At 40.7% G+C, this 70907-nt stretch overlaps 6 protein-coding genes across 6 annotated transcripts in view; 3 read left to right on the top strand and 3 right to left on the bottom strand.

Moving 5' to 3' along the window:
• The window catches only part of ptprma (protein tyrosine phosphatase receptor type Ma), a 164199-nt gene extending 141596 nt beyond the window's left edge, over nucleotides 1-22603 (bottom strand). The window contains exon 1 of the mRNA XM_030751347.1: nucleotides 22265-22603. Coding sequence (XP_030607207.1) covers nucleotides 22265-22337 — 73 coding nt within the window. The 5' untranslated portion in view covers nucleotides 22338-22603. The remainder of the gene's footprint in view (nucleotides 1-22264) is intronic.
• Nucleotides 22604-27682: 5079 nt separating this feature from the next.
• On the bottom strand, nucleotides 27683-28765 carry LOC115796424 (leucine-rich repeat-containing protein 30). Its single transcript, XM_030752830.1, has one exon. The coding sequence runs from the start codon at nucleotides 28684-28686 to the stop codon at nucleotides 27787-27789; it is 900 nt and encodes a 299-aa protein (XP_030608690.1). The 5' UTR covers nucleotides 28687-28765; the 3' UTR covers nucleotides 27683-27786.
• Nucleotides 28766-39824: 11059 nt separating this feature from the next.
• Nucleotides 39825-50142, top strand: LOC115795896 (GTP-binding protein Rheb). The gene is made up of 8 exons (XM_030752026.1): nucleotides 39825-40120; nucleotides 40947-41018; nucleotides 46388-46455; nucleotides 46545-46627; nucleotides 46732-46788; nucleotides 46896-46943; nucleotides 47374-47455; nucleotides 49349-50142. The coding sequence occupies exons 1-8, from the start codon at nucleotides 40069-40071 to the stop codon at nucleotides 49439-49441; spliced, it is 555 nt and encodes a 184-aa protein (XP_030607886.1). The 5' UTR covers nucleotides 39825-40068; the 3' UTR covers nucleotides 49442-50142.
• A 718-nt stretch (nucleotides 50143-50860) lies between these two features.
• Nucleotides 50861-52360, bottom strand: ly97.3 (lymphocyte antigen 97, tandem duplicate 3). The gene is made up of 4 exons (XM_030752027.1): nucleotides 52270-52360; nucleotides 51858-51927; nucleotides 51400-51522; nucleotides 50861-51172 (listed from the first exon to the last, which is right to left on the bottom strand). The coding sequence occupies exons 2-4, from the start codon at nucleotides 51904-51906 to the stop codon at nucleotides 51066-51068; spliced, it is 279 nt and encodes a 92-aa protein (XP_030607887.1). The 5' UTR covers nucleotides 51907-51927; nucleotides 52270-52360; the 3' UTR covers nucleotides 50861-51065.
• A 1145-nt stretch (nucleotides 52361-53505) lies between these two features.
• Nucleotides 53506-55933, top strand: LOC115796306 (gamma-crystallin N-A-like). The gene is made up of 4 exons (XM_030752639.1): nucleotides 53506-53568; nucleotides 53791-54039; nucleotides 54449-54594; nucleotides 55686-55933. The coding sequence occupies exons 1-4, from the start codon at nucleotides 53548-53550 to the stop codon at nucleotides 55819-55821; spliced, it is 552 nt and encodes a 183-aa protein (XP_030608499.1). The 5' UTR covers nucleotides 53506-53547; the 3' UTR covers nucleotides 55822-55933.
• Nucleotides 55934-58438: 2505 nt separating this feature from the next.
• On the top strand, nucleotides 58439-68150 carry LOC115795938 (activin receptor type-2B-like). The gene is made up of 11 exons (XM_030752090.1): nucleotides 58439-58864; nucleotides 62320-62527; nucleotides 64331-64446; nucleotides 64827-64978; nucleotides 65164-65307; nucleotides 65492-65635; nucleotides 66371-66519; nucleotides 66747-66861; nucleotides 67064-67202; nucleotides 67454-67584; nucleotides 67865-68150. Exons 1-11 carry the CDS (start codon nucleotides 58813-58815, stop codon nucleotides 68057-68059), a joined length of 1545 nt encoding a protein of 514 aa, XP_030607950.1. The 5' UTR covers nucleotides 58439-58812; the 3' UTR covers nucleotides 68060-68150.
• The last annotated feature ends 2757 nt before the right edge of the window (nucleotides 68151-70907 follow it).

Here is a 70907-nt window from a genome sequence, read left to right as displayed (position 1 = left end):
TTCCCCCAAACATGGATCCTGCAAGGAATGAACATTGGAATCTTCTAGCTCACATTCACTTGGGATAAACCATATGCAAAAAAAAACAAAACAAAAAAAACAATGCACAAAGCACTAACTTATCCAACAGATTGAGAGTTGGCAAACTTCCTAAACTTCGAAATGACAAATCTGAATATTATAACTGGCGCCTGAGAAACATTTGCTCCTTGAAAGGAATAGATGAGCATTCAGCTACATTTCCGAAAAGATGTGTGCATAAATGTATTATCCCATCCTGTGCATAAAATTTACAAGCTGTGCCTCGTTTTGACATTCACAAGCTTAATTTTCTAATGATTAAGGTGAGAAGTTGCAAAGTAAGCGGTAAATTTAGTACTGGAGCAATTTTTCGGATTGTGCCTTGGGCTTCAGCTCTTAATGAATTAGATGTGTGAAACTTTTCAAGCGGCATCTCCCATTTCACACACACTTTTCATTAACCTGTAGTTCATTCATTATTGCAGTGGGTGTGGAGCAAAGTAGCAGCCACAGATATAATTGTGTTATCGAGGTTGTAGGGCTGTGGCTAATTACTGACTGAGAACACAACACAGGCGCTTCAGACATCAGTCTGATGGAACAGACCACAATGGCTTGTGACAAGAGCTGTCTTCCCTGAAATTTCAGGAGAAGACATGATAACACAGTAATTCATGACTCATAAGTGAATCACATCATCTCCATAGCATGGAAGATGACAGAAGGACACTGAAATAAGTCAACAAGTTTTCCATTGCTCAACTGAGAGACCAGATCTGACAGCAAACAACTAAAAACAGGAAGAATGTTTTACAAGAAGTCAAAATTAAGCAGTATTCTAATTCCTGTGTTCTATAAATAAAAGTAGTTTGTCGCAGCAATGCCGGTGCCACAACACAGCAGTTAACACTTGCATGCAAGAAGTGACCTGGCTGTGGGCCATAGAGCTGTTATGGTCTTATTCGAGTTAAGCTGTTTACTCGAGCCTTTGGTACTCTCCAACTGGGTCTTGTCATCACCACAATGTTTCCATAAACCTGCAGTTCCTGTCCACAAACAGAAGCATTTATAGCAAGATGTATATAGACAATAAGACAGCATGCAACACTTAACATCCACACACAAAATTCAGTTAAGACACCCCACACACACACAAATAAGGCAGAAGTAGCCTAGAATATTATGGGTTATTATGGGTTAAAGCATAAAATGGTGATTATAAATAATGTATAAAACTAGATCCAGGTGTACCTCTCAAATTTATATAACCCACTCAGACTCAAAATTTAAAACCACAACATCTGAAGGGAGTAACATTGTTTCTTTACAATATAATTTTCTGCCTGGAAGTCTTGGGTCCTGGCAATCATATGGATCCGTCACACCACCAACCTAAATATTGTGTAGACCAAGCACATCCCTTTATTCCATAGGCACGTCAGTATGCCCCACTACAACACAACATCAACTCCATGTAGTCCCAATCCCAAAATTCACAGGACCCAAATGATGAGCTGCCAAAGTTCCCCAGAGGTACGGTATCCACACCCCCCCCAAGGCTCAGAGTTTTGGTGCCACAACAGGGATCAACACAATATTACGTAGGTGGTTTTAATGTTGTGGTTACTGTAATATACTGTAACAAGTATATAAATCTAAGCTATCAACTTTTGGAGGCTGCAACAGCTCTTTGATTATGTGTCCCAATCCATGCACATATTATTCACAAATTTCAAGAGTTACTCCATGTACAATTTTTACTGTATTTTGTTTTCCCTTTCATGCCAAAGCCAGAACAAGTGGGAAAAAAAGATATATGTTCAATTATGTTCAACCTGCTAGATATCTGTGTAGCTTGGGGATGCCTAAAATATCAAAATATCTCAACAAAATCTGAAGAAAAAAAAAAGTATGTCTGCCTGTATCGTTTTATTGGTGTTGGCTTTCCAAAAGAGACCGTTTCCTTCATATCCTGCATTACCCAGATATACACGACCACATTTCTGCTAGACCAAGTGAAATCTTCGCATCCAAAGAGTGATCTTAAAAAGAGCATTATATAGCTTACACCTGTTTTACCTGAAAAGAAAAAAAAAAATAAAAACAGCACAAACAAATAATGTAATGGATTCAATAGTCAATAGTGTTCAGCAGAGTACAGAGCAAAAGAGCAAAGTGTCAGTGTGATACAGTGAAACAATCATTTCTTCCAGCTTCATTCTGTCCAGTGTGTGCTAAAGAAGTCTGTAAATTGTATTCTTGTCTTCTTAGCCTGCTATTTTAGGAAAATAAATTCAAAAAACATGAACAGAGCTTATCCCACAACTCAGAGGAAGCCGACTGTTACCTGGCCTCCCTTATCTTCTGGCCAACACAATGTCTGACTCATTTCAGTTCTGCAACTCCACATTTGGAGCTCGTGAAAAGCACTTTAGACGAGACGTCCACAGCAGCATATTTCCTCCCAATCAAAGCTTTACAAAAGAAAGAAAAGAAAAGCGCAGACACTGTAGAGTTATCCTCATGAATCTCTGGCAAGGTTTTTTTTTTTCTTCTTCCCTTTATCCTCCTGTTGACAGCTTGTCTGATTCCTATAAAACCCATCCTACACTCATGTCTGTCTTTCACGGAATTGGCTGGAGATATCTTCTCTCCTGGCTGACCTTGAGAAACAGTTTTGTGCAAATTTCACAAATTTCAACAGTGAAGCACTCGACTTTAGGCAAATATTTTTAAACATGAGAGATAAGTAGAAAAGCAGTAATAAGAATAGAAGATGCAAAAACTCTCCATCTGTCTTTCTTTTGAAAACCCCTCTGAAAACCTCACCAGCCCCAAAGAAGCCAAGCTAAACTCAGAGGATGACTAGTTTATTTTCTCTCTGCAATTTTTATCTCTCTGTTCACATGCTGTTCAGTGTCCATTTATCCATGGTGAGGGCTTCTCCTTGGCAGGAACGATCACTTTCAACAACAGTCCCTGCAAATCAGAGCGACGTGTCACATCGTTCCAGTGACAGCTAACGACTACCAATGTATCTGGGCAGGCTGCCAGTGCGCTGGGCTTGGAACAGCCAGGGGGGTGGGGGGGGGGGGGGGGGGGGGGGGGGGGGGGGGGGGGTTGGGGTTGGAGAAGATGGCGGAAGTGGGGGCTGCACGCTCCAAGGAGACAGAGGTCTAGCTCACTGGTGGCAGCATCAAAACCCTCACATCACATCCCTTCCGTCAACAAAGTCCCTTACACATCATGTGTCGAGAGATTAAATCAATCTGCTTTGAGAGGCTGACTCTGATACTGTATGTCTGGAGGCTGACTGAGACAGGAGTCAGAGAGTCCAATAACCTAACAGAGGGAGAGGTAGCAGAGACATGGGGGTCATCTGATTCATCAAACTTTCAAACCCGTTTTTCTTCTTCCCCTCCTGCCTCATTTGTGTTTATCAAGGTCAAAGCGGTCACCAAAACTTTACCTATATTATATATATATATATATATATATATATATATATTGGAATTAGGATTGAGAGCAAAATATACTATCCCCATAAATAAACACTAATTGGTAGCTATTTTTCTTAGTTCTTGCCTGGCTGATTTATTGCCTCTGGGCTAGTATGAATTATTCATCCAAATGGCAAAACAGCTTTATGTAGAAACCTACAAGGCACTGCATTCATTATGCTATCATGCAGAGCAATTCCAGGCACTGACGGCTAGTATTAGAATAATATGCATATTGGATATTCTTTTTTTTTCCAGGGGCATTGGCAGGCAGTAATAGTGCTTCCGTTGGCAGGGACGGAGAGGAATGCAACACCCCTCATGGCTGACAAAACCCCCTTGTTTTGACAGAATTGAGCGAGGAGGGGATGAGTGTTTCAGCTCTGCCCTCGTGGAGAGAGGATTAAGCTGTGTGGTCGTGCTGTCTGGTGGCGCAGCGAGCTGGTACGGTATGTTATCATGTCAATCCTTCCTCCCATGACACCACAGATCTGCACTGCCCCCACGACTCCAAAAGCAGCACCTGGCCTGGCCTGGCCGCCGGGAACTCATCAGGCTCACTGTTCTCTCTCGGGAGCAAGGCTGCATCACATTTTCTGCAGAATCCAAAGTCTGGCCTACTGCACAAGAAGGACAATTCAAAGACCAATATACTGTGAGGCTAGAGGCGTGGAATAGGACTTTCCTTCCTCCTGCTATCATGCCTATACTCTGCATGTTTTCCCCCTTACACAAAGTTTACAATGACAGCAGCAGAGCCGGGGTGATGACTTGGACGAGAGATGGCAAAACGCAAATGTCAGTTGAAAGCAAAGTGAGACTGTTAAATGGCAGCAGGTGACTGGCTGGGGTATCCGTCTTCCCAAGTGTTCCCTGTCTCCGCAGATTTGTCTCTGTACCGGAGATACCTTGCCTCCAGAGGCATGCGTAATGTCCTCAGGCAACAGAAACACACAAGTGTGAGGAAACCATGCAAAGAACATAGGTAGCTTCTTCTGCTATGTTATCACAAGGGTGGTCTATAAGTTTGACCCCCAAGTATTTTTTTCTTTTTTTTTGCACCTTAAAAATTATACTAAAATCTGGCTGAAAATTTCAATTTCGAGACTTGTGTAGTTACTATATAATACCCATTACACAATATTTTTTAAGTGCTTCTGAAACTTTTTTCAACTGAAAATTTTTGAAACTTATGTTACCAAACCCAGGTTTAACAACAGGCTGTCGTATATTGCAAACAAACTTGTGATTCTGGGGCACACATTTATTTAACATCAAATTACCAAGTGTACTGTTACTGAGCTACATCCAACATAGAGTTCTTTCCAGCGGACAAACCTCTCTGCTTAGTGGCCATAGTAAGAGCTGCATCCTTAAATTCACAAATCAATATCATTTGATTCATTCAAATTACTTTGAGAAGCTAAAAAGAAGCCTCACTGGCTGCATTTAAAAAAAACAAAAAAAAAACAAAAAAAACATGCAGAATACTTGATTACTATACAATTCCACCCTTCAATATTATGCAAGAATTACAAAATGTAGGATGATTATTATTATTGTCCCTGGTAAATTTGTCATTGTTTTGTTGGCACCAAAAATCACTTCAGTTCAAGCTGCACACCAAGCAAGAACAAAATGACTTGTCTAATAGAGTGTGCATGTTTGGAGGAATCTGCTGTATTTCAAGTGTTCTCCTCATTACTACTGATGGTGAGTGTGAGACTGCGTGCTGCCAAACATTAGGAAGTATTAAAATCATTCCTGCCCACTGGGCTGGAATTCAGCCCGTTGCTGTACCCAAACTAGGAGAAATTTGTTTTTCTCCAAGACATTCATTTAAAAGACCTACACAATCCAAGGATAGTTCAGGTGATTTTCTCCACCTTGTAACAAACATGCTGTCAAACTATAAATCTAAAGCAGTCCTCAGTATATTCTGTGCTTGAGAAACTGCTTATATCCAAGGATAGTGCCCTTGTTTGTATGCTGCCGGAAGACGAATAAAAACGGATATTACAGCTAAGAAAAAAAAAAAAATTCCTGGTAAAAATGAAGCCTGCAAGACAGCTGCCTCTGCTGCTGCCTACTTTCTCCTGTGAGATTAATAGTGTAGATATATTAAAGATGTTAAGCAAATCACTACATATTCCCAAGTAAATTGAAAAGATGTTTAAAAACTTATTAACTGGCAAAGGATAATATCCCTCCTGGAATTAGGGACTGACAGAATTGGAGCAACTCGGGTGAAACATTAATTAAGCGAAAGGGTTTTAATGTTTCACCACTGCAGCCAACGGATTGCCTGGCATCCAGTCAAACACAGGCCTAATGCAAACAGAAGGTATACATACCGCATACTTTTTTTAAAGAGACCAAACTATTCTGACAACTCACTCTTTACTCCGAGGGCAAATCTCTTAGAGCTGTGACAGAAAGCCACACATTGGTACAGTACAACAGTAATGAAAAACTGATGGAATCTAGATAAGAGTGATATCATAAATCCAGAGGCAGAAACCAAAAGGTGAATTTTGCAGAGTAAATGTCAACTCCTCCCACAAGAGGATAAGCCTCTGTGCCTCACCACTGTAAGGGCTCCATAGTGTGTGTGTTAGTATTGGTATGAGATAAGGTGCACACATCTGAGAGCGTCCTATTTAATTTCTGAATATAGTACCTCTTTACAAGTGTGTAAGATGAACTTCCACCTCACTGAGCTACTTATAACGATTAAAAAGAAATTTCAAAAATTGTCTTCTTCCTCAATTCTAGATAATGGTCCAATGAGCACACAAAACAATGTGACCCCCTCTGCTGACCCTCTTTGTGGCAGGGAAATTGCCTCTAATGACATGCTGTAGCAGAGACACATTAAAAAGATTTTTCTTACAGCGTTGCCAATTGACACATCTTCAGAAAAATTTTCCACATGCAATAAATATGGCAACCCACTGTACTGGAGTGTAGAATGAAAAAAAGAAAAATTCAATTTTGGCCTAAAGGAATAATCTTGCATCACTCAGTCTGAAGCACAATATAGTACCTTGATGTGATATGACAACTATACATGATTTTGAATTGAATCTGGAGGAAATAACCTAATTTTATAGGATGGAGTTGTGGGAAGTGCTCTTAAAAGATTTCCATTGCAGGGGTTGCAGCAGTACACTTGGGCATATGAAATTAGGGGGGACAGCTATCAAAGTAAAACACATTAATTATCTTGGAGAAAATGAAATGCGCATGAATGCATTGGAGAAAAATTAATAAGACAACTCCTAATCTATCTTTTCTGAGTCAGGTGCTTCTGGAAAAGCTGGACAATCTTTGGGGATTTCTTCAATTAAAAATGTGACACTAAAGCTCAGACCTGGTTATTATAAGCCTCACCCCACCTTCGTTTCATCTTCCAGCCAAAAGCACATTTTTTTGTTGTCACCACAGAGGCAGTCACTAATTACAACTCATACATAATCTTTTATGCAAATGTTTTTTGCCTTCTTTGATCTCCCCCTGTGGTTGAGGACAGCCAGATCATAGACTTGGGCTAAGTCTGTCATTTGAGTCAGAAGAAGAGAAGTGAAGTGGAAGGAAACCTGATTTGTTGTGATGCTTGTCAGCCCATGAGTTCAGGTGATGTTTGATCAGTTCATTACATGTAGAGTCGAAAAAAAACAAAACAACACAGTCAACCCATCCAGAGCTTTAATCACTTTCTTTTAGGAAAAAATAAGCCTAGCCTCAGATGTGGACCAGTGAAGATAAAGGATAGACTGGATTTTAAACACCTATTAGTTTTAGGATTAATCTTTCGTAAGCTGCAATGAAATTGCTTCTGCACCTAGTTCTTTAACTTAATGGACTGCTGGTGATATGTTAAAGCAAGCCATTCTTCTTAATGAACTTTTAGATGGCTTATATAATTCTGAGTTTCAATGACAGATAATGATTTGTGCTAGAAATAAATGAAGCAAGTACCAACCACCAGTATCGGTATGAGACCAACTGAGTAATACAATGCATACTGTACCTCATTTCCTTTTACACCAACATAACATTAGAGCAGGCCCCTGTGGTCTTTTCTGAGATATAAACACAGCCGGAGGCATGGTAGATAGAAGCTGGCTGTACAATACTCCTCCTACCAACAGAGAAAGGTCAGCTCTGACACTCTGGTAGAAGCCCTCAAGCTCTTGTGGACATTGGGGAGCCAAACTGGCTTTCCGTGAGGAAGAAGGGTCAGACAGCCAGCCCAGAGCAAGGCAGGAAGAACTACAGAAAACCTCTGGCACCATTTTCCAGTCCATGGTTAAAGGGTGGCTTAACCCAAATTTTAAAAATAAAAAAACACCATACACATGAATTTACTTGCCACTACTGTCCACTGGCGCAGATGTTATCTGCATTTTATTTTAAGACGTATGCAAAAAAGTAGTTCATTTACAAGCAGTCTGTAAAATAATCACAGCACTGCTTCTGCAGAGACATGTTACTGTTTTTTTTTTCCAGCACTGTGAGCACGGTAAATTAGGTTTCATTTAATCTCTAAACAGATCTATAATTATGCAGAATCTTTAGGGAAGAAAGAATTTTGTGAGCTCTGGAAGCTTTCTGGTTTCTGTCTGTAGTTCCTCTTGTAGTCCAAGTACTAATAATCAATCAGATCAGACTTCGGTTGCACGCAGGTACTGTAAATGCAGATGCCAAAATGCAATCTTGAAAGGAATGGAAAGGATTCAAAATGTTTTTTTTGTTTTTTTTTAATGGACTGGCAACCTGTCCAGGGTGCACTGTGCCGCTTGGCCTATGTCAACTGGGATAGACTCCAGTACTATTTCTTTGTTTGTTTATTTTGTGGTGGCAGAATTTTCAAGAGCTCTACATAGAAAAAAAAAATCCTGCAAATAAAACAGTTTTTGCATGGTTGCATGATGGACTTAAAATGTCATTCTGGTGAGAAGCAAGCCATGCAACTTTGCCTACGTAGTCAGTGTGCTAACAAGCAGTAGCTAAATGGACTGATACTTACACTACAAGTCTCATTCAGCCAATCACATACACACATTCATACAGCACTTTTACCTATGCCTAAGTGCTTTGTTTAACTTTCACATGCACACACTCATTGGACGGATGTATCGGGGGCAACTCCGGGTTCAGCATCTTAGCCAAAGTTACTTCGACATGCGGAGCTGATGAGCTGTGGAATCGATCCACAGCCCACTCTACCACCTAAGCCACAGCCTCCCCACAGTTAATGTATATCACTAAAGTTAATGCTACTGGTAAAGCCAAAACACATTTTAATAACCAGAAAAGCACAGAAGAGTTATAAAGTCTGACTGAATCAGTCATTTATGTCGCACAGCTAATATTAGTCACCAGAAAAAAGTAACTTCTTAGTAAAGATTTTTTTTTTTTTTAATTTCAAAAACAAAACTCAAAAAGGCATCAAGGTCCTTATTTTGGTTATGTTACTAAAATACATGCAATTTCATGATAAAGCACCACAAAGAAATGGGACTATAGTTCATTCCTGCCAAACCTTGCTCTTCTGAAATAAAAGCCAAAGAGAAAGACTTGACACAGTATCATGAAAAGGAGAAGACTGAAAAGGAAAAGTCTGAGTTGTAAATGTAGTTACCAGGTTACCAGGGCCATCACTGGTCAGGATTTTGATCAGGATAGTATAGGTGTTCTCCCCTTCTGGGTGTTCTACAAATGAACATGACAGGCTTAATTCAGTAGTGTGAGGGCCGGACTCACTGTCCTCTCCTCTCATCCCTCCAGTCTGGTTACTGCCTCTCTCATTCCCTCACGCCACAGTGTCACCAATTAGCCAGGGCCTAGGTTTCATTAAGGCATTGGCATCGCTGCCTGCCGCCTTCTGTCACATCTCTGATAATAAGCCTGAGAAGGGTCTGCTACCTGACACACAGGAACAAGCAGGAGAAAACAGCATGCGCGCACACACACATGGCACGAAGGCATAAAATACCAACACCAGCATGCACTAGGACGTGTGTCATCGTGAGCAGCCAGAGACTCACACTCCGTAAACACAGTGTATGTGTTATAGGCACAAACGCCTACACACATGCATACTTGGATGCAGACGATCTGTCAACGTTTCAATGCCTTTTGTTCAGAGCGTTACAGAAATGAAGGCTGAATGATGAAATGTAGAATGATAGGCAGATGGGAAAATTCAGAAGGCTGATCTCAAACCAAAGTCAAGTCAGGTTCAGAACGCCACTGCTAGGCATAAAAGCCAACGGTAAAAAGATGTTTGAAAATTTTACATGGAGTTAATCAGCAGCAGCCTATTAAAATTGTTCCAGTACCTGCAGTTTTGCAAGAAGACCTAAATGTAAGACTTTCATACAAATACAACTACAATCTTTGCGGATGATGCGGTCCTGTTGGCTTCATCAGGGGGTGGCCTCCAGCTCGCAGTGGAACGATTCACAGCAGAGTGTGAAACAGCTGGCATGAGAATCAGCACCTCTAAGTCTGAGGCCACGGTCCTCAGCCGGAAAAGGGTGGAGTCCCTTCCGGCTCCTGCCCCAAGTGGAGAAGTTTAAGTATCTTGTGGTCTTGTTCTTGAGTGAGCTGCGTCTGCAGTGATGCAGATGCTGCACCGGTCTGTCGTGGTGAAGAGGGAGCTGAGCGTAAAAGCGAAGCTGTACCCTCACTTATGGTCATGAGCTTTGGGAAGTGACCGAAAGAATGAGATCGCAAATACAAACGGCAGAAATGAGCTTCCTCCAGAGGGTGGCTGGCCTCCCCCTTAGAGATAGAGTGAGAAGTGCGGCCAGTCAGGAGGCGCTCAGAATAGAGTCGCTGTGCCTCCACATCGAGAGGAGCCAGTTGAGGTGGCTCGAGCATCTGACTAGGATGCCTCCTGGGCGCCTCTTGGGTGAGGTGTTCTGGGCACATCCTACAGGGAGGAGCCCCTGGGGTAGACCCAGGACACGCTGGAGAGATTATATCTCTTGGCTGGCCTGGGAACACCTTGGGGTCCCTGCGGATGAGCTGGTGGAGGTGGCTGGGGAGAGGGAAGTCTGGGCTTCTCTGCTTAGGCTGCTGCCCCTGCGACCCGGCCCCGGACAAACAGAAGAAAATGGATGGACACAAATAAAAAGTAAAAGCAGCATTTTTTTTTCAGGTTTAATGTTCATTATTGATTTGAGAAATAATAGTTGAGAATGTGCTCACAAATGCCACAAGATTCAGCTGTTTTAAAGATTTCGATCACGTTGCATTAATATTGATGAGAGTGCTAAGAGGGAACATCTGACCAGCTCCAGAAAAGCTTCAAAACGGATCCTGTGGTGATATGACTTTCTCAGAATGTTCAATTCAATCAGGGGCTATATAACCAAAGACTCAGCAAACAAGATTAACAGCTTTTAGTAATCTATTCTTTTCAATGTTTGGCAATACTTGTCTGTCAATACAAAAATAAAAAAAAATAAAAATGGATTGACATTTTTATACCCTAAACTCATTATGGTTCTCAGTATTTCTGAGTCCAGTCACACAGCAGTCTACTGTACGCTTTATCTATATTTCCTCTTTCCAGCCAAAGCAACGCTAGTTTGGCAGTTTGGAGAAAGCACAGCTGGGGTGACGCCAGGTTGAAGTTTCCCCCAGGGAAAGGAACCTGGTGAGTTGAAGGGGGAAGATTTTCAGATACACAGGTGCTGTTGAATATTAGTCTCACAGCAAGAAGTCTGGGCTCATGGGAGTGAATTATTCATCCTCACAACCCAGACTTTGCACTTCTGCCATACCAGGCCACCGTTTGATGCCGCTGCAACTTCCCAGTGACTAAATAAGGCTGTGGAGCTGCTCCAGAAATGAGACACACCGGTCTGTCCAATGGAGGCAGAGGTGTCACATAAAAAATTCACTGGTATCAACACTTAATTCTGTTCACGTTTATTTTGTCTACTGTTTTCTCTAAGGGCAGTATTGTGTATTCAGTGGCATCCGGTCCATGTCAGTCTGAAGTTGGATAAAGTAGATATACTACAAGAAAATTATTTGGACATTCTACAGTTTCTCAGCACAGACAATAAATTATTCAGCCAAGTCATAAAGCTGACATGTCCTTGACCGCCACTCAAGGACATGAGCAGCTTCGGTTGAATATGAGATCTGCTGTTTTGGTTTATACAGAACGGATCATGAAACAATAACATACATACTGTTTACTACCTTTAGCAGGAAACAAGCCAAGTATCAGTTTATATATATACACGCAAGTTTATGTAACTGTTCTTCATAGAAATCTTAGGCCTGCATTTGGTTAGTTATGGTAAGACACCAAAGGCTCCTGTTGGACATTTGTTTTTGCACTTGGGAAGGAAATCGTGAACTGGTTCCATTTAAGAAGAGGCACCACAATATCCAATTTATTACCATCATTTTCCTTAAAGCTTACCAATTCCTCGTTTTTCCTAAATTTACACACTGCAAAACACTGGAGTCAGAGTCATAGCAGCAGAATTCTGCACACCTCAGCCACAGAAATACCTTCTTTCTACACTGTTTTCATAATACTTGAATTGATACTGAAAACCTGTGTAGTAACTGCTAAACAATCAGAATCACTAATGGCACTAGTATTATTAATAAAAATCTCATTAATATCCTTCCCTACCACCACAACTATGACAAGCTACAGCATAAACTCTTTTTAAAAAAGATATCAGGGTTTAACGACAAAGTTTGTCTTACTTTTAAAATGCTAGCAAGTAGCTACCAAAATAGCGGCTTATAGCATAACAAAGATGGCTGGTTGCACTCGCTACATGGGTGGAAATGCAGGGTTTTTAAGCAACTAGTTAAAAAGCTGCATCCCAGGTAGGAAATATTTTTCAGTTTTATCATGTGACAATATTCTGCAGCTCCTGAAGGTTAAGTTACTTTGGTTATAGTAAAACTAATGGGTTAAGCAGTCAATTTGTACTTTTACTTAAAATTTCCAGGGAAAACACTAGCTGGGCTACTTCTGTCTTTACATTTGGTTTAAGTTGTGTGTCACTCCATATAATGCTGTGACTATTACTGCACTTTAATGCTGCTGCTCACACCTTGTTTCAATAGAGTCATACTTACAATTAGGTAGTGTGCCATCATTGACAATATCTCATTGGGGGAAAAAAATGGACAGCATCATTCATTTATTTACACTTATAAATATTCTTGCCTGCAAACATCAACAAGTGGCTGTTCAGTGCATTTCTGTATTAGAGATATAATTATTGAAATATTGCTATAATCGCCCAGCCCTAATAACTAAATGAGTTAATAGAACCATGTTAGCTTGCAGCACCTTCCCAAGAATTTATAGGATAATAGTCAAAAGGAAAATAATCTAGATACACACACATCAAAATATTAGCAGAAAACAAATTACAGATATCAAAGCTGAATAAGCAGTGGTTTGTTATCCCTTCTTTTCAACTCTTGTAATGTATTCTAGCTTGAGCTGTAGCTAGCAGACCTTACCTACAAAATTACTAAATGTACCATTTGTAAATATAACTGCACACTGTTTTTGTATTTTTGTTCACCCCCCCTTGTCCCTTTCTCTTTTTAAGAATTTCTCTACAGGCTATGTGCAGCTGGAATCCCATTATGAATAATCTCCCTTTCAGAGATCTGGAAGTGGCAAGAGAGAAATCCTCACATAGCCTTGGGATTTGCTCAAAGACAGTAGAGAAGGGAAAAGATACGTTTGCATTTATTTATTTTTTTTTTAGGCAAATGATAGTTTCAGCAGCGTGCAAATATATTCACACGACAGGCAAATATTCACACTGTGTTCCTTTTGGTTGTAGCCCTTGAAGCTGTAATGTACAATAAAACGGACAATCTGCAGTAAAAGTGTACACTGAACAAAGTAAAACTGTTAGGGGACAATAAACAGGTCCCCCCTAATTAGTCTAAAAGTCTAGTCCTATTCATGACATTGAGGCAGTCAGATTGATGATAACATTGCCGAAAAACTAACTCGTGCTTGAGGCTTTCCACATTAATTATTACTCCTCCTTTTGCTCGAATACCAGTAAGTCTCTGAGACGCCACGCTCACTGAATTTATCCTCCCGGCCAGCAGCATACTATCATTACAATCAACTTGTCAGATTTTCACCGGTTTGTTTATTCAGATGTGCATTATTCCAAAAACATGTGTTTTCAACTCTGTTTCCGTTTGCAATGCGATGCTTCCCCCACACTTCTAATGACTCTGGTGCCCTGTAATTTCTTTAGCGTGGCAAACTCTGATTACAGGGTGGGAGTCAAGCTTCGAGCCAGGCATCATCTTTTCCAGTTATTGTTTTGTGTTTGCGCCGTCTTTAACACGGACCCTGCAGCTGTGTGTCTCAATAGTCGTGTCGATGAAGCAGTATTTAACACCAAAATGACTTAGTACAACAGTTTGCTGCAGTGCAGCCATGGGCTACTGATTTTCAGTGAATTATTTGCTAAGGCGTGTTGGCATATTAAAACAAGGAAAGTGCTAGAAATGTCATCAGTCACACTGCCCTTAACCAAGCTGTCCCAAGAATAGCAGTTAATACACTTGACTCGCGTCATTTTTGTGTGTGTGTGTGTGTGTGTGTGATTGGCGGTTTGCCCCTCACCTAAAAACTACAATCTCGACTGACAGTAGAGGAAAAACACGACCATATTGTCTGATAATTCCAGTTCCACAAACCACCGCAAGCTCAGGGGCATACAGGGGTCATTCACACAATCCTCCTCATTTTCTGATGTTTGAGTAAGAGACAGCAGTACATCTTTTCCCCTGCATCATTTCCTGCTGTTTATTCTCACTCATTCTTTGCTCTTTTGCAGACACAGACACACAACCCCCCCCCCAACCCTCTGGAACCCTCTGGGCCCTGACAGCTCCAGAGTGACCACCCTGCGTGGTGCAGAGCGTACAGTAATGCCATTAAACCTTCCCCTGGGGAATTGGACATGCAAAGATTTGAGCTTAGGGCCAATACAAAAAGAGACCCATTTGAAAAAGGAGCCAAGCCCAGCCTGAGGAGGTCAGAGGGTTGTTTACAGAACAACAGTCTCTTATCGGCTGTACGCTTCCCCGAGGAGTCTCCACCGCAAACAGATAACAGCCTCCAAATAGGCGCTAGAGTGTGACCGATAGGAGTATAATCAGGTACATTCTGCTTTGGGAGGAAGAAGTGGAGGATAAGGGTGGATAATAGTGTACTTGACTGTTAGCGGTGCGATCATATGCCAGAGGGATGCCTCTGCAAGTAGGTAAATAGAAGTTTAATTTTGCTACATGTCTCCCTCAAAACCCCATAAAAATATATGCAGTGGTTAATGTTTTTTTTCCCCCCCACAAGCTAATACCCTTATTCAACAGTAGCCTACCAGCGAGGCCAAATTCATCCTCGGGGATCGCTTCATTATTGAACAGTTAAATGGTCAATAGGCTCAGCCAAGGCAGCTTTTAGCACAAGGGCAAATAGACATTGTAAAAGCCAATGCAAATAACTGGCACTCAAACAAGGCCTAATGCATTAATGACTGCATGACGTGCACTAATGTGACGGCAACAGATTCAGACTGACAGTAATGGAGAATTTTGCCCCTGGTTATACTCATAAGGCCCAGACGGGGACTGGAGGAGGAGGAGGGATATACACCTGCCTAGTGCCTGAGCCTTGACAGAATCCTAATAAATAAAAGGAGACAAGGTGAAACAGCAGTAGCAGCATCCTGTCCTCCTCCCACTGCCATCACCTACACCACCACCACGAGTGTGAGCAGCACCAGCCTACACAGACAGCTTTTTGGCATGAAACAGAGTCTCTTCCAAGTTAGCAAGAGCACTTGTCCCATGAAGGAGGCAACTTGAGTTATTCATGAAATTACAGAAGAAACTTTGCACATTTTCCACTACGTGACTACAGCGGTAAAGCAGGAGCACGGGGAGCTTTATCTGACAGACGCGAAATAAAGCTTCAGGCTTTGGGTCAAGGCCGCACACTCACCTGATCCAAATATCAAAGTGAGCGCTATCAGAATCAATTTCAATTCACATAATAACCCCTGGGTTATAGGCGACAATGCTGATTGAACAGCGGATTTCGAAGATAGGTGAGGAATGAGCCAGGGTTGAGGTCAATGCAATTTGAGCGTAAAACCACTTGCGTACGACTGCCAGTCATTCGTCACAGATACAGATGGGAATCTCGCAACACGAGGAGCCAACTTTCTCTTTTGAAGATAATGAGTAAAAGTGAGCTGACGCCCTGTGTGTATGCAGAGAAAAGGCCTAATGATCAATTGCGCAGACACTGTAATGTCCTGATTTAAAATGCTTCTCCTACTCCTCCCTCAGTCCCCTCCTCCATCCCGTCACCATTAATAACAATTGAGACCCTTGGAGCATTAATTAGTGAAGATTTCCAGAGTGCCTGGATTCTCCAAGCCACCTACAATGACTGCAGACTTGTGTAAACATGATCCGCTGCATAGTAAGTTGTTTTTCCTACAAGGATTTTTTTTTTTTTTTTTTTTTTTTTTTTTTACAGACATGGTGATGAGATCACAGAATTTTTCGAGCATGCCTAACACACAAACACGCTCTCTCTCTCACACAAATACTCGCCCCTCTGCCTCTCACTCTCTCTTCATTAGGCAGCCCCTGTGCTGGCCTGTGTGCGATTCATTAGCTTTTATCCTCTTCATTTGAAGAAGGAGCTGCTTATAATTAGAGCATCTCTGTTTGTCCGGCATCCTTTGCACAGTTACATCTCAAGGCATTATCATTCCGCCGCACAGCTCCCAGATAACATAGCCACATCAGCCGCCTCGAGAATGAACTTCAAACTATTAGTGCCTCTCAAGAATGTAAATAAAATCACTTGCAAATCAACAGCTAATCACCGAGCGTGGAGTGGCACTCCAGGGATATGATGATGAACCATATTGGTAGACTTTGCGATCCAAGATTAGGAAAAAAAACCCATTTCTTTTGACTCAAAGGGCTCAAGTTAGGCCCGTTTCCATACTTACAGTGTAGTCACATGTTTGTTTGTGTGTTGGCTGTACACTCCAATGCCTTACCCTCAAAGTCTTTTTCTTTTCAGTATGAATTAAGCTTTAATTTGAATTTTACTGTCATATTGATTTTAAAAGAAGAGTATAGAAATCATAGCCTTTTTTGTTTTTGCACACAGTCATTCAATGTTCAGACAGTGCAGATCCAAAACATAAAGTGAAAGCTCCAGAGCTTTTTATGGTCAACAGTGTTTTTGTTTTGTTTTTTGATGTGACAGTCATACAACCACCTCACTGAAACCCAACCTGAAGCCAGAACCCACCCACAACTTGCAAGTAGTGACTATAACTGTAATTCAGAAAAAAAACAACCAAGTGTCTGCTGGCATTTGGGGGTCTTTGCTTGGAAAGCATTTTACGTCAACTATTGAATATGATGCCATAAAGGCAGAGAAGCCTGTCAGGAATTATATTTAGTGTCTTTACAGTGTCTCCATCAGGGCAAAAAAAAACTAAACTAAAAAGCAGATCCATTAAATCTGGTGCAAAACAGAATATTGACAATATACAAGAAACAGGCATTTTTCAAGAGTATTTTAAGCATTCTTGGATTTGCTACAGGCAACTTTGAATAAACAATGCATTTAGAGTATTGAGTACAATGCCACTTTTTTAAGTGCATGTTAACTAGCATCTAGTTATTTTCTGCACTCTAAATCAGCACAATCCAACCACTTTTATCACTAATTCACCAATTGCACGAAATGAGCTGATGATGCCTAAATTGGAGTGTTCTTCTTTCAGTTGCTCCCTTGAGGGATCACAACAGCAAATAATCTTCCTCCATCTCACCCTATCCCTGACATCCGTCTCTGTCACATCAACCCTCTGCACATCCTGGGATGCCCAAATTGAATCAACAAGTAACATAATACCAAAATACAGAGTCCAGATTATGAATAGCAATTGCACTCTGTTATATAGGTTCTTATAAGAGCTCTAAACTCCTCCAGGGAGACCAAAGCAAAACCAGAAGCACAATGAAGTTTAGCTTCAGGGTGCTCTGAAGCTATTCCATAAACAAAGCGCAAAATAAGAGGATGCTGTTTTACCAAGTTCAGAAAGAAGCCTGAGTACCCCAAAGAGATGCCATGTAGAGGAGCACAAATCATGGCAGCTGTTTGTAAGTGTTAAGAGTTTACACAGATAAGAAGGGAGCTTACTCAGTATGGCTTTGTATGTAAAAACATACCGGTGCTGCTGTCTCCTCAGGCTTAGTGAAGGCCAAGAAACCAGATTATAAAGTACACAGTGATGTGCACTAGAAAATGTAAAGAACTGTTATACACAGAGTCTACACAATGAAGTGTAGAAGAAGCAGCGTGCATGAAAATATCACCATAAACAGGAACACATAGATTTCCTCATGCATGAGGAAGTATGTGCGATTCATTCTCCACGGTAGTTGTTGCACTTGCTCTCTCAGTTGGGTTCACCTTTGGCTATCCGTGCACTGCTATGTACTATCAATGCGTGATGTTAAACACACTTCAGGAAGTACTTTGTAATGAAATGCCGTTTACTTTTTCAGTGCACTGACATCTCCTCCTTCTAACACTGATTTTCTAGGATCCCTCCTGGCAACCTCCATAGAACAGAGTCTGAATAAGCAAAGCGGAATCATGTGTCAAACTGCGTGCCCTTTCTTTACTTCAGTATTGTGATAATAAGTCTGATGAAAGTGGCAAATGTTAAATAACCTTCCTGTATTGTGCCGACTTCTGGTTTGGCTCTAAAGTCTAGAAATTCTTTGGAGTCACTAACATTAGACCTTCACCTTTCTTGCTAATGAAACAGAGGTTTTGTGCATTTGCACAGTGATTGGCCTTGATGTTCTCAATCTTGGTGTGATATGTTGTTGTCTATTCACCAGTAATCTGCGGAGAAAAGAAGTGATCGCTCTGTGTTTTAAGGGTTACATTTCAAGAATAGAACTGTTGCTTGTCAAGATACTGTGCAAATAAGGTATATAATTCTATACAAAAAGAAACCAGACTACATACACTACTAGTATGTTAGACCTGTCAACCAGAAAAAAAAAAGAAAAAGAATATTATTGTCAATCTAGTCACTTTAAATGGTGGTCTAAGAATAGTTTCTATCTATATGGCAGCTCTAATATTTGCAAGTTCTTAAAGTTTCTTTTTTAAAGTGACACCTCCTCCCCAATGTCTACCAGCCATGATCAGTAGTGAGACAGCTCTGCTGACAAACTCAGCAGACCCTTTTCTGGGAAGTCACACATGTACCCACAGCGTCTGAACAGCTTCAGTAAATCCATGTGTTTCCACCGCCTTCATTATCATCATAATAAAAGTGTCTGAAAAGCAAAGTTACAGAAGAATGTAGACACCTCACTTTCTGCTTTGTACTATCATCAATCACTATGGAGCATTTTTTTTTTTTTTTTGCCTCCTCCAACACTGGTTGAAGCCATCGTATTAAAAAAAAAAAAAAAAAAAAAAAAAAAAAAAAAAAATCACATGCATATTTAATTTCATTCTCCACTGGCTCACACAAAGGAAACTGCCACCCTTCAGGACACCTTTCGGAAAAGTCTCTATTAAATCTGAGTCAGCTGGAAGAAGGAAAAAAAAAAGAACACTTCATGAGTGAAAAACTATCTAAATTATTGCCAGACTTCAAATGAAGTGCTGTTTATCTTCTCAAGCAGCCAATGTGTTGTTTTACTCCTTAGTCACAGCTTGGATGGCAATCAGGATCGGTCAACCAGGACGCTATCAGCAGCAGTCACTCTGCAGTGACAAACTACAGCTTTACTCTCCAGGCATAGACATTATTCTCAACACACGGCTCACCCCAATCAGAAAACAAGGCAGGTTTTATGGCTGCTGGAAAAGGTGGTAAACATAACAAAGAGCACAGCTCCCTGGAATTTAATGTGCTCAGTCCAAAGACAGAGTATAGATATCAAAGGCCAGGACTTCTAGGTGGGGAAAAAAATAAAAAAAAGCTGTCCTCATAATTTAGAAAACAAAAACACTGGCCATACCCAACAAGTGATTTATAGTGTTGTTTTTTAGCTTTCTCTCTGAACCTAGAGCATCCAGTGGGCAATGTGAATGCAACAAGGAGGGAATAAAAGAAAAGAGCAGTTCATCTCGAACAGATCCGCAGGTGCACAAGGAAGAAGCTGAAACTGATACAGCGTAATTCTGATTATGGATTTTGTTTTTAAATGCTTAAATTAAAAGACTTCCAAGGGACCGCGCTGTGATCGAATTGAGGCTGCACAGTCACAAGGTGCTGATACTGTGCACTGAAGTCGACTGGTGCTCTGGTTACCTCAGTGATCTAATTATCACATGAGCTGTTATCACATACTCCCCACAACAAATACCTCCCACTGCATCTTCAGGCTCGTATTTAGCCTCATACCTCTCCATCCGTGTGTGGCTAATCCGTCACCCCACCGCAGAGAGTAAAACCAGTACATCCAATTGATTTCTTCCTGGTTTACATATTTACACACACACTCATGCAATTAGGAGCACATTTATCGATGGTTTCGGCACCACTGGGAGGCCTGCACTGCAGCCCATTCCAATAAATCTGCCATTCGTGAGGTTGCCAGCGGGCAAGACTGATAAACCTCATAGAAAAATGGACTGGGAATACTTTGAGCTTCAGGGTGAGAAAGTTCCCAGTCACTAAAATTGACCCATGGTGTTGGTCTTGCTTGAAAAAAAGCTATTTGTTTATCATAAAATGCTTAATAGGCCTTCTGAAAGTCTCTGAATAAGCCAGATCTTTTCCATGAAAAGATCCACATCTCCAGTGTAGAGAAAGAAGCTACACACAAACATACACGCAAACAAAATGCACAAAATAAAACAGCAGTTATTTGGCAGCCAAGTTGTTTTCTTGCATCAAAGTGCTTACACAAACAGTGGTATATCTGAATTCTGGTCCATGTATCTGACTTCTTGTCCTCCCCTCTTGAGTAGCTTAACTTCATCATCTGAGTATCATATTATATATGTACCATGCTGCCCCCTACAGGCTCTCTGAAAAATGTCTGTCTGTTGAAATCCAGCATCCAAATATAACTGAAACCACACATCACAACTTCAGCACACTCACCACTTCAGAGTCTGAGCAGTATATACAATCAAAGACATTCAAAGATACAAATCAGACTGTTCCATTTATTTATGAGATTTTTCAAATGCAGCTCTAATTGCAGTGCCAGTATGGAACACTCACACTGGACAGTCATTGTCCATTCATTGATTGGCATGAATATGGGCTAATGGGCCTTTTCCCGCATAGATAATACTATTGTGCAGACAGCAAAAACGACCCCTATTGAGGCTAATTTAGTCTCTGCGTGTTAAGTCCCTCAGGCAACCTATGGTCATTATATTGAAGGGGAAAGATTGTCCCGTCATTTCAGTAATTCTATTAAATCAAGTAACTATCTTGTACTAATGCCTGAACCTTTCCTCTCCTCAAAGCTTTGAGCAGAGTTACTGAAACTTAAGTTAACAATTGAATGAACGGGATTCATTTGAGAAGGTGTGCACCTTTTGTACCTGTGGACAAGTTGGAATCAAAAACGGGTCAAACGGTAAAAACAACAAAATCCATCAGAATTGAAGTGAAACTCAAAATAAAAATACAATAAAAAAAAAACACTTCACTTAAAAACAGAGTGCCAGCAAGTGACAGAATTCCTATCAACTTAAGCTGCTAATTTCTGAGGTACAAGTCTTCCTTTTAAAGCAGCCGTGCTGCGCAGACAGGTGCACATCCACTCATTTAATGTAGAGCACTTAGACAAAGGAAAGCACAGAAAAGGTGACACAGTTGTTTATATAAACTGCAGTAGAGGTGTGTGCACTTTGACATTATGCACAGAAGTTTAATTGCGCATTTAGGCTGAAAACCACTCAATGAGCTTGGCAGGCAAAGGCGCTTTACGCAGCAATTGTTACTCACAGTAAGTCTTTTGGACACAAAACCACACATTATAGTGAATGTAACCTACGTCTAGATGGACACTGTGTCATTTTAATTGTTCTAAGTTCTACGGTCAGATGATGACAGAAGGTTTCGTTTGGCTTAACGCTTCGCCGTACCAACAGCGCAAGGTGACATTTGTGCGCGAATCCCTTTGAGGTTAATCACGTTAGACAGCAACTTGTCAAGATCAACTTATACGCAATCACTGAACTCCTTTAACTTGTGGTCGAGTAAATTCTGGCACTGACGGCAGCGGAGTCGCTCCGTGGCGCACCCGCTCTTTGCGCACACAAGCACCAAGGATGGTGAGAACAACTACTGCTTAAATTCAAGTGTTTCAGCGGTAAACGGTGACATTCTGTTTATTGTAGGATAACACGTACGGATTATTAGTGTGTTAAGCTCACTTGTCTACTAAAATACCACTCTCCTACAGCGTTACTTTCACGCTCCACCATATTCTCAATTAACACCACAAAGACACTAATAACAGACTTAAAACGGCAACTAAACTATCGGACAAAATCGGGGTTAAACTCATTTTACGCGCATTTCAGTTCTACTACGTGCCCATGCTGTGGCACAATTAACGACCAAGCGTATGTGCGGCACCTGCAAACATCTTCCAGTAATCGTCCTTACCTTTAAAAACTTCCCCTCGAGCGGAGAACAGCAGGGTTAATGCAGCAAACAAGCAATTAATAACTTTATCCATGTCGGCACCGCCGTCGTCGCGTTAACCCCCAGCCTAGGGGTTAACTGGCAACTCTTCTTTCTTTGCTGGAACTTGAATCCTACACCTATACTTTTAGGAGTGTGAAATCTAAAGTGTTTTCTCCCTGCCCTCCGTCCCTTGGCGTGCTTTTGGGGAGTGAGTGGAGACTGTCGCCGACACGGCTGCTCCTTGTCGGCTTGCTCCACACTTGAAGGAGCAATGTGTGAGTGAGTCCTGATTCCTGAATTACGCCTGGATTGAGTGGTCCGGCAGCTCCAGGAGAGCACCGGCTGTGTGCGCGTTGTCTGGCCGGTAGAGGGCACCTGTGAGGCCCGCCTGTGAGTGAGAGGACACAAGGATGTCCCCTCCTCTCGCCTCCGACTGTAGCTCTTATTGGTTTATTTGGAACAGCTGCGAAGACTGAAGTTAGTTAAGTGTGGTACTTTGGAGCAGTCAGACAGTCAGTCACCATCTTAATATTGGCCTGATTTTCTAATTGTTCTGGGTTTTTAAAAAAAAATCCACATTTTTCATAATTTACAGTATAGTAGACTGGAGACTTGTACGTCTGGTATAGGCTTCAGCTCCTCTGCCACCTTCTTTTGATACGAAAAAACAAACAAACAGATGAACTGATGGATAAACACGTTATATTTAATAACATGTAGCCTGGTACTGCCAGTGTAACCTATTTTTCCAAAAACTGATCTTGAACATTTTATAAACAGAAAGCAACAGTAATCATGGGCATGAAAATGAACATGACATTTGAAAATCTCTATTTCCAAGACCAACCAGGCAAGTGTCATTTGCTTGTGAACTTCATGATGCGATTAAAAGCTTCATAAGTGTGTTGAGATTTCTTTACCCGCATCAATCTGAAATATTTAGTCCATCCCCACACTTTATATAAACACAGTGCTTCACAGTATACTGCATAGTTCTTGTTATTGAGAAAACTGTCTGCCAGTTTTGAGCAAATTCAGCTGGTACCACAACAAACTGATCATCACAGAAGACATGTTCAACGTGACACCTTAATTTATTAATTTATTATAACTTATCCCATATAGATTCTTATCCCAGTTCACCTTGTGTGTCCTTGCTCACCAAATTCACGCATTGATCCTGTTAGAGGGAAAGCTCTCCATTATTTGACCTGGGAAAAAAAAAAAAAAAAAACACGGCTGCATCATCACTCACATTTTTCCAGCTTCAATGAATCAATAATGATGCTTTGTTTTAATATATGCAAATATTTGTTTAAAATTAGACTTATGTGAGACAGCAAGTACAAACAACACTGGGCTATTTTTCCCCTACTATATCAAACAGTGGGGCTGAAGATCTGCTAATGACAAAGTCAACCAATGTCATCCCCTTATTGTTTTTGCATGCATAAACACACATGGCCATTTCAGTTGTACCAGCAGTTTTCACGGCTAATTAAAATGCAGGCGGATTGACATGGGTCTACATTTAGTTTCAAAATGACCCCCTGCTGTCAAGGATATATGGCTCCAGTTGTTGTTTTTCTAGGTAAGCACACAAGCAATGGTTGGATCATTTCATAGAAATGCCACATGTCTCTTTGTGGTGTTTAGGTATTGTTTTAGCTGCAACAGTTATGTCGCCAGGAATGCATGAATACCAGCAGAGCCGTCATGGGAATTTGTGAGAATGTGAACTCCCGTGATTGGATAGAGGAAAGAATGGATAACATCATTCTTTGCACTTACATATGCACGGAGAGAGAGAGAGAGAGAGAGAGACAGTGCGAGTCTGTTTGTGCGTCTTTGAGGGGAGTGTTGCAGTGGTTTGCCACAGACACAGTTATAAGTCATGTTCAACAAATATATCCCACTCTAGTGTTCCCATTTTTTTCTTGAGCTATCCCTACAGCCCTAACAAGCTAAAACCGAATAACGCCACCAGCCAGGTCCCAAATGTGTCTGTTAAATAATGCTTCCATTACTTTTATCTATTTCAACCATTTATCCATTTTTTGCCATTATGCCAGTACTTTGAGCTGCATTATTTAAACAGCCGAGAAGCTTTTTTAGCGAGATTTTACCCAACCCTGATCCTTTTTAATAAAGGTTTTTATGCCATTTTACTTATTTATTATAATCAGGTTTTTTAAAGTTACACTTCACAATAAAATTTTCATTTCACTTTTTATTTTCTTTCTATTCTCTTGTACAGTTCTGTAGTTTCCTGTGTGCATTAGTCTCTCTTGTTTGTATAATTGCTTATAAAGAAATCTGAACTGCACTTTATACATTTGAAAAATGATAGATTCATAGACTAGCCAGGCTTACCTACTGTCACTGGTAACTTCCTCTGTTCTGATTTTACCTCTGACCAGAAAAGGAACAAATTTCTTCCTCAAATCAGTTTTGTTACACAAAATTGGTTCAGAGTCTCCACCCTACTCTTTGAGTGGTGCAAAAAAAATTCAGTTCATCACTAAAAATCCTATACCAGGTTGGTAGCTTGTTTTTTTTTTTTATCCTGTAACCTTTCACAAGCTTTCTTTCATCACACACTCAAATCAAGACATGAAATAGCTGCGATGTTGCACTGATTGGACGAATGGAAATGCCTCAGAAATTGATGCCAGACCAGGATCCCTTTGATTCTATGTTTAGGCCTCATAGATTGCTGTCATATGACTGTAACTCACTGCTGCTGATTTCTGAACAACACGCTGAGTTACTGAGTAGGTGATATTGGCATTTTGTCATGGATAGCCACCTGTTGTCCTTCACCAAATCTATTCCCCTTCACGTCTCTCCCTGCAGGAACAGTTTACATCAGCTGAATATAAGGATGATGAGCTAAATAACACTTTGTAATTGACATAAGTGGCAGTCTAATGCTTTGTCAATAAGTGCCAATCACCTCACCCCATGTGAGGGCACTCGGTATGAATAAATCTTAGAACTTAAACTGCACTCTAAAGAAAGACTTATTAAGTCTCTCCTCGTGTAACTGCAAGACAACAGTGGTTTTGTCATTTAATTCCGTTGTGATTATCCCGTGCCGTGATTGTCAAAAGCTCAATACGAGATTGATTAGCTGTCCTTCACTGTGGGAAGTCCCTCGCTGCCAGTGATGCTAAACTGTTTTCTGAGCTTTGGCTTATGAATGCAAAACACATTTGAATGAAGACCACTGATGCCAGTCTGTATTCAGTTGTTGTGTCTTACAGAGTGTCTCATTAAAAAGCAAAGTTATTGGAGCAAATAGCAATTAAACAGGATCAGCAAATCCTTCAAAGCTTGGTAACTATAGTTATGGGTAATCCCTGGTGTATATCTGACCACTAAGTTACCACCGCTGACTGCACTGAGGTTGATTGCCAAGCAGCAAAGGATCACTTTAATTTGTTGTCATACTGGTTTGAAGTGTGTTTTTGTGCGTTATTTAACAATACACAAGAGATTGCTTGCATTTCATAAGTGGAGCCCAGACTTTACTGATGTAAAATCATTTGTTTATCTATTCGTTACTGAGGAGAAATGTTTCTGTGTATATTCACTTGATGTTGAATCGGTGACACAAGCAGCCACGGTCACTGTGTAATGTATTGTCACCGGAATAGTAACAGCAATACACAAAACCTGAATTCAGGTCATCCGACTCGCATTAAAGCCATATCTTTATAAGTGCTTCATTTGACAGCATGTCCCATGATCACTATCTAGGACAAAGACTTATTCAAGAGGGGTTCATCTATCATGAATGCATGGGTTTTTTGTGTGTGTGTGTGTGTGTGTGTGTGTGTGTGTGTGTGTGTGTGCACGCGTGCGCGTGCGTGTGCGTGCACAGAGAGGTAGTGTCTGAGCTATCCCAGCAAACTCTTTGACTGATGTAGTAACAGGTAGGTACCAACAGAGGGCACTTTTTTGTATTTTCTACATCACTTTTAAACTTCACTCTGGTTAAAATCTGACCTTTTTAAAGGTGGTCGCATGCATGGAATACTCATTTACATAAATACACACAATCATACTCGTCACATCATAAAGCCGTTCTGCTGTTGCTGCAAATGAGGTCACTTTATTACCAGGAATTTGGTGTTGGCTGTAGGAGTAGTTGGATACATATACTGTACTGTATGTATTTTATATGTATTTTTCCCAGAAAGTCTATTCATTCAGAATAAATAATAATAATCTTTCAAAAATAAATCCTTATCTGCACAATCACGACAATACCAAAGTGAGGAGAGGATGCAGTCATTTGACTAATATTGCATTAATAATGTAATTTAAAAATGCTGATGTTTGTGTTATGACTCCAATACTGAAATAATCTTTAAAGGTCAAACTTTAACATTTGTGTACACATACACAGTCTGGACATACTGGTACCTTTATATAAAACTAAAACAAATTAAGGATTATTTTTAGCATAATTCATCTAAAAGAAATTTAATAAAACTAAGTTACCATGTTATAGTTCTTAATCAGGTTGCATGTCCGATGCTCAGAGATGTCAGACATAATTTAATATTGGATATCTACCAGGATACTGACAGATACTGACAATGTTGTATTGCTTTGCCTTAATATTTTCACCTTGTAAATCGTTCATGTGATTATTGTTTTTAATAAAAAATGTTTAATTTTTGCACATAAATTAGTTCAACCTCAAAGGTCTACTCATGAGATTTCAGCTTTAATTACACTGCATGTTTTATTCAAATTATTTGTAATTAATTGAACAATATGTCCCTCCTTCATCCGTACTTACTCTATTTTTGGAATACATTTTATGCTCTGTGTGCTGTTTTCCATCACTGTTTTTAAATTGTTGGTGTTACAGCACCCAGAAACCTCAGAGGAGCCGCTGCTCCCTCGCAGCCCTGCTCTGACCCGATGGAGTGGAACAACACTTAATAAGAGACTAAGTCCCTGTTACATTTTGTTTTATTCTTTCGCAGTTCTTAAGCCCCCTCCACTGTTCTTTCCACTGACTTTACACACTTGATCCCTGTGACCTGAATGCAACAAAAGAGTTGCGCTCTGCAGCCGAACTTAACCCCATACCCCTCTCACTGCCACGAGCCCAACAAGATCAACTGAACAGTAATCAGCACCCAAATGTAGACCTGTGAATTTCTGCTTGAGCTGAACAACTCATCCCGACCCCTTTACTGTTACTTAACAAATATTTAGATGTGACACAACAGTTCATTTATTTATATCCAAACATTACATAAGATTACATAAAAAATAGATCATCTGTCAGTCAGACAGGATCCAGATTAGAAGATTACTTATAAAACTATTACTGAACAGTTGCTGTTTGTTTTGAGTCATAATATCTTTGACAGACAATTTGAGGTAACAGGAAACTCAGAGCCTGGCTTCAATGCGCCAAGGGTCAAATTTGTGCCAGCTTCCCCTTACAACACACTCTTTCAGACACGTGTGCCCCCTCATGTGGGCTTGAGGTAGTTATAGAGGGCACTGAGTCCTCCTTGTAGCACCTCCTGGATAGGTTTGAGAAGGGGGTTATGTACAATATGGAGTCCTTTATCAAGTGGATGACATGCCAGCCGCCTCAGCTTGCTCAATAGGTACATTTCCACTGGCACACTTTGCAGGTCATTGAAGTCAACATTTAGGAGTTCTAAAGACTCCAGGAAGCACAGAGTCTTAGGTAATGTGTGTATACTGTTTCCTTCCACGATGAGGATTTTTAAATTAACCAGGTCCTGGATCTGGTCTGCAATGGTCTCCAGACGGTTGCAGGCGAGGTGGAGGAAGACCAGACCCTTCATGCTGTAGACGCAGGTGGGGATGTGAGCAATGCGGTTGTGGCTGAGATTGAGTTTAGTCAGATTGCGCATGGCTGCCAAGCTGCTTGGCAGGCCTGTGATCTGATTGTTGGCCAGACTGAGCACCTCCAGACAGATACAGGAGCCCAGCTCCTCTGGTACCTCACTCAGGCGGTTGCGACAGGCAAAGAGCACACGCAGTTTCTTTAGAAGGCCAATCTCAGGTGGAAGGCAGGACAGGTTGTTCCCCCACAAATTTAGAATCACCAGATTGTCTAGGGCACCCAAGGAAGAGGGCAAGGAGCACAGGCAGTTCATTGACAAGTTTAACTTCTGAAGGTCTCGTAGTTGCCATAGTTCAGTTGGTGTTTCGTTTAGCCCTCGCATGGCTAGACTTAGGGTGCTGTAACCAAAGTGCACTCTAGTGTGTCTGCGGATCCTCCCAGCAGCAGAGGACAGGCTGGGCTGGTCGTCTCTAATTGCACTCTTTCTCCTTTGACTCACACTCATATCATTCAACTCCTTGTTGGACAAACTGCGGGATTGCTTCCCACCCATCGCCTTGTTGACTCTATGACTTACAACACGATGTCAGCATGCGATCAGCTAAATCACTTACTCTTGGAACATTAAGAAGCTCACTAAGAATCCTGGCCTCTGATTGACCTCCAGGCTTGTTGAACGAGCCATGCAAAACATCATCATTTCCAGTGGCACTACAGTGTCTTGTGATTGTAGAATTCCTGGTTCGTATCAGCAGCTATATTGAATCCTGGCTGCGTTTTTTCCTCACCAAGCTGAGCTGCAGACCACTGTAACAGAGCACTGTAGTGGGCTCATGGTCTGCACCTCCCATACCAACTGCCTATCTGACCGGATTTCAATCGCCAGCTGGTCCTGTCACTTCTTCCAGTCCACAGATAGCACCCTGCTCCCCACCCACTACAGGAGAGCAGGAGAAGGGATAGGATGCTGCGTGTGCTCAATCAGTTGAGCCGAGTGCCATGATGTCATAACCTAAAACCAAAAATATACTGGTGCTCACACTGTCAAACTTTACATAACCATGTTTATTTTGTTAATATACTGTAAGCTACAGCTATTATCTTCTGCAAGCATTTTAAATGTAAAATAATTGAGATATTTGACATACCATCCATCACAGTCTCCCTAAACATTTTCTTTTCTCTCATGTTGGCCCCTGCACCTTTGTAAATGTTCCTGTGTCTCTTCTTAAACATAGCACCAAACTGGCAGCCGTGAAAGGACTGAATCATCTCTCAATAAAGCAGCAGTTCTTAGAAGTATTATGCACTGTTATATGGTGGTTTAATCTCAAGTGCAAAAGGACATGGAACATTCCAGTTTGTTCCTAGAAATATCTACTGCTATTCAAAATCTCATTCATGTGGCCCCCCGAGGAGGAGTTTCTCTGTATGTGAAACAATATACCGTAGCACATTTCAATTTTTGAATTTGTCTTTCCCCCCAGCAACTTACACACTGAGGTAAAAAAGTTCTCAACACATTTTCCCTAAAGAGTTTCTCTTAGTTACTTCCCAGCAGCCATTTCAAAAAGCTATTTGTTCAACTCAACTTTTTAAATGTCAAACTTAAGTTCAAATATCATAATATCCCAGTTTTTACCTTGATGCTGGAATAGCTGCTCCACAAATTTAGTGTTATACACTGTAAAAAGTGATCCTCCTTTATAATGCTTTCCATTCTTTTTATACTTAATTCAGAGCACCTTTGACTACATGTTGGAAGTTTACAGCAACAACAGAGTCCAAACACAAATGTCACACTTGGCCAATTTTTTCAGATAGGGTATTTAATGCTCAAGAACTGGATAAATAAAGCAATTGTTCTGTTCTAGTTACGCTGTGGGTTCCTCAGATGGTGGCATCCATCCGACCTGCCATCCAGAGGCTGTGGCGTCACAGCTGTACAAAGTGGGATGCGTTGCTTAGTTTTGGTTCAGACTAACTAGCATGTTAATTGGACCATCAGAAATTACAGAGTACACAGAGGGAACCACATAAACATGGGGAAAACATGTGAAACTCCACACACACACACAAAAAAATGCCCCAGTCGGGATTTGAACCAATGATCATTTTGCTGTGAAGTAACAGCGTTCACCACCACACCACCACACTGTCCCAAAGTGTAGATTAAAACTTAAAATGGTGAGTTAGACTGGGTTGTTTATTGTGCCCATGCAATACTAAAGCAGTATAACATAAAAGATACACCACATGAACTTAACATACTTTAATGTACCATGTGAGGTCAACTTAATTTTAAATTAAATGCACGTAACGACTCTAGCTGATTTTAAAATAAGTCAGATCAGATATTGTTAATGAGAAAAGTCTATTTGTAACCAATAGCACATCCCTACTACAATGGTGACTGAAGAGTTGCCCATAATCAGAAAAATGAAGTATATATTATTAAATGAATCTAATATGCAAGGAAGCCAATAAATGAGTATGTAAGTAAAGTAACTTAAATTGCAGTTGTGGCATTGATGGCCAGGGTAGGCTAAATGGTAAAACACACAAACACTTAGCAGACAGTTTATGATTTTTGTAGAGAAAATAAACTAGAAGGAGTTTTCTGATGCTGTGCTGACCATTATATCACTTAAATTCAGCTTGAAAATGTTTTTCTTGTAAACGACCGATAAAAACTGAGCGAAGCACTGCAGAAACAGTTTGAGAACCGCTGCTTTAGGCACATGTTGTTAACAATAAGAGTGCCACTCTTTTAATTATTTTCTGTGCTTTGGCCTTATTTTTAATAAAAGTTTGTTTATATTGCAGTCCGTGGGTTGCAATCACCCATATTCCAAGTGAAATTCTCCAGCTGGATGCCTTGCACACAGGCAGTGCTAGTCTTTTAGTCCTAATATTACAACTTTGTCTGATATGCATTTACATATAAAATGAGTTTTAATGAAAAAATATTTTTGAAACATAAACATATGCATAAGTATTATAAATGTATATACAGTATAAAGGAATTGTTTGATAGGATTCCATCTGTGGTATATATATATATATATATATCAATGATATATGTGTATATATATGTATATGTGTGTTCATTAATATTATTATTAATGAACACACATGGTATTAATATTATTATTATAATACCACCATACTATTATTGATGCTTCACATGAGAAATTTCCAATTAGTTTAATTAACACTTGAAAATATATTTCTTTAAACATTTACTAGATTTTTATATGCTTCTTATGAACACAAAGCAGAAAATTAAGTCTTACCCTGTCATCTAATCGTTTTTAAACAGTATACAATGTGATCCATAAAGATGTTATATAAATGTTATGGGGGAAAATAGGAGCCTGGACTTCATCCTCTTTCCTTGACAGCCTTAAGGAGCCTGACCAGGACTTACAGTGGTCTTAGTCATCATTCTTCTCCCAGTCCAGTAATCAAAGTACTAGGATGACAGTTAGCAGTGATATCCTGCTCTGGGGACTCAGTGGCTCTGCTCTGAGCGTGGCTACATCAGCACTTATGAATGACAGGTTGAACCATCTGTTTGCTGAATTGGACAACAGAGCTGTTGAGGTGCATTGGCCATTCAGGCAGCTGCTTGTGCAGCATGTCTAAGCTTGACTTTTTTTTCATTTTGGTCAATTTTAATACCCCCACATCACAGAAACTTGTGCAGAAACTGGCTGACTGGCAGATTTCTTGCATGTGTGCTTGCAGCAAAAAAACAAGGTCTTTATAGAGCCCTCAGTTTTTTTTTTTCTTTTTAGGAGATCTGCAGTGCTGATCTTGTGTATATGTGTGCCACGGCTAATTTCACACACAGCAGGATTGCTATATCCTGCCATCCTCTATTTACATGAAAAATGACACCTCAGCTGTAACCGTCAGAGCATTACCCCCCCCCCCCCCAATGTGCAAATACATCCCCGGAGTGGCAGCACAGGGCTCAGAACACATGCTGTCAAATATGCAGAAAAACCTTGGCTTCATATGCATATCCCTCATTATGGGTTAACTGTAGCATCGCAATACCTGGATAGCACTGAAATGGATGGACAGATGGAGGAAGGAGATGGGATAGAAGCAAGATAGGTAGGTTGATGGATGGTCGGACAGAGGGAATAATGGTTGTTTCTGTGACAGAGAGATGTCATCATGACATACCTCTGTATAACACACTGTAGCCCAACACTCTGTCATAATCATGTGTGGCATGAATCTTCATTAAATGTTCCTTCTTTCATTCTGTGCATGTTTTCTTCAAAATGAATTGTCCTTTCTATACCAGAGGAACAGATGTGTGGAAACAGCTTGAGATTTAGATTACAAGAAAATGGGATTTACCATTCCTCCTGCATTCACACAACACCTTAATACAGAGTCCCATTAGCGCCAAATGAGGATGAGTTATTCACTCAGCGAACAGTTACACCCTCCAGTCCTCAGGGCGACAAAAATGATCTCATTTGAGAAAGCTCATCTGGTTATGTGGCACAATAATGACTCTGGATGAGCTACCTTTAGAGACTCTAGTTCAAGATATATACTATTATCACTTGTTCATTATTGTGGAAGCTTCTGGCGATGACAGATGATATATGGTTTCACTGCCACAGAACCTGCTGTAGGTGTTTCTCTCCTGCTGAAATGTAAGGAGTATACGCCAAGACCTGAGGCTTTTTAGAGCCTATATCCCAGACCCATTACTCCTCGAAGCTGGCACTCCCCCCCCAAGAATATGTTCTCTCTTTAGACAGAATACAAGACAAGATCAGATCTGAGAGACAAGAAATATGCATTACACAAGCCTTTTGACTATTACAGTCAGAATTAGCACCACGAAATGGGAGAAAGCAGGAAAACAGGGGTGGATGGCGTGCCACCTGAGCTGATAATCGTCTATTATTCAGCAGGTGCAGATGTGAATATTCACACCACTGGACACTTTCCACCACTATTCCATTTGTGCACGTGCATGCTCTCCCCCTCAGCTAATGGAGTCTGTGGATGTGGCCATGTATTTTTGTAAAAAATTGAGGATATGTCACACATTTGAATTGCCATCTGGAAATTGGCTGCAACACTGCTCTGCCTGAACCTCCAGGTGACACAAAGAAGCTACTCAGCAATGCAAATTATCAGGGAGGAAATTTGAGGGAGTGTCCAACAAGTCTGCTTGGAGGCTGCGTATGAGGCCAAGAACATTTCATTTAAATGTTACAAATGTTCATTTATTTACCAGATTGGACACGCTGAAGTTGCCCCCGGCTTGTTGTGCAAAATGTCAGCATGGAAATAAAAGTGTTGTTATCATATTCAAGCATACTGTGACAAATACTGGTATTAAAAGACAAATTCATAAACACTCTGCATCTTTTTTAGAATATTTTTCACTTCCTTATCAACTCTAAGTGAAACATCTCTCGTGTGTATCTTGTAATCTGCTAATCTCCCTCCCCAGGCCACATGCCAGGTATCTGTAGTTAGATATGTAGTGAAGCAGCCAGATTCATCTTGAGATAAACTGGGACAACATGATGAATAGATAATAAAGGCACCCATGGGAAAGCACTATCCGGGTTAACTCCACTGCATAAAGATACTATTTGTAATGATGGCTGGAATCAACAGGGAAGCACAGTGAGCAGAGCTAACTGGGCTCCAGAGTGACCAAATCAGTCGTGACTTTGCTGATACAGCAGATGGGGAGTACAAACCAATTGTAGCCGTGACAACAACAAGTGGGGTGATGAAGTACCACCGAGCATCCTATCTGGGTCTCACCTGCTCATTGCTATAGGCTACGGAGCACTAAATGAGAACAATTGTACAGTCAGTACAGTTCTATACCAATCATGGTGAGATAAACTGTCACAGTTTGAGATGCTCGCTGATTGATTTGTAGTAAAGGCTTTGACCTTGTCACTCCCTTCAGTCTCAACAGAGATGTGGGGAGTGGTGATGTGGTGATGACAAGCTGCTATATACATTATATACATTATACATTATAACCCAGCTTGCTGTTATGATCCTGATTGTACTTCCTCCTCTCTCCCTCTGTTTCCCCCTGCATTTTGTTTCCTTCTATTCTCCGCCAGATTGTTCAGTTCTCCTCTGTTTGAGGTTTTCCTGCTCAGCTGTGCCCCAGCTCACCCTGCTCCAGCTCACCAAACCAACTGACTGTGGATTAATCCTGTCTGTCCCACTCTTCAGCCATCTCCAGCTACCCAGTGGCCATCAGCCACTTGACTTGCTCCAGCACCCCAGCCTGAGCCTCTACCTCTGGCTGAGCTCTTCCAGCCCCCCCATCACTCTACAACACCAGATGGTCAGTCAAAACTCCCTGCCTGCCACATCACATGCTGTTCACTTATTCCTGTAAATCTTCTTCAAATTTGTTCTTAACTCTGTTTTTATGTCCTGCTTTTGGGTCTAGATTCACAATATTCCATAACATTTTCTCAACAAAGCACTTCCAGCAAATTCATGCTATAATTTAAGAGGTCACACTGGATAACCTAGCACCCTAAATAACAATACATTCAAATGCAAAGAGACAATCACAACAAAAGCAAGTGTCACACCTGTGTTCCTGACCATGGAAATAGCTGTTTGAAAATGAACTAAAATTAAAGAATAAAATAAAATGAATGGGCTCAGTTTGCTCAAGTATACTGCCAGAGCAAAGATCAAACCAATTATTGTTATTGCTATACCTGCTTTGGATAGAGTCTGGCAGGGTGATGCAGGATCTAACTAGCAAATTTCAGACTTTTAATTGGGTTTAAACCAACTGCCGGCTATCATTGGCAGTAGTTTGGTGCAGTTTATTCATTTTATCAGTGTCTTTTGCTGAAATGCTGCCTGCTACATCTAACGCTAATGAGTGTGAACCATCTGCTGGAGCACCTCCTTACACATAGACATTTAAACTGATGCAATTTAAAAAAAAAAAAAAATACTGACGAGAACAGTTTTAGCATGGTTCCAGCTCATTTTGTTGTGACACACATCTCACATCATTGTGTCATTGCGTGTATGTATATGATTAAAAAAAATTCCAGGTCACAGTGATTTTCAGGCTGATCCTGAAGGTGACAGCAAGCGTAGCTCATGTTTGTATTAAAAGAGCAATTTATCAGTGCAGGAGAACGACAGCAGAGCAAAATAGGGGAAGGGTCATTGCCAGTTTGAATGAACTGCCTTATTGCAACTGGTATGTTTGATGCTCCACGAGTGGAAGGTGCCGTGTGTGGTAATGTGTCAGGTGAGGTAGAGAAACTCATATTGGAGTTTCTGTTTTGACCACAAGTGACAGAAGTTTCAGAGCTGATGATTTTTCTGTTCACGCCACCAGAACATGAAACAATAGGATCTGACAGGCTCTGTTCTAGAAATTAGGATGCTTGCCAGACCATCACTGCCAGCAAGCCATAAATGTTTCATGTGGTGCTGATATGGTAATCATTGGACCCCTACAATGACACCTTGTGAGAGTTGGATAACGATGGCTGTCTTTCAGGCCTGTGTGACTCTGGACTCTGTCCAACAGCTGAGGCACAGCCTGAAGTGTGAATCTGTCTGCTAAAAAAGCCGAGCTGGATCCAATAAGTGGATAAAAATCTCAATAAGATGAACAATATGAAGGTGCACCAGGTGTCCTTTAGGCATCGTGCAGCTATGGACTCATTGCAGAGATATGCCACACAAATACATTCCTCTTACTTAAATATGCATTCCGTTTCATGAGATTTGAGAGAGGGTCCAGGTGCCCAGTGGTGGCACAGACCCAGCTGGAGGATGTGGCTGACTGGTGCTCAGGCTGGCATACTAACAGAGCCAGGGGTGCTTTTCACAGTGAGTTGAAAGAGGCTGGCGCTGGAGCCACGAACCCAGGATTCAGAAACACGAGCTCCAGCTGCATGTCCGCTACCTCCCATAAAGCTAAAGAAATTAGAGTCTGAAAATCTAAAGCAATTTTTTTTTTTAAACTACTCCCAAGATTGGATTAGAATAGTGGTCTCACGGCGCACACAACGCTACCACCTCGATCATGTCTCCCTGCGGTTGTAAGCGAGGGTCTGTGAGATAAAATTTGCTGGTGAAGAAAAATAGTTTTTTTGAAACCACATGGGATAGAGCAATAGAAGGACAACATTTCTAAAACAGCTCAGTGTATTATTTGTCTGAGCTTTGTGTAAGCCTTTTATTAAAGTGAAACAATCTTATGAGACACCTGTTGTTCTTGCAGGGGGTATTTATTGTTGGCCTATGTCAGCACACTGAAATCCCTGGATAGAACATGGCTGTATTAACAGTACGACCTATTCTTGGTCATCATAATTTCCTGAGCGCGCGCGTGTGTGTGCGTGCGTGTGTGTTTGAGTGGGAGAGGCAAAGAAAGTGACAGTGTTTGTGTGTATGAGTGTGCATTTGTGTGTCCTGTGATTGCATGCACCATATTTTCTGACACCCAATGTCATGCAGAACAAATCGCCTATTGCTGACAGCAGTGATTTCTTGTCTCTACTGCTGAGAAGTGTGTGCGGAGGCAAAACAGTTGGGTCTTACTGATGGGGAGTTGGACATTTCTGTGATTAAGTAGTAATGGCCCAGGACGTGACAGGGAAACTGGGGATTTCCTCGGTCACAGGGCAATAAGAACTGCACAGTTTGGGCCTGTGTGCTATTTTGGGGAGAGTATATAATTATTTCAAGAGTTCTTCCACCAGAACTCACTAAACTGATGTTTAGGGACTCTGCCTATAAAATCCAGCTTCACTGACTACATCGCTTGTTTTTGTGCCGAGGGATGATTGGCATACATGAGTAACATTACGGTTTAAAAAGCAAAGAGGACTCTCATTATCCCACCACCTTCTCCACGCCTGCCTTGAATTCCAGTCTGCAGATGGGCTTAACCCACTAATTGCAGCTTCAATTCCTATGGCATTGTTGCATGCCTGTGGTTTGGTTTAAGGTTTTAGTTATATTAAGATCTGGGTATTTTAACACTTGTAATGGAATACACTATTAGCTCAAACAATTGTGGATGTGTGCAGGGTGATTTATTCAGGAGGTGGTTGTGCCTGACTGTTTAGAGACTTGTTATGACTTGGTAGTCTGGAACAACAGAGTATTTTGAGATTTTGAATGTGAGGCAAAAACAAAAGATGGAAACAAAAAGTAATTAGGAGTTGATGTTTCAGTGGGAATATAAAACAGTTATTTGTGCACAGAGGGCTATGATACTCTGGTGAGCCCTAGGTGAGCTATAAATGGTGCTGTGGGGCCATCTAGTGGTCAATGCTGAGACAAGTGAAGGAGGATTTCTCTGAGACCAGCCCAGCTTTTTAAATCATCAGGTACTCTTCCAATAATGCTTCTTTTGTGCACTGGATATGTAGTGTACAATCTGACTTGCTTTTAGTTTTCTTTGTTATATTCTTACTGGTAAAGCAACCATCAGAAGATTATTATTACTTGTAACACCGTACAAACACTTGATTCACAGCCATGCAGATATTTTTCTCTTACTGAACATCTGCTCTAGTGCTTCCTACGTTAACAGAACTGATTAAATTGACAGAATGATTTATTAGATTTATTAGACCACCAGTTTCTGACTTCTCAGTGTGCCGGCTCAAATTTGCTTTTGACAGATTTCTGAAATATTTGCATTTTCTTGCTTTTTATCACTGGTCTAATAAATTTGTTAAGCACTGCAACTCAGGGGATGAACATAACTGGCAGCTTATCAAAGAACCAGTTTTAAATTGCTTCTTTTCATACTTTGTTACTAGCAGCCTCATGATATCAGTGAAGATGGGCAAGAAATAGTATTTTGTTCTTAAGAAGGACCTGACAGATGCAACTGACCCTTCAGTTGATCCATCCACTCGCTCACTGACGCCTCATCAGAAATTCAGTCTCAGTGGATGGGTGACTGTCAAGAAGCCATTCTTAAGGAAGGGCTGAAGTATGCCAAATTCCACAAGAACTGGACTGAAAATCAGTGGCCATAGGTCTAATGGAGTGTTGAATCCAAGTTTGAAATTTTGGGTTCAAATAAACATCAATATGCACACAGGAGGTAAGGAGAGAGGTACAACAGTGAGTGTTTGCATCCATTTGTAAAACATGCAGAGGCTCTGTCATGTTTTGGGGCTGCATTTCCAGATGGTTTTGGATAGTGGATTTCAATCCACTATCCAAAACCATCTGGAAACACCTGATTGGTGACGGCTTCATTTTTCAGCATGACAATGATCCAAAACACACACCCATACCTTGGTAGAAAAACAAACCACAGAACAGCTCTAGTGATAGTTTCACCTCCCCAGAGCCCAGACCTCAAAATTATTATAACTAAAGTCAGCCAACATCTAAAGAAGAGCTTTGAATGCCCTTCAAGAACCCTTTTCCTAAAGAATATTTAAAGAAACTATAAATAGAAAGCTGCCAAAGAGAGTTCAGGTTGTGTTAAAGAATAAAGGTGCTCATACCAAATATTGACTTTTAGGTTCTTTTGTGTGCAATTGTAGAAACTCTGTTTTTGCCTAATGTGCTGTATTTCCATTTATTTCCGTTTGCATGTTTCAATAAATCACTGAACCTGTTTATGTTTTCCTTGCAAAATATAAAGAAATGATAATAAGTTAACAGTGTTTTTTCCACTTTTAGTTCATTTTTAATTTAACAACCTCATCCAGGACTGATAGTTTGGGGTTGTTTTTTAATATGAGACATCACAAGGAACCTAGCAGGTTTAGGTATCAAGGAAACCTAATCATGAATGAATTTAAACTGATCAACATCAAACTAGTGCTGGGAAAATATCTAGGTGCTTCCTTTGAACTAAAACTAGTATTACCAAAGTAACTGTGATTTATCACCAAATCCAGTATAGTTAAATCATCAAAAGGAAAACTTATAAGTTGCACAGCTGTTTATTTGAGGGAGATACTGATGCATGCGTTTTTAGCACTTTACTGTTGAAGCCCATCCCAGTAAAACTAATTTCAACTGTTGAGGTTAGTTTGTGTCCAAGCAGTAGGTCTGTACCAACATGTCCAGATAAAATGGGGGGGGGGGGGGGGGGGGGGGATCACGTGATAAATGACTGAGCTCAACCTGCAAATGAATATCACATTATATAATTAAATTAAATTAAGATAAATAAATAAGTAAACAGCTAAATGGACCCTGGAGCAAGATTTTGATCGGTTATTTTACGGTTCAGTAACCTAAACGTTTTTCATATTTTGCAGGCTCATTAAAATAAATTAAAATACTTAAAAATAATGTGATATATATAATTTTCCCTTTCACTGTTTTTCCCTGTTATATCTATGCAATAATCCACTATGATGCCTAATATGATTATTTTACACGGCCTCACGCGCGTCTTCACGAGTTAAGGACCATCATTCCTGTTCCGGCCCTTCCTGACCTTAAAGATATGAATGACACCGCACCCGACCACCCAGCACTTCACGAAACGTGTCGCAGCCAATCAAAAATTTGAAACTGGGTGTCGCTGTTTAACGAACAGCTACCTTATCCAATCAGAGCTTTACATGGCTCACCATCGCCCGTCTCTACCCTACGTCTAGCCAATCACGATGTAGTATCAATTACTAATTCATTACTTTGCAAAGGGGAGTGACGCAGTTATTGTAGATGTATAGATACTCCACGCTTTTCTCGTATGAGCTGAAATTACATTTTTTTTCAGTCTTTCACGCAAAAACAAAATCCACATAAACACAACAAAGGAGAGGGATTCCCGCTGCTGTCTGGAGGCTGCATGACCATTCTCCGCGTCCCTTGAATTTGGATGCCATTCCGGCAGGAGGTTGCGGTAGATCCCGAGGACTAGATGCGATAACCAGAAGGAGACATGCCGCAGCCGAAATCACGAAAAATCGCCATCCTCGGGTACAGATCCGTAGGTGAGTTTGGAACAGATGCCGGGGACTGCGGGGAAGGGGACCTAAAGGGAGCCCTCGAGTTGGACACGGAGCCTAGATTTTTAGCGGCCTTTTGGGCCAGTACAGGTCCACTATGAGAGCGCTTTGCGCCTCCTATAAAATGCTTAAATTATAGGGAGTAGCATCTGACACGCAGCATCTCAGAGCGGGCGAATGAGCGCCACCAGGTGAGACGTGGTTTTGCGGTGTGAGCACAAGAGGCCTCGCATAATGTGTGCAAGAGAGATATTGTAATCTATTTTACTGATATGTTTCCACTAGCCCTTAACCTTGATGCCATGTTAGGCAGTGCCATGCTACGCAAAAGGCCAGACGGACCGACGGATTTGACGCATTTACTTTGCGGTTTATTTTGTTTTGCGTAAAAGCAAAGAAGCGCAGAAGCGCAGCTTGTGTGCGGTTAAAGGATGGTGAGGATGGCAAGATGGCACACACAGATAGCACGACTGGAGGCCCAGGCAGCATGACAGCTCTAACTACAAACCCTGTAATGTTCCCACTGAGACGCGCGATGTGTTCATGGTTCCCCGCTTTGTAGTAACTTCTACAAATTCTAAACATATTTAGCAGTATTACAGTATGCTTTGTGTGGTGCATTCTGGGACGCTTCACAGGTATTATCTTTATATTTGGATTTTTTTTTTGTGTGTCATTCTTCGGTCGCAGTCACTCTTAAGAGACTGAGCCCCACAAAAACCATCACAGTGATGACTTCTGCTGATTTTATCTATTAATTTCTACAGTGACTTCCTTCCTTCAAAGGTAATTGTCATGTGTGTGTTTGCAGGAAAGTCCTCCTTGACCATCCAGTTTGTGGAAGGCCAGTTTGTTGATTCTTATGACCCAACAATAGAAAACAGTAAGTGGGGATTTTTTGACCTTTTTTTTTTTTTTTTGACACAAGCCCGGTTTTTACGTGAGGCGGCACATACTCGGTCCGTGTGCCTTCTCAGTCAGTAGTCGAAACCTAAGTATACTGGTCCTAAAGTAGCTTTTCCTGTATTATCCTGTCCTCTGCGTTGTTTCTTACTGTGTAGCAGCAGAGGTGAATCTTGAGTTTATTTTTATTTGTCAGCCCAGCATTACACATTTGTCAGTTTATCATTAAATGTTCTTCATAGTGTGATGAATAAATCTGGTGCATCTTCAAAACTGTGAAAAATGCCCATTACATTCCTCGCTATTTATCATTCATCATCATTTACAGCTTTTCTTTTCTCCTCAAGTAGCCTTAAGGTTGTTTAAACCACCTTTTGCGAGAAGGACTTAAACACAAGCCTTTTATGGAGTGACAGTTTTTTATCCTTTCATAACTGATTGATATTTTTCATCAGGATTATATGCACTGTTTGTAGTTGGGTGTAACATTAAAAGGACCAATAGGACCAGTATAGAATTTTTCAGAGCGATACCGATATTCAGTCATTTAAAATGCTGATATACTGGCCGATATTTTTTTTTTCTTTCAGACACGTGGAACATAAGATTTCCCTAGCATTTGTGAAGTGTGGTTATTTGTGGGTCCTCACTAAGAAAACATGAGAGTGCTGTTTAAAAATAAACTTGGTTTACTGTCACAGCAAGTTGTGGATTAACCATTTATGCTCTGCCCTGGTTGTTGTGTTTGCTGTGCCCTCTGCCCTCTGGTGGATAAACTATGCAAGATCAACACTCATAACACAGTTGAAGGGTGTTTCTCTTGTCTCTTATTTACTTTTTTCATTTTCATTCATGTATAAATACCTTTACTGATATAACAGGAAACAGCTAATATGGGCCAATATTAGCTATTTGCCAATCTAATAGAGCCCAACCAATATACCAGTGGGGCTGATATATTGGTTAGGCTCTATTTAATAGATAAACTGTGCTCTTATATAGAGTCCAAAATCACTGACACAATAACTTTCATATGCAAAACACAAGGGAGATTGATGATACTCTGCTCTTTCAATTGTAGTACCTCATGTTACAATCAGCTGAATGCATTTGTATGCATTTTGCATATTCCACTTTTTGGATTTAATTTAGTTTTGTAGGTTATACCAAGGTTTAGAGGCACAGCATGACTCTGTAATAACTGACCCTGTTATGAGCTTAAAAAGCAACTTAATTAATTTGCTGTGTGACAGTCTTTAATTTTGGGTGGCTTTACTAATGAATTGTTGCAGCTCTAATTCATTAATTCAATGTGTTTTATATTTTGCTCAAGACTGAATTCCTCACACTGAAGTGCAATGTCAGAGAAAACCTTGTCTATATGTCATTATATACATTTTAAATTATTTTTAAAGCTTGTATGATCAGTTCTCAGAATCTAAATCATATCGTTTGATAGCTTTATGTACTGATTGAAAGATAATGATTTGCAAGACTCTGCTGTTACCCAGCAGAGTGCAATGTTCCCTCTAAACAAATGTGTTCAAACACTGCAACAGCTGATTCCACCACTTTCCACACTTTCAACAGGAAAAAGAGAACTTTCTCTTGAGATATCAGCTGGTGCGCTGCTTGGTTGAGATAAAAATTTCTCTCTGATTGATATGCAGCAAGATGTCTTGAGCTAAGAATACAAACTTAGTTTCAAGATGATTTAAAAGTATCTTTTTTGGAGCGCAGGAGAACATGCAGTAATTAATCAACGTCCTAAGCAAACCTGATCCCAGACACTCCTGAGATTTGAGTCTAAACCTGTAAGCTGTTTCTCTTCTCCCTGGCATGTTCGCTTATATCCTGTACCAACCTATGTTTCTGTCAGGCTTTGTCTTTAACCTGAACATAAGTGCAGAGCATGCTGCTAAGGTTAAATGAGTTTTATTCAGGAGGGAAAAAAACAACAGTTCTTAGAGCTGGCGGGTGGCTGAGGCTGGGTTTCCACACGCTCCTCTCTCTCCTTTCTCTGCTCCGCTGTGACAGCGTTTCCAATCCTCCTGCTGCTGGCAGGCTGGAGGGAGGAAGGAAAAAGTGAGCAGCAAAAGGGATAATATCCGAATGAGTGAACGTTTTGCTTTGTGTTACCATTAGCAATATGACAATCAGCGGGCTGGACAAGACAGGTTTCCTCATATGTCTGGGTAACTTGAGGCATACGGGGACGGGGTTGACCAGAAAAATCAATTTTGAATGGCCCAGTGACATTGGGAGATAATTTTTTTGGATTCAGCTCTTAATGGGATGTTCTTGGTTGATAATCAGACTTTCTGACCCAGTGTGTAGTCTGTAGCAGGTGTGCAATGATTGGTCAGCCAACTGCTTGTTCTGGTCCAGTGTCCGGAGAAGAGCTGCTTTGGTGGCCCGCCACAACCGCTGATGAGGCGCTATGTTGTCTCGAGAGCAGAAGGAAGTTTTGGAAAGGTCACAAAGTGCACAACCTTAGAGAACCAATCTATGATTGTGAGAATGCAGATGGAGGCAGGCCGGTGACAAAGTCCACAGCGATGTGCAAACAAGGTAGACCGGGCACAGGTAAGAGTCACAGGAGTCCAGCAGGAGGTTGTGTAGTCGGTTTGTTGTGAGCGCAGACTGGGCGGGCAGAGATGTATTCCAGAGCATCCTTGGCCAGGGATGGCCACCAGAACGTCCTTTGAAGGAAGGTTATGGTTCTGTTTTGACTGGTATGACAGTCAAAGTAGATGACTTGTAAACAGACGGCTGCAGGGATGGTAGAGTGATGGCCGAGGTAAGGCTCGGTCTGCTAGGTCGTTATGACCAATAACTCCGCTACCCAGGTAGCTGCTCCAACAACACAGGCCGGTGGCAGGATGGGCTCAGGCTTGTCCAGGAATTCTGAATGGGAGAAAGCTGGGAAAGAGCGTCCAGCTTGCTATTCCGGGAACCTGGATGGAAGCTAATGTGAAAATTGAACTGGGTAAAGAATAAGGCCCACCTGACTTGCCTGGCGTTTAGTCGCTTGTCCAGTCGAAGGTAAGCCAGATTCTTGTGGTTGGTCCAGACCACGAATGGTTTTTCTGAGCCCGCAAGCCAGTCCCTCCACTTTTCTAGACCCAGCTTCATTGCCAAAAGCTCCCAGTTACCCCCACTGTAGTCCTGCTCAGCAGGAGAGTGTCATGGCTTGGGTGTGTGTGGCAGGCAGGATGGGACCCCAGGATGCATACTCGGACAAGGTTAGAACAAAACAGTGGATTTATTGTGACAACAGGGGAAAACAAAACTCAAATATACTGGAGCTGGACAGGTGCCAGAACTAATAGCAAAACCAGGGCGCAGGGACTCACACAGCACAGGACCACTGACGCAGCAACATCAACGACGCAACAACAGGCAGAGAAAACACAGGACTTAAATACACAGAGGGGCTGATGAGGGAAGAGGAAACAGGTGGGAACACAGGTGACGCTGATTACCTTAACTGGGGGAAGCAAAACTGAAGATAACAGACATGGACCAGACAACTATCAAAGTAAAACAGGAAGACAGAAGAGGGAGACAGAGATGCGGACTTGACACCAGGAAAACACATGGAACAAGATGACAAAACAGACACAAGACCATAAATACAGGGGAGACAGGGACAAAGGGAACAAGACATCAAAACAGACTGGGGACTGAAACTCAGGAAAATTAAAACTTAACACAAAATGCTGGGCAGACGGCTCAGGACATGACAGAGAGAGACCACATGGGCACATTTTACCCTCAGATTGTTGAGACAATGTGGCTCCTACCCCAGTGTTAGAAGTGTCGACTTCCACAATAAACTGCTTTGTAGTGTCTGGTTGTATGAGGATGGAAGCAGAGGCAAACAGCTGTTTCAGGGTCAAAAAGGCATGTTGAGCATCAGAGTTTCAGTGAAACGGGACCTTGGGAGAAGTCAGATTAGTTAGAATCAGAGAAATTTTGCTAAAGTTCCTGATAAATCGCCGGTAAAAGTTTGCACACCCCAAAAAGCTCTGCAGCTCCTTTCGAGTTGTGGGTTCAGGTCATTTCAGGATGGCTTGTACTTTAGCCAGATCAACCTATATCTTCTCTCTCTTTATAATGTACCTCAAGAAGGAAACCATCTCCACATGGAACTCACACTTCTCGCCTTTAACCGCATAATCAGCCACACTTCTATTCCCTTGCTTAAGGTTAAACATTTGCGTGCAGCAAAATTGGCCCCAAGAGTTTTTGTGAAAAACTTGCTTAAATTTAGCCAAAAAGTTTTCAAAGATAATGATTATTTCTGCTGCTAGCACTGCCCCTGAGAAGGCTGACCAGATGGTAATTTTTGCTCCATCAGAGTAGTAGGAGTGGCTGAGTGGTCTAAACACTAAACCACACTGTGTGAGAAATCCCCGGCATTTTCCCCACTCACCCTGCAAGACTTCAGGAGTCAGAATAAATCCTGCCATGTGACCAGCGGAGGTCTAGCTTTGGCGGCTCCGTCTTTAACCTGAACACAAGCACATAGCATGGTGGTAAGGTTAAATGAGTTTTATTCAATAGGGAAAAAAAACAACACAGTCCTTAGAGCTGGCGGGCAGCTGAGGCTGGGTTTCCCCACATGCCTCTCTCCTTTCTCTAGTCCGCTGTGACAGCATTTCTGATCCTCCTGCTGCTGGCGGGCTGGAGGGAGGAAGGAAAAAGGTGAACAGCCAAAGTGACAATATCCAGATGAGTGAACGTTTTGTTGAGGGAGCCAAGCTTTGTGTTACCACTAGCAATGCAACGGCATCGGCTTGAAGAGGCTTCCATCTTTTAAAGCCGGCATTTCAATCATCATGTTAGCCCACAGGTGAGTAACTTGGAGCACAGGTGCAAGACTATGTCGGTGGAAATTACTCTTTGGATCCGCCTCTGGGGGAACAGCCACGGAGCCTAAGCGTGCGCACACACAGAGGAGAGAGGAGAAGGGACAAGCCAGCCAGGAGGCAGGGACATGACAGTTTCTCGAATGTGTTGTCTATAAATAATCCCTGGATGGTTAATGTAAAGTGAAGCGTCAGCTTTATCAGTGAGATGCTGTAGACTGCCCTCTGTCCTGCTGTAGATAATATGACCCATCTCCAGGCAGATATCGACATTCCTGTCCTGAATACGCTCACTGAAATGGATCCATAACTGGGTTGTGTCTTGTATGTCTTGCAGAGAGGAATAAAGATTCACTCAGTTGGATTGTACTGTGTAACACAGTTGTGTTTGTCATATTTATGAGAGAAAAGAAATTTATTGCCCTATCTACATAAAAAATGTTTTATTCTGATTTGTGTTTTCTTTTATTTGCAGCATTTACTAAAATGATCACAATAAATGGACAAGAGTACCATCTCCAGCTTGTAGACACAGCAGGGCAGGTATGACACATGACTGCCAGTGGTTTTATTGATTTTTCTAAGTCTGTTGTAACATTACATTACATCTTCACTTTTAAATCCTTTTCCAGGATGAATACTCAATCTTCCCACAGACTTACTCCATAGATATCAACGGTTACATACTGGTCTATTCAGTTACATCGAATAAAAGGTATACAATTACCTCCACTTCACAAAACTGAGCAAAATATCTTTCATGTCCTGCGTAATGAGCTGGGCTGAAGGAAAAACAAACGTTCCTCTCATTTCTTCCAGCTTTGAAGTTGTACAAGTTATCCATGAAAAACTATTGGACATGGTGGGAAAAGTTCAGTAAGTACTACTTTTTATTTTGCTCTCCGAGCAACTCCAAACCATATGCCATATATCATGCATATATCATAGATGACAACACGGCATTTACTTTTGCCTCGATGCAGAGTTCCAATTATGCTCGTCGGAAACAAGAACGACCTACATATGGAGCGGTAAGCGCTAGCACACACCTAAATTGTACACAGTACAATAGGCAATGGTAGGTACGCACATGGGTCAGTGCGCTTTTTTAGTTTGTGTAATAATTTCTGTTTGGTTTCTTATTATCTGCGAGCAGAAATACAAATTTCTTTTGAAATACACCTTGCAGTACAGAGTAGATGTTAAGATCTGGTTCAGCCATGTCCCAAATGAAGACAGAAGCCATTTGCAGTAAGTTATGGAAGCAATACAATGTCCGTGTGTGCTTGTGTGCATTCACTGTATGCAACACAGAGTCAATGGAATCACATATACAAGCAGATTTCAAACAAATTTAATAATGTGGGTTACTCATAGGAGACTCTGCGGCTGTGTTTTGAAATACAGTATGTGCGTCTTGTTCTGACTCTGCTGTCGTCCTTGTGACTTTATTCTCTTTAGAGTAATCAGTTGTGAAGAGGGAAAAGCATTAGCTGAATCCTGGAATGCTGCCTTCATGGAGTCTTCAGCTAAAGAGAACCAGGTAGGAACTATCAGTGTGGGGGAAATAAATACCCAAATATGGTTACATTTTGACCAAAAACAATAAAACAAACAAAGGTGGCAGGTATAACAAGGTGTGAAGTTTACATGTGCTCCCTGTGGCTGTGTAGGTCTCCTCCAACAGTACAAAGACATTCATGTTTGACTGAATCCTATTTTGCCCACAGAGGTGAATGTGCCTGTCTTTGTACGTCAACCCTGTTAACATTTGGCAACCTGTCCGCATGGAGGCATGTGTGGATGGATAATTACTGACTTGCTTTCACTGTACAGCGAGTGTATGTGTCCACAGGATTTGTCATTTCTACACTTTCCATTTGCTCTCAGTGGAGACAAGCTTGCAGTGTATTTTCCTGGTGCTGCATTGTGTTTCAAATGACAGAGCATCAAGTTGCCAACTCCTAGAGCACTTAAAGTTGTGGTCTAGGTGACTTCAAGAAAATTAGGGGTGACCTAATATGACCTGACACCTCATTGTGATTTTATGTGAAACTTTGGAAACTGCATTATTAAAACTTGCACTTAATGTTGTTATCGCCAAGTATTACACATCATCAAAGACTGAAGAAAAGATGATGAGAGCAAACATCCCAGAACTACATCTTGTTCTGATATGTGCTGTCTTTACCGTCAAGATATATGAAATATGCAGTGACAGTGGAATTGCACTTCAATGTGATTAAAAGCATATTAATTAATCTACCAGATAATAGATGCATTTAAATGTGTTAAAACCAAGGAACCCAGATCAATTAAGCAGTCCGCACTGATTTATAAATCAGTTTAGGAGATAATTACTTGTTGCCCACAGTTGCTTTATACAGTATGAAAAGATTCTACTTCATTTCAGTAAAGTCGTGCAGCTGCAGGGCCATCGCATGACCTTCCACTATTTTTCTGTTTATTAAGTTACATGCAGATGATACCAGGCTGCCTCAAGGTAAACACAATCAATAGTACATACATCAGACTGGGTTCTTGTGATACGTATTGCACTAGTGTTGTTAATGTGGGAGATGTTGGATCACAGTGGCTCATCAATCCTGTCTGTCACTGCCTTCTTTCGTTTCCTCTTCACATGCACGATCATATGTCGATGGTTGTATGAGGGATAATTTGGGGCTCACTGTCTTGCCCAAGGATACTTTACCATGTAGTTATCAGGTAATATTCTTGAGTGTTCTGATTTTGCTGCTTTATATCAAATGTGATGCCTCAAAGCCCATTTGTATTTGATGTGTTAGCTGTTGTCATGCATTAGCTGTTTCAGAGCCCAGTGATTTGACAGGCTAAGTGTGAATTTAGTAGTCAACAATCAACCTCTGAGTTATATTCCACTTAAGCCAACCCAAAATAGCAGGTGTGCTTGAAGCACCCACACAGTCTGTGTTTCTGAGACCTATCATGTGGCATTTTTCATGGCCCCTGCATTGCAGTGTAGACCAATATGTCAGTGTTGTTTCCTGCCTCCAAGTAGACTAAATGTCATTAATGCATTTTAAACAATATATCCATAGCCAAAAATGTGCTTTATTCAGTATTCTTTTAAGGCTCACTATTTTTGCCACCAGCTTTGTCAGCAGAACCTAATAGTAGACAACAGCCAAATTGCCACATGTGAAATACAAAACAAACCATCCTCCTGTTTTTTGGTGGATATATTTCTCAACATAGAGTAGCAAAGTTCATATTCAGGAAGTCGGTAAATCAGCTTCAGATTAAGTTAGAGGCAATAGTGCTCAACTTCAGCACAATGACATCTCTGTTGTGACTAAAGTCTGTGAGGCTCCAGTGGATGAGGAGCAAATTCAAAAGTGGTGTACTGGGGCATGTGACGGCATTTTGTGTGTGCGTGATTTTTGTGCTCTCTCAGACGGCCGTGGAGGTTTTTCGAAGGATGATCCTGGAGGCAGAAAAGATGGACGGCGGCGTGCAGCCGGGAAAAACGTCCTGCTCCATGATGTAGAGCTGCCCAATCAACACACAGGACACTGCACTGGGATATCCCGTTACTTGAAGGCTAGCTGCCAGTTCTCCTCCACCTCAGCTGACTCCACCCCCAGGGTCCTAAATATCAAATATTGTCTATTTATGGCTCTGATTCCACTGTTATTTATCAGTATTCCCTTTTGTCATCCTTGTTTTTCTTCATGTGTTTGATAAAAGAAAAGGATGAGTGGTGGTTCCTTGTCTTACATTTTCCACAGCCCACCATTCCATCTCTGTGCTCGGCACTATTGCAAAACACAGAACGTCATGGATGTATCAGAAAAAATGTCTTTCCTGTATCAGAAACTACAACAACTGTAACTAAGTTAGTGGTGGCTCAATGAATCTTAGCTTCCCAATATGCAGCTTTCATTTAGGCCCTTCCCTGTTTAAATAACACAAGATAAGAGGATTATCATATCTGCCATGCATATGCTCGGAAAATGGTTAGATAAACACAGTCGTTTTTTCTGATACATCACCTGCTGTTTGATCCCGCCAATATACAGCTCTTTTTCTACTTCATCAACACACAGTACCCACTTCTCTGTCCCTCGGTTTGTTTTCATAGCAGTTACTGTCAGCCAAAAAAATTAAAAAATCTGCATCCATTTTCTAATGTTGAAAATGTACAAATGTTTTTGATTGTAATCATTAAAGCAAAAAGTGGTTATCTAAGCAGGCTGTGTTTTTGAATTATTGCAGTGGCTGTTCACTAATGAGTGTTGTCACCAGGAAGGCTGGGCATTTCTCTTTGTTTGCACCCTTTTAATGATAATTGATATGCTTGGGTTAAAAAGAGTGAAGTACATAACCCTTTTTGATTTATTTAATCCTTTGTGCTTCTTTGTAAAAGATGAAATAAATTGAAAAGGGTGCAGGATTCAAGCACAATGAGGATAATGATGTAATGATTTACTGCAAAGCAATAAAAGTTTGTTCCACCTCATTGCAGCATAATAACTAAATGCTACCTCCATGCTTTCTTTTTTCTCCAGGGAGTAGTTATTATACTTTTATTTAGTATTTAGTACTTGTTGATGAGCAGAAAGGCTACACCACTTCTTAGTAAAAGAAAAATAAGCATTTTTATGAACTGGCAATCATGGCGGTTTAGTCCAGGAATACAAATTTGAAGCTGTAAATGAGCATAATAGGTCCCATTTTCCCATTTAAAGATACTCGGAGATGGTGCAAGATTTTTTAGATAAGTTGCGGTATTTTAAAGTTGAACCTTAAGCCACCTGAGAGACTTTTTATTGCTCAAGAAATAACCCTGACAACCTGCTACAAGTATAGCATAGGTAAGATTTTCTAACACTTGCCTATTTTAGAATGACAGCAGGCAGACTTTGTTATTGGCTCTTAAAGAAAAAAAAATGTCAATACACAAGAATGAGTACAGGCATATGGCCTTTAACTATTTTATTTATTTTTCAGTCCATGGAACTTCAGAGTATATTTTTTCTAATAATAGCTGCTTTAATGTGTTCACACCTGGGCTCTCCCTGCAGCAGCTGCAGGCTGCAGGAGTCACTGGGGGTTAAGTGCCTTGCTCACATTGGACTGCAGTGAATCGCAATTTTCTTTGATGTTGAATTTTACAAGGTGTTGCACATGTCTTCACTACAGCACTTGATATCGATGTAGGCGTTCATCTTCAGCATTTCACAGCTCTCCAGATCCATGCATTTCTGGTAATGGCCATCTAAGAAAACGACATGAAAAGGTTGGATTTCCTTGTGTGAACATTTACACAATTCACACATTCTTGACGGTCTCCATGATTATACGAAGAATTTGTATCTCTGTTTTATGTGACCTTGTGCTGCAGAAAATTGATCAGTCATACTTATATATATATATAAAGGTAAATTACTACTTGTGCCCTTTTTCCCTTTCCATATTGGGGTAAATATAAAACAAGGAACTCACGTGGTGCTCTAAGGAAGTTGGCTGCAGCGCAGCCATTCTTGTTTGGTTTACATGTTTCTACAGTGAGCTCACAGGTTCCTCCAGCCTTTTTTGGGACACAGTGGTGGCAGTTTAGGGCTTCACCTGGAAACCAAAAAATAGTGAGGAAATTTCAGAATAAATTCTGTCACATTGTGGCTGAAATCTATCATGGGACAAAACAGCATTTGCAAGGATATTCAGAAGATTTAATAATTTAGATGTTAAAGAGGAAGGAGCCAAATGCTATGTTATTGTCTTGTGACCGTCACAAGTAAGTCAATTGCATGTCCTTCGTGGCCTTGAGGTAATTCCCCAAAACTGCTGGTTTGCTTAGGTTGCAGTTGACTGCAGCAAAGTCAGTAAAGAGAAAATGGTGCTCAGTGTTGCACAGCAGCAGAGGTTGTGTTTATACAGTGGAGAATCAGTGACAGACTCACCAGCTGCAAATAACAGGGCGACAGAAAGAGCCAAGACCAACAGCTTCATTGTTCTGTTCAGCACTGCAGCCTATGCAAGATAAAGCACAGATTTGATAACATGCACACAAAGTGCTTTCAAAACTTTAAATTCCACGTGTGGATATTCATACAATTTTCATTTTTAAAATTCATTTCAAGTCTTTCCCTGTACTGAGTACTGATTAAGGTCTTTCCAAAGGTGACTCACACGAGGTCATAAAACTGAGTTTAAATATATAGTTTAAATAGCCATGTGCTCAGACAATATTTACATTTAGCAGCACATACATGATCCCAAAATCAAGCTATTAAACATATTCCCAAAAAACCGCTGACAAGCTCCAAGCCACAAATCATATTCATCCAAAAGCAGTCTTACATACAAACATACCTTTCTGTATGTCTGCCTTGGTTTCTCCTAATGACTGTAGTGACATCAACTTTCTCTCTTTATATACCCTTTCATACTTTGCACTGTCATGGTAACATCCCATTAAGCCCTGTGGCTCTCTTAAGTCTATATACTTAGCATCTCACTCGCCCTGAGTACAGTGTGTTCAGGGGTCATAGTTTCTCAATCCTCAGATTCCTTCATTATGCAAGAGTTGCATGCCTTTTATCCACTTCTGCACAGTCTATAATTCATGAGAATTGCTAATAGCAATGTGCGTATTTGTTACAGCCCCAAATATATATTTATATAATAATAAAAACACAAGGAATAAGAGAAATAAAGAGTCACAGGCACATTATGTTTGTTTAAAGTGGATTATGTCCGACCTGTAAGAAGTGTAGTACCTTTATTTAAGTGCTCTTTAACCAGCATTTGACCAGACAGGATTTGATTCATATCAGAACATTAAGAAGGCACTGATGTGAAGCTGTTCTTGATAGAAATCTAATGAAAGAAAAGCAAATGGCTGAACACTTACCTGCTGTTAAATAATGACAGTAAATGACTTTAAGTCCTTCAGAGCTGGTGCTTATAAAACTAAGATATCTTATGTAGTGCAACTGATTACATCCATTCAGTTCTATCTATAGTTATGTCCAGATAAAAATACATCTATTCAGAGTTGAAAAGCTGGTCGCAAATATGCTTTACAACAATGCAGTACCCTGCATAGCATCCATAGATTGGCTTGTCTAACTCTCACAAACAGTTCATGTAAGACATTTGGGCTGCTCTGCTCACACTCTTGCCATTAAAACTAATTTTACAATGGATACTAGTCAGTACTTCCAGTCCAACTAGGACCACATCCCAGAGGACTGATTTATTGTTTCCAGTGAGCCAACCTTGTTCTTCCACCTCTGCTTTAACTTTCCCTCTCTGTTTTTGTTTTCCTCCCCATCTCCCCTCATCTGGACACAACCCAAATATTACTCTGCAACCCCCGTCTCAGTGCAGCATCACTCTCAAAGCCCAATCAAAGCAAAATCTCTCCGCTACCATTGTCTCGTCCTCCCAAGCCAAACTCCAATATCAGCACTGGCACATGTAAGGGAAACTGTCCATGTGGCAAAATATCTAAACCCCCCATTGTTGTGCTTTTGTTGCCTCTCTCTCGCGATACCGCCGCACTATGTGCTGTCCATATATATCTGGGAGTCCAAATTTTTCCACTCCTATACTGTGTGAGTATTTTGGAACAGCCAACAGTGGAAAATGTCTCAGTACTCAGGAAAGGTGAGTACCACAACAAGACCTTTCCCAAATCTAGGCTGGTGTTTCACAACCAAAGTTAATCACAAACACGTTCATCTTGATGACCTGTCCAAACTTTGATATTTATTGTATATCTGTCTGATGAACTGTTAGCCGTAAAAAACAACAAAACTTTTTTGCAACATCTTCGCTGTTTATTAAGAGGAAATACTTGAGTCTTCACTGTTACTGTTATGACACTAGATTGTGTTCTATGAGGGAAAATGTTTCACTGGGAGGAAGCTGGAGATCTGCAGCGACTGTGACAACTTCCAAGACCGAGGGTTCATGAACAGAGTGAACTCTGTCCGTGTGGAGAGCGGGGCTTTCGTCTGCTTTGACCACCCAGACTTCAAGGGCCAACAGTATATTCTGGAGCATGGAGAGTACCCTGAATTCCAGCGCTGGAATGCCCATAATGATCACATGGGCTCTTGCAGACCAATCAGGATGGTAAGAGTTTGTATGTGTGCGTGCATGTGTGTGGAAGATAGAGAGCGAGCGACCCCAGGGACAGACAAATATTTGGTTGGTTTAAAAAAAACAAAAAAAACAGGCAGACTGGCACATGTGTGGCCTCATTTGTGCACCTCTCAAAGTAATAATGTTGGAACTACTTTTGCAGAACACTCATATTCCAAGAAACTTTTAGGCTTTTACGTCTCATATTTATATAATCAGCTGAAAGAACTGCACTTAAATTTCATCCTACACATCTACTAACCTCTAGATTTCTATAGCTGCAAGTGTTTTGTGCCCACAATACAGCTCTGTCTCATAAAGGAGAAAGCCTTGGTCGTTTGCAGAGAGCTGGAGTCAAACGCTGTTGACTCAGTGATCACGCATGTCATTATCCTCCCAGCATGGAGAGCACTACAGGATGGAGCTGTTCGAGGGGGACAACTTCGCTGGCCAGGGTGTGGAGCTGTGTGACGACTGTCCATTTCTGCAAGCTCGAGGCTTGACCAAGAACTGCATCAACTCCATCAAAGTTTATGGAGACGGGGCGTACGTATCTGTGAGGCCATGTATGGTCTTTGATTTTGATGTGAGGGGAGCACATCAGACTTTCCAATATGTCCTGAAACATTTTACTTCATTGTGCTTAAGTAATCAACTAAACTTTGGTGAAAAGGCCCACTTGTGTGACCCAGCGATTACAGGGTCATTTCACACAACGCACATTTTCTCACTGGCCTTTTGTTGTACTTAACCATGCAGACGGTTACATAAACAGCTGTGAGGGCAAATTATCTGTTGGTGTAGAAAACAAACAGGATGGGTTAAAAGAAAAATAGAGGATAACATGCGGCTAAAGTCCAGTCTGGCTTTTACTTAAGGCAAACTTTCCTAGGTGCCAGACCAATATGTCGCACCATATTGAAACTCACACAGAAAATGTTAGTCTTTACCAGCATAACAGCAAACAGTTGTGTCATCGCCTTAAATAATTAAATGCACTCTCGTTATTTTAATAGGGACTAATTCTTTGGTAAAAAGTCAGTTATTTAAAAACTGTTCACAGTAAAGTCTTTCATTTGGTTTTGCATTAAAAACAAAAAATATCACAAAAGATTATATATATATATACACAAAACACTCGCTACATACACAAACACTTTGACCAAAAGAATAAATATGAATTTAAAGCAACAAAAGAAAAAATTTAACAAAAGATCAACATAGATAAAGATAAAAGGTTAACAGCTTCATTTAATCCTCAGGTTCAAATTCAGCAAAGAGCCTTTGATAGAGACAATTTGGGATGTCTATTTCTCCCACTTCCTACATCCTGCCGGTTGTCTCTTCAGCGCTTTATTGGACGAATCATCACACAACAAATATTACATTACAAAGAGAAAATCCTAAAATCAGATTTCCTAAAACCTCAGCAAATCCAAGCAAAACTGTCTGCACTGAGTGACCTCTGCAGAGGCAAAGGAGAAATTTATTTATTTTTTTTATGTCTTTAATCCTTTAACATCAACCAAATCAGAATATTGTCTGACAATGCTCTGTAAACTTATATTCTATTAATGAATTTATTGTTTGATATTGTTTGATGGATTTACTTTTATTTATTTACTTCTACTTAACAGGTGGGTGTTGTACGAGGAGCCTAACTACCGCGGTCGCATGTACATCGTGGAAAGAGGAAACTACTGCACACACACGGAGTGGCAGGCCGAGAACCCCAACATCCAGTCTGTTCGCAGGGTTGCGAACTACTTCTAAATCCCTCTCGCTATCGCTGTCAGTGTGACTGCAGGGAACAGTTCAGCTGCACTGTCAAGTCATCTCGCACATGGCTCTGTGGAGCTATAATAAAGATGAAGAAAATGTCTGACGCTGGTTGTTGTTTTATTTTTGTACTGAATTATTTAAAGGTTCAAATAAAGTAGTGATCCTACAGCATCTTCAATCTTATTTTGATTTATTGTTTTCTCCTTTTAATGCTCGGTCAGTGTGCAGCTCCTAACTTAAACATCGCATTTCATTGTAGACATGGCTACAGGGTATGATTCAGGTAATTGCTTTAAGTGCTTTGCTTTCCCTTATACTAATGGATCCATTGCAAAGTTATGTAAGATATCCTGAATACCAGTCCCACACAGATTAATAGATCTATGTGAATTGTATTTATCCAGGGGGGCAATTAAATTGTTGTAAAAGCTTGAAAAAAAAAAAAACTTGCAGCCTGATAATCAACTTTAGAAAATACTCTAATAAAAATGCCCAGTTTTTTGGCACCTACACAAGTGAATGGTCTGTAGAGTCAGTGCTGTACTGTGTGTCCTTCCTACATATACAGTGTATAAATCAAAGGAGAAAGAGGGATTTTGCACAGGGCGACAGAGAAGCTGTGCCTGCACTTGGGAGCTCTGCTACCACCTAGTGTCATCTATCTATTTTACTGCAGAGCATTGACACTCAGCTCAGGGTTCTCTAAGGATCGCGGCATCATTAACACCTGAGATTAATCTGCTACATGCTTTGTATAATGTGTACAATGATGAAATTTAAAAAAAAAGAACAGGAAACACAATTTCCATTCAAAAGCCCCCCCCCCCAACCTTGTAGTTTTATCTTATAGTGCAGATTTTACATATTTAATGTATTTTACGCTACGGACAATGGAACACAATTGGTGAAAGACTGGTATGCTGTGTAATTACCAGTCTTTTGTAACACTGTGAGCTCATAGTTTCATGCTTTTAATGTGCCAGTGTATCATTTTCCAGATGTTCTCATTCTTCTACAAATGTCACACCAGGGCTGTGGGTGGTGGACCTTTAATGAGCACTCATGTGCTTTCTCTTCCAACTGTCATGACAACAGAACATCTATCTTTACAAGGTTTCACTCTCGGCCTCTATTGAGTTACAGGGTCAATACAGGATAGCTTAATGAGGAAATGCTTTGTCTTGAGTTACACTGAACAACACTAGTTTAAGGGCGATTACCTATGGCTAACCCTATTCCTAAGCCATTTGCTGCATAAATTGGCTGAGTGTCACCAACATGCCATTAGTCTGGATGTCAAAGTAGGAGAAAGAGTAGAGGGGCCGCTGAGGAAAGCTTAATGGCATTTTAACAATGTCACTGTTGATTTTCTGTGATGAGGGGACTATTTATTTTGCACAAAAGACCTCAATTTTGAGAAAGTGTGCTTTAAATGCTAGAAAGGAAACTATGCACCTTTCTATTTGATCACAATAGATAAACATTCTGCGATAAGTACACCTTGACTGCTTGCTCTAATGGAGGCACACATTTCTTCTTCAGTAGGAAGGATCATAAAAGAGAGGTGGGATATGCAGTGAACTCTAATTTTTTTTGAGGGGAATTCTTTTCAGCTGTCTGTTGGCTTGAATACTTCATGAACTGACCAATACTTTGACACTAAACACCATTTTTTTTTGTGCAATGTCACAGATTATTGCAGTTTATGGATAAAATTATAGCTTGAGCTATTAAAAGAAAATCATATTTGGACACTGAAGAAGATTATTATCACACACTGTAAATAAAAGGCTTGGCAATACATTATGCACCACGGTTTGGCTCGATCTTCTGTATATACTTTATATTAATACTGTGTGATGGTAAAATGAGTAATTAGAACGAATACATTTTAAATAGCATTTATTGCATCATGTTGTTCCAAATTAGGTCAGCTATTTTTAGCACTGCAACTTATGCATAAAAGATCATACAGACAGAATTTAAGTGGCTACTTGTAGGGATGTAAAAGCTATTTGTCACACTGACACAGAGGACGGTGTGGTATATTATGCAAATAGCAGTAAAAGATCATTCTAAATTTGAGCAGGCTTCCTTTAACGTTCATAGGCTTTAGCTAATAACTGTTAAAAAAAAAAACCCGAGTAATTTCTCAACTGTTTTTTTTTTTTTTAAAGCGCGCAAACACATTCCATTCATACCTACAACCGCAACTGCATTACTCAGTTAGCCTCGAAATAACTATAACTAACATTTAAACGCGAGGCTGACTATTAAGAACCCAAAAGTAGTCTGTTCAATCTAAACCCCGACCCGCAGAAAGTGCAAGTCTTGTGTGGGCTTGGAGCCGGGACAAACGCTGGCGTGGAAAACACACACCTCTCTCCCGCATTTGTATTTCTACCGTCATGTGTGTAAAAATGTGACAATTATCGACAGGAAGCTAGAATAAAGTCATTTCAGGCGTGTATCTGCGGTGTCGTGTTAAGGTCACTCGCTGGCTGCCTGAATTCCCCTCTTTGTGTTTATACATCCGGGTTTCCCTGTTTGCAGCCCATTCCCCATTTAGAAGCCATTTTGGACACAGATCAGTAACATGCATGTAAACCCCGACCGACCTCCCGACGCAGCGGTGCTACTATTCAAGTGAATAACCTTAAAAAACAGGGCTGAGCTTCTGTCTCCGGTGTTTTCTCGGCTTCCCATTCGGTTTTTGGATCCACTTCCGACGCGAAATGAAGCACCTATTAATGGAGTAACAACCTGGCAGTCAATTAATCGCCCCTATCTTTTCTTGCAACATTGTTGCAGCGTCGCGGCTATTGACACGCGCTGTGGCTGTGCTGCTGCTGGTGGTTAGGCTGCTGGAGGGACCGGAGGCCTGTGGTCGTTTTGATCCTGGACTGATGTTTTGGGCCACTTGAGTTTTAATGTTCGCGACGGAAAGCGGGGGAAATCTCTGTCCTGTATTTAAAACGGAACATGTCTTTTTCATGGCTGACTTGTTCACTTCTTCTGGGAACTTTATGCGCAGGTAAGCCGCCGTTGTTGGTTCCGAATTTGCAACAGTTTTGTCGAGCAGTTTGTCACATTTTTTTCCCTTTTGTGTGTGTGTGTGTGTGTGTGTGTGTGCGCGCTTGTGAGGAAGAGTAATTGTCTGCGTTTGAAATTCCGACCCGCGAACCAGTCCACGGTGGCGAGTTGTCTAAACTTTGTTGGCAGCTCGTTCAGCTGGGATTTTATTCTTCCAGCCATAATCGCCTTTTCTCTGTTTAGCTCCTAAAGATGTTCCACTCGAGAAATATGTGAACACTATTATTCTCTCTACCCCTCAAAATGCAAACACTCAAATAACATGTATTTTTTTTTTTATTGAGGATATAATTTAAATATATAAATTTAAATATATAGACGTGTCCAAATTTAAAACTGTTGCTCCTTCACTGTGGCAGGAATAGAAGGCAGCAGCAGCTGCATCAACATCCTGAAACCTTATAGGCTACCTCTCAGGTCTGCGCTCGTTTGTGGTTACAGGCTCAACAAGAACCTTCCCAAAACACTCTCCTCTCTGTAAGGATTTACACGAATCAGTGGTGTTTGATTTTTGAAGAGACCGCAGCTATTGTCACAAGTCAGGTCTTTGTCGTGAATTGGGGTTATTGTCTCACACCGCTCAATTTCCACAGCCTTTGACTTGGTACCACGTGAAATTGGGCATGAGGATTGTTTTTCTTTTGTTTGCCGTGTTTTCTTCCAGCGTTTGTGAGCTCGTGTGGGTAGTTTAATATCCCAAACGCGACTGCACCCCCCCATCCTAAGCCAGGTATTCTCGGCTGTGACTGAACGGAAGGCTTTGAAACAATCATTTCCACTTTAGTTTTTCCTCGGACTGTAATAAAAATGTAATTGAAGCGCAGCTTTCTCTTGTGTGCCAGTAGCGCCGTGGCTAATGTCTTTATGGTTAATAAATTAAGACTGGCGGTGTACAGTGAGCTGCTTCTGCGGAATTCGTGTTGTTGTGGTGTAAAGGCTCAGTAAGTGACAGAGGGAAGGGGGTTGGGGAATGATATTGTAGTAAAAGTCCTGGCGGGTCATGTGACCGCAGATATCAGAAATGCCATCTCGGCTCAGTGAAGCATTGAGCATTACTGCTGTGTTAGTTCGTGTTTTATTCTTTATTACCTCTTGCTTCCTTCCAACCTTTTATAACGAGCACGATGTTTGGTCTCTACGTGCATTCCTGTTTCTTATAATGAAGTCAGCTGTATGCTGCTGGAAAGCGATATGTATGCATGCATGCGTGCCTCTGAGTGTGTGTGTAATGGGTTAGTGGGGGTAATATTGGGGGATGGGCAGGCTCCTATAGGCAGGAATTTAAAGGGACAGGCATCTTTTTTTTTCCTCTCTCCCTCTCTGAACAAAGATTAGGCATGGATGTCCAAGCTGAACTGAGTGGCATGTACAGCATGTTACCTGCTTTTGTTTGCCACAAATACAGTTAAATAATAATTATCATGCCACTGGTATATTTTTACAAAATTTTGCCCATGTACAACACCACAGTTTCTTTGAAACCAAGCAATTAAAATGCAACTAGTTATAGTACTGAGCTTTAATTTAAGGGGTTTAACAATGATTGCATTTACTGTGTGTGACTTGCATTTTTTTTTTTATTATTTCCTGTTTTTTTTTTTGCATTTTCCCAGCCTCAAAAGTAATTGAATAATTAACTGGTAAGACTTTTGATTTCCAGGCATTGCCTGTTTTTTTTTTTTTTTTTCCTCATTACTTAATGAAAAAGTAATGAAAGGTCCTGAGTTGAATTCGCGTTGCATAGCTGTTCTTAGGTTCTCCCAATTCACAAACCAAAGTATTGTTAATCCAAATAAAGAGAGCCATCATTTGGCTGACACAGGGGAGAGAAAAAAAAAAAACACAGCGAAGTGTGAATTTGGCACATTCTTAAAAATTGGGGGGAGGGGATAGACTAATGTGCTTGGCAACAACAGAAATCCTGTGAGACTGTGAGTGACAGTTAGTTCTTTTGTTTTTGAAGGACTTTTGAACATCCAGGCATGAAGGTAGGGGTCACACTCAGTAATGGGTCATTCTTCTAGGAAATTCTCCCAGAAAACACATTTTTAAGAAAGCCTGCAAAGTTTTGCAACAAGATTTTCTTTGGACAGATGAAGCCAGACTTTTATTGGAATGATGGCATGAGAAGAGGATGGAGAAAAGGGGGCTTATGATCTGAAGCATTAACATGTCATCTGTCAAATGTAGTGGCAGTAGTTGTATGGCATGGGCATTAATGGCTGCCAGTAGAACTGGGTTACTGGAGTTTGACTGTTGATAGAAATAGTATAGAAACAAATACTGGAATTCAGTCAAATGCTGCTGAAGTCATTGGATAACCTTTCACAGTGCAGACTGACAGCGAGCCAAAATGCATCGCAGAAGCAAACTTTGAGATTCTTAAGACAGAGAAGGTGAATAAAATGGCAGTCATTCACAGGATCTCAGCCCAGCTGGGTGTGCTTTTCACATTCACTGAAGATAAAACTGAAGGCCAAAATACCCACAAACAAGCTGCAACTGAAGGTGGCTGTAGTCAAGGCCAAGCAAAGTATTTGATTGCCCATGGCTTCCAGACTTCAGTCACTGAAAGAATTTACACCCAAGTACTGAAAAGAAGAATCCTTAAATTTATAATTTTGTCCAATTACTTTTGAGCCTGTTAAAATTGAGACCATATTAAAAAAACTCAATTTGCAACAGGTTAATTCAATATTTTTTTAAACCCCTTGAAAAGCTGAAGGTTCACACTTAAGTCACATCTAGATTGCTTCCTTTCAAATCCATTGTGGTGTTGTAAAGAAACATAATTACTGAAATTAAGTCACTGCCCAAATAATCACGGCACAGACCGTATGCTTTGTGTGTGTTGCACGTGCCTAAAATGAAATCCAAGAAGAGAAATGAGAATAATGCATTTTCATTAAAGAATTCAACACTGGGAGATTGACGGCTATTGTTAAATTTCACTTTAATTTTTTAGTATTTCCTCTTCAGTGCGCTCAAAGAAGGTCTTATCTATCTTTCCAGATGCGTCTCAAGAAGGATGCAGTATTCTTTATCTATAGAAGTAGAAATCCAGTGTATTCATGCTCTGTTTCTATACCACAGCAGGGCATATCATTGTTTTATAGCTAATTGAATTATGTAATTTTCCCCTTCTTTTTAACTTTTTACTCTCTGAAAAGATCTTTAGTTAATGTGATTATGCACAAATTTCTTAGCCCAGAGGAACTCCCCTTTTTACTACAGAGAGCTCCCAAACTTGGCTACGTGCCAGAGTGACGATGGAGGCTCTGCTCAGCGATGTTTCTTCGTGGCACAGAGCAGAGCCTGCGCCATATGTCTTTGCTTCCACTGTTGAGTTTCAATTCATTACGATGTGAGCTGACTGAGGCTTTCTGTCCTTCTCAGGGTACAGTCTTGGCGAAGCAGAGACCCGGGAGTGTGTGTACTACAATGATAACTGGCGTTCAGAGAGGACCAACCAGAGCGGCTTCGAGCGCTGCGAGGGGGAAAAGGACAAGCGACTGCACTGTTATGCCTCCTGGCTCAACTCCTCAGGGACCATCAAACTGGTGAAGAAAGGCTGCTGGCTCGATGACTTCAACTGCTATGACAGGTCGGGTAACTGTGCGAGGTCATACGCCACTGCGAATTTGCATTTATATTTTATGTACCTGGCTCGCACCCAGACTGACTGACAGTGAGGACAACAGAAATATCTGCCTCATGTATTTCAGTGCATCGTTTTTCCTCCCTCTCATCTTTGCACTGTTAAGGACAGAAACTTTAAAAAAAAAAAAAAAAAAAAAGACATTTATCATTCATCTAAAAACTGGGTTTAATTTCATAAATGTGAACCAGTTTTTCTCTTTTTTTTTTTCCACTACCATTTAGCCTTGTGATCTCATAAAACAATAGGTGTCATCTCATGCTTAAGGGATGTTTTCCATTTAGTTCATTTTAAAGAGTAAATGACAGAGCTACATGGAAAATATCAATTGCAGGTGCTAAATGCAACCAAATATGACCAAAAAAAACCACAAGGCAAAAGATCAGTATTATATATTACCAGATTAACTGTGACCCAATTTCATATAGTTTGATACTGTTAAGCAAGCAGTCTTAGAGGTATACTGAGACAGTAAAAAGACATGTTATTACTTGCACATGAAGGCTAAGGATACATTCAGAAAGCTTATTTTATTTGATTTAGTTGCCGAAACTGAACAGCTATTCGGTTTAGAATGATATAAATCTGAGAGTAATGGCAAATATAGAGTATATATTAAGAAGCTGATGCCAGGTAATGTTTAGCAAATCATGTCCAAGTGTGTCAGGAAAAGTCTCTGCAGCCAACACATCACCTTCGTGCAAATGGCCAGATAACCCGTATGAACAGCGCAGAGCACAGCCTGTCCGCAGCCTGATGATGGAGGATACATATGGTGTCACAAGGCCACTCAGGATTTTATAAGTCAGGAGGAGAATTTAAAACTAGCTTTTATCAGAAGTCAGTGTTGAACTTTTGTGCCACAATCAAACTTTCCAGTTATTAATATTCTGTCCACAACCTTTCCAACAAGCTGGAGTCCTCTAGTGGCCCAGAAAAGAGAGCTGCAATAATTGATTGTGTGTGCGCTTAAGTGTGTGTATTATGCAGTGTTTATTATCCTTTCTGATATTTTCTTTGACATTATTTGCTTGATTAGTGTGCAGTTGTTGTGAGTTGCCATTGAGAAAAGCGTTAATTTTGAAATTTGAGCATTATAAGCATGTGACTTAAAGCACCGCTAGAATGGTATATGTAGAAATCGGAAGTTTAGATGCAGGTTATTGAAAATTTCACGAGGAATTATGTAGGCCTGAGCTGTTCGGGGGGTAATTACAATCGTCAAACCTGGAAATATATTTGCTGGTTAATTTCATCTCAGTGAAAAGCTCCATAAAACGGTTGTAGTAATTGAAGAGCAATGGAGCAGGTGGGGAATTCCGAGTACATGAACATTCAGTGTCACAGTGGGTAATGAGAGGAATATGCAGATGCTTTAAGTGTGAGAAATCCTGTGATTCCTCTGGATTTGGAACATCTGCTGTCTTAAGAGGAATAATAAGCTGAAATATTGGCTGTAAAAATAATTTTTTTTTTCTTTTTTTTTAACCATCCAGCACACAAGCAATCTATAAACGTAGTCCTTGCTGAGTTATATCTGAAACAGGTACAAGTAACCAAAGCTGAGAGGTGCATTAATTAGAGTCTACGGCAATAAACGAGAAATAAATTGTCTAAAACAAAGTAATTTATTTACATGACAACAGTAGACTGGCACTCCTAAGCTTTAACAACCAAAGATAATATCACAAAATGTTTTTGTCTATTGGGTCTAGAACAATAATTTAGATGGGCCATCTGTTGTTTTAGGCAAGAGTGTGTCTCCATGGAGGAAAACCCTCAGGTGTTCTTCTGCTGCTGCGAGGGCAACTACTGCAATGAACGTTTCACCCACCTCCCCGACATGATTGGCAGTGGCAACCGAGGTGAGTGGAAAATGCTATATGTAGGATGCATATATGTAATTTTTTTTCCACTGTGATTAGTGGCAGTGAATCTCTACATGTCAATGAGACTAAAAATCTCATTAATATTAATAAATGACTACATATTAAAGAAGGTGCTATTGTATTTGCTGGGTTTTGGTTATTTGGCCTGTATATGTGATGAATCTGCTTCTATTTTTTTGTTGGACAAAAGACAAAAATTAACCTCTGCATTAATTCATTTGTCAACTAAATATCAAGGTCAGACAATCTCTTACCCTGCCCATTTAAAATCAGCTCTGAGGGGCAAACACGATGCTGCTAATAGTTTACGTATCATAAAACTGATATGCTGGAATTATTCTGCATCTCCTTGACAGTGAAAATCCAGCCTCCACCCCGAGTACCGTCCCTGCTCAGTGTGCTGGTGTACTCCCTGCTCCCGCTCTGCGTGCTGTCCCTGGCCCTCGTTCTGGCCTTGTGGATGTACCGCCACCGCAAGCCTCCCTACGGCCATGTAGACCTGAGTGAGGTGAGACAGGCTATGCTCAGCTTAGTCTGAGAAATGTAAGGTCATCAGTCAGTACTGAACAGCTCAAGTGCTTGTCACCTTTGTGTTTTGTAGCACTGAAATTGTTAGTATTTTCAGGTGGATTAAGCAGTAGGAAAAAAGTGTCTGTTCCTCACCCCCCCCCTCTACTCCCTTTTGTTGTTCAGGATCCAGCACCAGCCCCTCCATCCCCCTTGGTGGGTTTAAAACCATTGCAGCTGCTAGAAATCAAAGCCAGGGGGCGCTTTGGTTGTGTTTGGAAGGCCCAATTAATGAATGAATATGTTGCTGTTAAGATCTTCCCAGTTCAGGTATGTCATTAATTTTGGCTTAAAAATATATTCTGTATCCTTCAGTGTTTGAAGAGACTCCTAATGATTCTTTTGAATACCCCAGATTCCATGTACGACTTGTAAGCCCTCATTGTTTTTGTCTTCCTGAGTGTTTCTTTAAATCTTAAAGTTCTAAAAATAACTCCTCGGTTTGTGTTTACAGGATAAGCAGTCATGGCAAAATGAGCGAGACATATTCTTGACCCCAGGGATGAGACATGAAAACATCTTGCGTTACATTGCTGCAGAGAAACATGGAACCAACATGGAAACCGAGTTATGGCTTATCACGGAATTTCACGAGAGGGTGAGAGCACTTCTACCCATATACAGAATATACACAGACCAATACATACAAGCCCAAAGCAAACTTATGGTGAGGTATACGGCTTTTATGTTGACTAGAACCACTGGAGGTTTTCCAATATTGAGTGAGCTCTCTGTTTACCTCAAAAAAAAAAAAAAAGTAGTACTGCAGCTTTTATTAAAAAGAAAATTTCACTACATATGTCTGATCTGCTGTTCCCAGTATATCCAAAAGCAATAGAACAGTACTGCTTAAACTTAACAACACTTTTGTTTTTACTCACGTAGCTGAAAAAGTTTGTATTTGATGTCAGCTATTACAAGGTAATAATGTGTGTTTGCCTTAGTGAAGACTGCAGTGACTGTTTGTCTGCTAGAACATCTTGTTCGTTAATGTGGATGAACAGTAATTTCCATAAGCATAACTGCAAGTGGGAATGATTGTTTTAGCGTCCTTTTTATTTTTGATAATTATACAAATGTACTTAGTTGGCGCCATCAGTGTGTTCATCTATTTTTTTTTTTTTCCCCAGGGGTAAATGTTAAAATGAACATTTTTGATACTTTGAAATGTATGAATTTTGATTGCTGTTAATTCTCCAATGGGAAATTATACCAATTCTCACTCCTTGGTGGATTCAGCACCAGTTTTTCTGTTATGTTATGCCTACGTCTGGATTCCTGTGCAGTTGCTAATCCTTGTTTCTTAATCCTTTGTGTATTTGTATGTGAGCAGGGATCCTTGACAGACCACCTGAAGGGCAACACTGTGACCTGGACAGAGCTGTGTCACATAGCAGAGACCATGTCCCGCGGTTTGGCCTACCTCCACGAGGACATTCCCAGTTACAAAGGAGAGGGGCCCAAACCCACAATTGCACACAGGTAGGAAAAGCAACCTGGATTTCTTCTACTCTGTGGTTAGTCCACTAAAAACCTGACTGTTGCTTTTGATTTTAACAGAACTCTTGCTTTACTGCTGCCCTCTTCTGGTTGTGCCTGATTTTAATATCTTTACCCTGGAAACCTGTAGTCAAATTTGTGTGGCTTCTGTGACTAAACTTCTCTGTAATTAAGGCATTGTAATGACTGTTGTGAAATGAATTCCCTAGGGACTTCAAGAGTAAGAATGTGTTACTACGAGATGATTTGACTGCAGTCATTGGAGACTTTGGGCTTGCTGTACGATTTGAGCCAGGAAAACCTCCTGGGGATACTCATGGACAGGTAATATAATCATTTTATTGCTGGTTTTCCTGTCTACATTGCTCTTATGTTTGTACAAGTCTCCTTCTTATTCTTAAACACATTTATTTTATCTTCTATATTATTTATCTTCTATATTTCAAGAATATGATTCCTCATGGGCTAAGTCAGTACCTCAGTCTTATTATACATTCATATAAAGCCAAATCCATCATTCGTCTAGGTGGGTACAAGGCGTTACATGGCTCCAGAGGTGCTGGAGGGAGCCATCAACTTTCAGCGAGACTCCTTCCTGAGGATAGACATGTATGCTATGGGCTTGGTGCTGTGGGAGCTGGTGTCCCGCTGTTCAGACACAGATGGTGAGTCAAAACAGTGAAGGAATGCCTTTTCACCCACAAAGCGCAAAGGTCACATTGCTTGAGCCCAGCCCAATAAAGAATTAGTTTTTGTTTTGTCTGCAAAGCAAATCAAGGGCAAAGGTGCAATGTGGATAATGTTACTCTTTAAATAGTTTTGATTTTTGCTCTATCTTTTCAGAAGTCAGAGTACTGCAATATTTTCTTCTTCTGCCTAACACTTTCCACTCTGTTGCCTTGCTGTCCCTCTGTAGGAACAGTTGGCGAGTACATGCTGCCATTTGAGGATGAAATAGGCCAGCATCCCTCCCTGGAGGATCTGCAGGATGTGGTGGTGCACAAGAAGTTGCGTCCAGTCATCAAGGACTCCTGGCTCAAGCATCCTGTGAGTAACAGTGGAAGAATAGCTACTGCATTTTCAGCAGCAATACAAGGAAGTCATGCATCCTTTTTTCCAGTGAGCCCATAGTTCTCTGAATGTGTTATGGTTTGGTTGTTTTGGAACTTAATAATATCTCAAATTTAGGGCTCCAAATAAAGTGATCTGTAATTTTCAGTGGGTTTTACTTTAAAATTATGAACAGAACATGTGTAGTTTAGGAAAAAGAGAGTACAACTACAGAAAACTACAAAAAAAAAAAAAATGTTATCTTTTATGCCTACAGGGGCTGAGCCAGATGTGTGAGACCATTGAGGAATGCTGGGACCACGACGCAGAGGCACGACTGTCTGCGGGCTGCGTCGAGGAGCGCATCAGCCAGATTGCCAGGACGATAGGCAGCACTACCTCAGACAGCCCCATCTCCCTAGTCACGTCTCTCATCAACGAGGACCTACCTCCCAAAGAGTCCAGCACCTAAACGGGTGACACCATCCTTCACCTGAGCTCCTGACTTTTTGTTTTTCAAACCCAAACTCAGCGGATCTCCGTGAATATTTAAAAAAATATATATATGTATAAAAAAAACAAAAAACATCTAGCAACTTAAATGCAGCTGCTATTTTATCCCAATACTGGTATTTTTTTATTTTTTTTTTTTTTCCTGTTTTAAATTGTGCGTGCGTGTGTGCGTGCGTGTGTGTGTTTCAAGTCAGATCCTACTAACACATCCATCTGCTGTAGTTGAAGTAGTAATAAGCTATGCGATGGGCACATCTGATAACACCCATGTGTCAAATCTTAAATATTGTCATTACCTCATGTATTTCTTTTGTTACTCTTTTTTTTTTTTTTGTTGTTGTTGTTCCTTTTTTTTTTTTTTTTTAAATTACCTCATGAGTTGTCATCGTTATATTTCATGTCGTGGTCCTGGTCGTCTGCGGCCAAATGAAACGAACCTTTTGCTCCAAACCTCAGACGACATGCTGCACACCTCGGAGGAACCGTTATAAGACTGTTAGACAACATATATACATCTTCCTCAGGGGTCGAAGCTTCTCGATTTTTGAACTCTGAGAGTGCTCCCTTATTTTAAACCTGTGAATTCCTCAAAATAGAAAAAGAAAAAAAAAATGGGCGGGGGCGGAGGGGGGATAATAAATAGAATTGGAGCACAGCTGTTTTATTGTAAGGGAGGGAGCGAAATGGCGAGCTGAGCAGTTGTATTGGACATTTTGGACTTTTTGAAGATTTGGGGCAAGTGTCTTGTCCTCGGGGAACTACCTCTCAGGTATTCAGTAGGCTTCTTTGGAACATTTTCTCTAAGTTAAGAGCCAAGCTATCCAGCTAGCTATGGATCTTTTTTTTTTTTTTTGATTTGAATTCAGAGTTACTCCTTTACCAGTGCCAGGGGCATTGATGGATGCTGTCTGAAGTTGCAATGTTACACATTCTTAATTTGAACTGTGTGTGTGTGTGTGTGTGTGTGTGTGTGTGTGTGTGTGTGTGTGTGTGTGTGTGTGAGAGAGAGAGAGAGAGAATCTGAAGACTAAATGATGTGAGGTGGAAAGAAAGTGTTTTTAAAGTAAGGGGGGGCTTCCTTGTGAGGGCCATACTTGAGTAAGCAACATGTCTGTCTTTAATTTCCATGAGTGTGTGTGTGTGTGTTCAATAGACTCAGTCGGACACCAATCCCCAGATACCTCAGTCACTGTATGTCATGCAAGGAGAGCTCAAATGGTTGCCTTTTGTCTCAAATGCAATGCCATAATTGTACCATAACATGAATACCATACATTGAATGTCCGTTAAGCTGCTGTGACTATTCCAGGATACTCAAGGATTTGTAGATGTACGTGTATTCTCTGTTAATATAATGCTAACGTGATTACTATCCACGATATTGTGAGGCTAATATTCTTTTTTTGTGTTTTTTATTTTGAAAGGGTAAGCCGTCAGCTGCTTACTCCTACAGACTGACCTCAGATATTCTGACAAGTACCTCAGGCTTTTTCTACATGTATATCAAATTGTGTTATGTATTTTATTGTGTTTTTTAGTAGTTGAGAGATTTTATTGTTGTTTGGGCCTCATGTCTGAGACTTTTTTTTTTTTTTTTTTTTTTAAGAGTCTGACCAGTTTTCACGGTGTTAATTCTCTACAGATTTAAAAGATGGGCAGAGTCTTGTAAATATGTGTGGACACAGTTGCCGAACATAGCTCTGTGGTTTTTGGTTTTTATTTTTAAAAATAGAAAATCAGGGCATTGTCATTTTACAGAAATGGAAAGAGATTTCTCACTTCCACCTCTATATATTTAAATAATTTTTATAATTAGCCCTGCAATCCCCCCCACCCCCTTTTTTTTTTTTGTAGAAAATAGTGTTTACTGATTTCAGTGAATAATGGTATCTGTTCCCCTGGATCAGAAGCTGTGTGGGTTGCACTTGCATTATAGAGTTCAGTGTATATTATCAAGAACAAACAAACAAAAAAAAAAAACAGATTCCTTTTGTGATTTGGCTGCCTGTTTTAACAGTATAGCCTCAATATTAACCTGCTGATGTGATGTTCAGACCTGTTTAGTGCTAGTTTAGCCACATTGGAAAACACACAGGCTCATCTGTTGTGCTTTGATTAGTGCTGTGGAAAGATGGTGATTTTTAACAGTGGTCTGTAACGCTTGCTGATGTTTTTGGTAAAGGATACGGGGGGGGAGTCAACCAAGAACAAATTATTTTAAGTGTTTGGAAATCATCATTGTGTTTGTAACCACATTGATTGACTGATGATGCAGCACCATTGGGATTTGTGAGCGTGGCATGTGCATGGTCCAAGGGTCCAGCAATATTTATTATACAGCAATAGTCATTTGAATAATCATAGTTTAAGACATTAAACTCAGCTGTGACTTCGCAGGTTTCTTCTGCAGCTCAATAAACTGCATCTCATCACACCTGGACTGTGTTCTGAAGGCGTGGACACGCTCAAGTCTCTCAATATGAAAAATGCTGAGGGTTGCAGTTTTAGTGCAAACTGAACGTGGCCCAGGTGCTTTCACGAATTGTGCCAGAAAAAAAATGGCGGTCGCGTAGGGGAAATCTGCTGTGATCTGTCGTTACCTCCAAATGCTGTCTTACACCCAGCTCTTCTGAACAGAAAAACCAGTTACCTCATGCAGTACCTCATTAGTAACACTAACATGGAGTCAGTCTCATCTTCAACAAAAAGAAAAAAAATGTATCAATTATTGTGTGTGTATATATATATTATATATATATATATATATATTTGACAAATGTAAAGGTTTTCTTCCTTTTCATGTGTGG

This window comes from Archocentrus centrarchus, chromosome 17, assembly GCF_007364275.1.
Source record: "Archocentrus centrarchus isolate MPI-CPG fArcCen1 chromosome 17, fArcCen1, whole genome shotgun sequence".
Taxonomy (NCBI): Eukaryota; Metazoa; Chordata; class Actinopteri; order Cichliformes; family Cichlidae; genus Archocentrus; species Archocentrus centrarchus.
This window is presented reverse-complemented; position numbering and strand designations above follow the sequence as displayed.

What these genes read in the sequence shown, in the direction of transcription:
- LOC115796306 (XM_030752639.1), top strand. Translation starts at nt 53,548, where the DNA reads ATGTCTCAGTACTCAGGAAAG. An exon ending in CTTGCAGACCAATCAGGATG is followed by an intron (nt 54,040 to 54,448) that starts GTAAGAGTTTGT and finishes TTATCCTCCCAG; the next exon opens with CATGGAGAGCACTACAGGAT. An exon ending in AAAGTTTATGGAGACGGGGC is followed by an intron (nt 54,595 to 55,685) that starts GTACGTATCTGT and finishes TCTACTTAACAG; the next exon opens with GTGGGTGTTGTACGAGGAGC.
- LOC115795896 (XM_030752026.1), top strand. Translation starts at nt 40,069, where the DNA reads ATGCCGCAGCCGAAATCACGAAAAATCGCCATCCTCGGGTACAGATCC. An exon ending in TGACCCAACAATAGAAAACA is followed by an intron (nt 41,019 to 46,387) that starts GTAAGTGGGGAT and finishes TTTTATTTGCAG; the next exon opens with CATTTACTAAAATGATCACA. An exon ending in AACGACCTACATATGGAGCG is followed by an intron (nt 46,944 to 47,373) that starts GTAAGCGCTAGC and finishes TATTCTCTTTAG; the next exon opens with AGTAATCAGTTGTGAAGAGG.
- LOC115796424 (XM_030752830.1), bottom strand. Translation starts at nt 28,686, where the DNA reads ATGGGTGGGAAGCAATCCCGCAGTTTGTCCAACAAGGAGTTGAATGAT.
- LOC115795938 (XM_030752090.1), top strand. Translation starts at nt 58,813, where the DNA reads ATGTCTTTTTCATGGCTGACTTGTTCACTTCTTCTGGGAACTTTATGC. An exon ending in TTAAGATCTTCCCAGTTCAG is followed by an intron (nt 65,308 to 65,491) that starts GTATGTCATTAA and finishes TTGTGTTTACAG; the next exon opens with GATAAGCAGTCATGGCAAAA. An exon ending in ACTCCTGGCTCAAGCATCCT is followed by an intron (nt 67,585 to 67,864) that starts GTGAGTAACAGT and finishes TTATGCCTACAG; the next exon opens with GGGCTGAGCCAGATGTGTGA.
- ly97.3 (XM_030752027.1), bottom strand. Translation starts at nt 51,906, where the DNA reads ATGAAGCTGTTGGTCTTGGCTCTTTCTGTCGCCCTGTTATTTGCAGCT. An exon ending in CGCCCTGTTATTTGCAGCTG is followed by an intron (nt 51,523 to 51,857) that starts GTGAGTCTGTCA and finishes TTTGGTTTCCAG; the next exon opens with GTGAAGCCCTAAACTGCCAC. An exon ending in CAACTTCCTTAGAGCACCAC is followed by an intron (nt 51,173 to 51,399) that starts GTGAGTTCCTTG and finishes TCGTTTTCTTAG; the next exon opens with ATGGCCATTACCAGAAATGC.